Here is a 72,089-nt window from a genome sequence, read left to right as displayed (position 1 = left end):
ACACAGCTGATGTAGGGTGGAGCTTGGGTGAGGGCCCTCATTCATTCCCTGACCTCCAACCCAATGTTCTTCTCCTTAAACTACACTTCCTCTCAACCAGACTTTGAGGAACCCACCCTTTCCCACCTGAACACCCAACTCTGCTCAGAAAAGATCACCGCCATCCTGTGGGCAATGGCCAGACCTCCACCATGTCTGCAGAAAGGAAGAGTATGACTGTTCTAATTCCCAGGCTCTGTGCTGTGTTCCATGAGAGAAGATCCACCTAGCTGGAGAATCTAGGCACGGCCTTCTCCTCCTGTAAGGATCAGTGCCCAGGCCTTGAGAAAGAATGTGAGCACTGAACTCAAGCTGAGTGAGTTCAAATCCCAGCTCTGCCTCTTCCTACGTGAGTGACTCATCTTTGCCTCAATTCTTCATTTTGAAAATGATAATGACTTGGCTTCCCTGGTGGCTGAGAAGGTCAAGAATCTGCTTGCAATGCAGGAGACTCGGTTCAATCCCTGGGTGGAGAAGACCCCTGGAGAAGGGAATGGCTACCCACTCCAATATTCTTGACTGGAGAATTCCATGGACAGAGGAGTCTGGTGGGCTACAGTCCATGGTGTTGCAGAGAGTCCAGACACGACTGAGCTACTAACACTGTCATACTTTCACTTCAATAACAGGAGAGCCTGACTCATAGGGGTTTTGTAAAAATTAACTGAGTTAACCCATGTAACATGCTTGCCATGGGCTTGTCAATGTTCACCGCAAAGATTAATTTTCCTGCTTCTATTCAGCTAGAGAGTTGTTATCTAGTCAAATTTATATTGCTTCTTTTAAAAGATACAGATCTTTTTCGTATTGAAACTGGCGTCTTAGGGGCCTTGCTGTCATCTCCTAACAAAACAAATGCACCAAAAGCCAAATTTTCCCTTCGTTTGTATGGCAGGATGATGGTGAACATGGTCTGCTGATTTAAGGATGCAGGTGGTTTGCTGACTGAAGGGAGAAAAGCAACCACAGATGGTGGACTTCCTGTTTACAATGTGCTTGGGGAAATGACCGCTTTGCTCATGGAGAAAATATTTTTTATCTTATTAGGTAGAGAAAAACAATAGGCAACCAAGAGAATATTACCATCATAGCATTTTTGTCTCATGAAAAACTGATTGGCTTCCCCAAATATTGATTAAACATTCTACATGAAGTATTCTCTAGACAGTAAAATTCTGGCATAAAATAAACTTCCAGGCAAAGTTCACTTATGGTCAGAGAGGCTTCACCAAAACAACAATGTTTCAATATTGTGGTTCTCAAAATGGAAATGCCTGAAATCCCTTCAGGGAGGAAGGTTTTGATGGAAGAACAAATAGCTCACGGAGCCACTGCTTCCAATTGCTTCCTTGGCTTCTCTACAACCAAGCAACAGGACAGACAGGGTGAAGATAGTTCAAGCTTCAGTTGCCCAGGTGTGTATGGTCCAGATATGTGGAGTCCGTTCTCAGCTTACCTATCAGAAAGCAAGAGGACCAGAGGGTGGGCCTCTGTGTTCAAACTCCTGCTGACACCACCAACACACTCCGCAGGAATGCTTTCCTAGGTTCGGATAACCAAGCAGGAAAACCCCTTGCCTTTCTCGTGGCTCCCACCTGAAACATCCGTCCATCAAAGATGACCTTATATCTAGGGAGTTCTCTTAGGGGATTTATCCACCTCGGTTCCATTTATCCTCCAGTTCGCTGTTAGCTTTAGTGGTCTTTTCTTGTAGGTCCAAAGTCTGCGACAACATAAAACCCAGTAACTGTGTTCTGCCATGAGATGCACAACCACTCTCACCAGCTAGAACAGAACACAAGGGAGCACCTAGAACATGCATTCCCATGAACGTTTTGCACTGACCTAAAGGGCATCTGTTTGTGTGACCTACACATTGTTCACGTGTGCCTCTGCATGCCGTGTGTGTGGATACACAGGTGTTCACGCAACTGCACTTGTACTTTTCCAAGATGTCTTCGGAGTGGTGAGGGTCAAAAGGGGCTTGAGGTCCCAAGGTCTGCTCTCATGTCTAAACTCCAAGATCTGGCTCATTCTTGACTTGCTGCCAGAGCCTCAACAGAAACAGAATCCTTCTGGGAAGAACATGCATACTGGTCTGGTGTCATCCTGGGCCTTCCTAGCACCTAGGACTATAGATCTTGATTCAGAGCAAACAGGGATTGTTGAAACCTTGCAGTGGACACCCACTGGACCCTGGCCTCAGGTCTGGGCTGGCGTGTTGGTCTCCAGCTACTGTGAGTGTTGGCTGCTGAGGACTCAGATGCCCTTTCCCGGAGAACCACCCTTGGGACAATGAGTTTTCTGGCCCAGAAGTTCGCATCCACATACAAGGCAGTCAGGCGCCAATTTCTGAGTAGTACAAAAGGCCAAACCGTTGCCCCAAAGGCGACCAGCTCTGTGATGAGGTTCACACTCCAGCGCTCCCCTTGGGATCAGGCAGAGGCTAGACTCCAGCCAAGGCCACGTCCTTGCTCAGTAGCTGCCCCCGTTTCCTGCTGTCCTTACTCCATTTCTGATGCAAGTGCCCCCTCAGTAAATCACTTCACAGACCCCCAACTCAGGCTTCACTTAGGAAATCCCTCATCTTTCTCCAAATTGCCAGGCCCATCGACAGTTTCCCGGGTAGCGAATCAAACTCCCTCTGGATAAATAAGAACGTGGACAATACTCTCATCCCCAGGTCTGTTGGAACAGCTACTGTCCCTTCACCGTACTCTACAATGGAATTACTCTCAGCACTCACCACACCCAGGGGAAGTGAAAGAAAGTGTTAGTCATTCATTCATGTCTGGCTTTTTGCAACCCCATGGATCACAGCCCACCAGATTTCCCAGTCCATGGAATTCTCCAGGCAAGAACACTGGAGTGAGTAGCCATTCCCTTCTCCAGGGGATTTTCCGAACCCAGGCATTGAACCTGAGTCTCCCGCATTGCGGACAGATTCTTTACCTTCTGAGCCACGAAGGAAGCCCCAGCAAACCCAGGTAAAGAGACCCAAACTTGGACAGTAAGAAGAAAAGACACTCCACTGGTAAACTGTAGTTTTAAAAATGCATTCAGATATTAACTATGCTATATTTATTGGGTTGGCCAAAAGTTTAGGTTGGGTTTTTCCTTAGGATGTTATTAACTTTTTGCCAATGCAATATTTGTTAGAAAGCCATGGAAAATTAAGAACTTTAAAATAATTTCCACAAGTAAATGTGCCAATCAGCAAAGATTCAGGGCTTCAGGGTATCATTTGAGTTAATGACCATCATACAAAATTCTAATTTTCTGTTTAAGTTTTATCATTGGCCATAAAGACTGTCAACTTTTTTTCCCTGAAGTGACAGGCCCACTTCATTCTTTTTTGAGCATCTGTTTGTCAAATCCATACATCTGAAAAGCGGTAATTTGTCAGTTATTCTTTCAAGTAAAAATGGGGTTCCATGAAAAAAAAAAGAGAGACTTGTTAAAGTCACAGCTCAATTGCATGAGCTCTTCTTCAATGCAACCCACCTTTGTATTTTGGTACACTGAGGAGCTCTGCGTGTCCTTCTCATTTTGTTGCTCAGAATATTCAAAGGAAAAGCACTCAAAGGTCAAGCTTTAGTAAAATCACTCATTTGTACTACTGCAGCAACGGAAAACACAAGGTCCACCGATAGTTTGATGTCATCACCTAGATTCCTGCCAAGATGCTGGCACCATTGCTTTCACATATCAGGGGAAATGTCAGCACAGTGGAAAAAGACAAAAAAATGTTTTTGTGAGTTTTTTAAAGTAAGATTTTTATTTTAGAATACTTTTAGATTTGCAGGAACACTGCAGAGACAGTACAATATGTTCTCAAGAACCTCACACCCATTTTCTCTTGTTATTAACATCTTGTGTCAGTAAGGTACATGTGTGTCAACCAAAGAACCAATACTGAAACTTTATTATTACCTAAAGTCCAGTCTATATACAGATTTTCCTAGTTCTTACCTATATTTTGTTGTTGTTTCAGAACCTCACCCAACATACCTCATTACATTTAGTTCTCATGCGTCCATAGGCTTGACTGTGTCATTTTCTCACTTTCCTTGGTCTTGATGATTTCAACAGTTTTGCGGAATTTTGTTCAGATATTTTGTGGAATGCCCCTTAATTGGAACGGATCTGATGTTTTCTCTTGATTAGAGTGAGTTCATGAGTTTGGGTGGGAGGAAGACTACATAAATAAAATGCCATTCTCATCATTACTTATCAAGGGTGTATACTATCAACATGACTTACCTCTACTGACGTTGGCCTTGATCACCGGGTTGAAATTGTCTATCTCAGATTTTGCTATGGTCCAGTAACTCTCAATCCCCCTTTCCACACTGCTCTCTATAGAAGAATATCACTTTGTGCAGCCCACACTTAAGGAGCAGGGAGCCCTGCTCTCCCTCTTGCAGGGCACAGTATCTTCATGGGTTAATTGTAATCTTCTAACACAGGTTCCAGTACTCTTGCCTAGAAAATCCCATGGATGGAGGAGCCTGGTAGGCTGCAGTCCGTGGGGTCGCTAGGGGTCGGACACGACTGAACGACTTTATTTTCACTTTTCACTTTCACACATTGGAGAAGGAAATGGCAACCCACTCCAGTGTTCTTGCCTGGAGAATCCCAGGGAAGGGGGAGCCTGGTGGGCTTCCGTCTATGGGGTCACACAGAGTCGGACACGACTGAAGTGACTTAGCAGCAGCAGCAGCAGCAACACAGGTTACTTTCCTAGTATTATCTGGAAAACAGACTTGACCTTACAGAACCCTTTGAAAGGGTTTGGGGGAACCCCCCGAAAGTCTGCAAACCACACTTTGAGAATCACTGTTCTACACAATGGGGCAGGGAAGGATGTATCTGGAACCGAGGAGCGATGCTCAGATGCTTCCAGGATTCCCTGGAGTTAACTCTGAGAGGAAATCGCCACCACTATCATTGGACAAGAACAAGTCTGCTAAGGGAACGCAGGTCTAATTCCCCCACACCAGGCAAGCAGCCCAGAGTTAGAGTGCTTCTGTGGTGGTGGCGGCGGTGGTTTAGTCACTGAGTTTTTGTGTCCATCTCTTGCGACCCCATGGACTGTAGCCCTCCAGGCTCTTCTGTCCATGGGATTTCCCAGGCAAGAATACTGGGGTGATTTGCTGTTTCCTTCTCCACGGCATCTTCCTGACCCTGGGATCAAACCCGGGTCTCCAGTGCTGCAGGCAGGTTCTTTACCAACTCAGGTACCAGGGAAGCTACCAAAGAAATGCTTCTGTAGGAGGAGGAAAATGCAGATTGAGTGATGGGAAAGGAGGGTGAGGACCCGTCGTGGCTGACCAACAGGCAGTTTTGGTGACAGTGCAGTGTTTCATTAACACTTTTGTTCAAATCTTCAGTGGGTGGGTCTAGCCACCACACTTCAGTTCAGTTCAGTTCAGTTCAGTTCAGTCGCTGGGTCGTGTCCGACTCTTTGCAACGCCATGATTCACACCATTACCATACTAATTCAGATCCCACTGGATCTCCTCTTGTTCTAGTCATCAGCAAGGCAACATTTTTAGAATTGGAACTGGATATCATTCACAGCATGGTTAGATATGAGAGCTCTGAAGGGACTCTCAGACTGGATGTAGGCTACTTCCCCCTGCTCGAGGCAGCACAGTGGCAACCACTCTGTGTGCACAGCGCATAGGCTCTGGTTGGCTTCATCCAAGTACAGCCAGGCAGCGCTTTGCCCCATGCCGGCACTACCCATCTCTTGACTGCCTCCAATGGCTTCTGATAAAGCTGGCGCAGGGAATACACAGAAACCTGCTGGATGCCAACACCTGTACAACTCAGAGGTACAGGATACTTATCTCAGTCCACTCAAGCTGCTATAAGAACATAAGGCTACCCACTCCAGTAGTCTTGGACTTCCCTTGTGGCTCAGCTGGTAAGGAATCTGCCTGCAGTGAGGGAGACCTGGGTTTGATCTCTGGGTTGAGAAGATCCCCCGAAGAAGGGAAAGACTACCCATGGCAGTATTCTGGCCTGGAGAATTCCATGGACTATATATATAGTCCATGGTGTCAGAAAGAGTTAGACGTGACTGAGTGACTTTAACTATCAGTTTTCAATTACAAGAAGAATAAAATTTGTCAAAAGATTCTATATATCCTATCTACAATTTGTGTGACAGTTCCACTTGTTTGCCTATATTTTTTTATATTTATGATTTTCTTTTAGATGAGTAGGAGTTTTCATTAATTTGAGAGTATATCAAGACAGTCCATTTATGTATTATATAATTCTAAAATGTTCACCTTCACGTAGGTAAAAACATAAGATTTTTTGATCAACGAGATCAGAACTCAAATTCTATCTGCCACTTACTAGCAAGGTTACCTTGGGCAAGTCACTGAATGCTTCCAGGTCCTTTTTAAAATAAATAAATCAGTAAATAGGACTAACACCACCTGTATCTTGTGTGTCTGGTAGTTGCTATTTTTTTTTCAAGAATAAGATAATTGATGTAAGGTGACAGCCAAATACGAAGTCTGGAACCAATAGAAAAACAATGTCTATTATTTGTCGTATCTGCAGATACTATTTAGGAGCCCCTCTCCGTACTTGCCGACATCAGCATCCTTAGCTACCCACTCTTGGAAACTTTGGTTTACTGTTCTCTTTCACTCTTTTATTCTGTTGGTCCTAAGTGGTTCACTTGTTCTCCTCTCACCCATCACTTGCATCAACAACTCCAGACCAGGCTGTCCACCCACCTCCCTTCCTCTAATCACGCACCAAGATCCTCTGGCATCTTAGCCTCAGCGTACCTGAAATGCCTGTTCTCCGTCCGTCTCTGCCCAAATCTCACCTTGGCTGTTCCAGAACGCTGCCCACTTTAGCGGCTTTCTGCTGCAGCCACCGTGATTAGGGAAGCCCGCTGTGTTACTGCCATTGGTGGGAGAGAGGGCACTCAACTCAACTGAGCTGTCCGGGGTCACACACAGCACTCAGCATCCTTGGAGACAGGTCCCAGGCCTGCTCTGAGTATCCTTCTGGAAGGGATTCCTTTTCACTGGCACCCTTGGCAACAGTCTTATATGTTTTTTGACTCCATTAACTTTATCCGTTAATTGAGTCATGCTTAAACACCATGGTGGTACGGAGTCAGTTCAACTGAACTTTTAGCTTAGGTTCTTTGGAAAATAGCTTCCGTGCCTACATGCATTTTTGCAGTGGAGAGTCATCAGCTGAGAGAGCCAGCAATCAGGTCAAAGTAGGACCAGATTTTCAGTGAGTTTCCATCTTGGAAAACTCTCAAGAGTCGAGTCCATAAAAGCAGTGCCGTTTAATCTTTATTTTTAGTAAGGAAATGTGTGTGTGTTCAGTTGCTCAGTCGTGTCTGACTCTTTGAGACCCTATGAGACCCTTTGAGACTCTATGAGCCCACCAGGCACCTCTATCCATGGGATTCACCAGCAAGAGTACAGGAGTGGGTTGCCATTTTCTCCTCCAGTGGATCTACCCAGCCCAGGGATCAAACCCAAGTCTCCTGCATCTTCTGCATTGGCAGGCAGATTCTTTTACCACTGAGCCACCTGGGAAACAAGGAAATGCAGTATTTCAAATAAATATTTTGCAGAAAACATAAGGAAGCAGATAAAGGAGGAACAATTCTGATTAAGTGGCAGAGAGGTATGGAAATTTAATCAGTCCCTCAGGACCTCTACCCAGATAACCCTGGAGGTTCCACCACTGGATTCAGAGCCTTGAAACCACTGCTCTAAAGACTACAGAATTCCCCCAAAGGCCCCAAAGCAGGTTGTGAACTAGCAGCGGCGGACACCTGGGTGAGGTCTGGAATAGGACCCATGGGAAGAAGAGTGAGCAGAGTCAAGCCTCCACCTCCAGGAGCATATCCCAGGTGAAGAGCCTCTCTGAGGCATAGTCCCCCATTCAAACGCATGACACACTGATGCTTGAGTCCACAGAGGATCCAAGGTGACAGGGCCTGCATCATTTTGCATTCTTTGACTACAAGCAACAGAAATTGACTTTACCCCCTGCAAAAATAAATTTATTAGACCAGTATGGGGTGGCTCATAGAAATAGAAAAAAGCTGGAAAAGCAGATTTTGAAATCAGGGCGTTCCTATCATCCAGACGGTAGGGGATCCCTGACCTTCTCAGCTGGGTGTGCACAATGGGATTCATGGAGTCCTATGTGGAGGAAGAGGTCCCCCAAAGGCAAGCCCCAAAGCAGATGATCACGCAACAGCGCTGACCACAGGACCCCAGAGGACCTGGCGTCTGGAGGAGGGACGTTTCTTGGTTCATTGCTAATGAGGCCACCACGCGACTCGGGCTTTCTGGTCCTTCAGTGGCTGCCCTGCCTGCTCCAGTGACGCTGCAGGCTCACGGGCAACACCTAGATCATCTGACAATCAGGTGTCATAAACTGTCCCGGCCAAGGCCACATGGCTTCCAGCTCTGACTTGGCCATGGGATCTGCTCTTGAGTCACCTCTTGTCTGACTCTTCCCAGCTCGATTCATGTCCTCTTGATGTCTCCTCCCGGCTGCTCCTGTCCACCAGCCAACCGCACCCCCCACAACACCCCACCCCAGCCTACAGCTTTTCCTCTGCGCATGCTGTCTCAGCAGGGAAGATGCTCCTCCTCCCATCAGTGACCCCACTCATTTCCTACTTGACCCCAAGCCTGTCTTTTCTGGCCCCATTGTAGGGTTGGCTAGTCCAGATTCCCATCCCATAACCTGGGAAACTCTGGAGCAAGAAGAGTGAGAAGGCTGTGTGGCCAGGTACTCGGGGAACATGAACAAAGATCCAAAGTCTCATGCACATGAAGAATATAGTCAGGACTCAGTGTGGCCAGAATCTGGACCCTGGGAGACAAACAAGAGGCTGGGCAGACTGTGGGATGGTCCAGATCCTACAGACTGCTGGATGGTCCAGGGTCCAGATCCTACAGAAGTGAACAGATTGAGTGAAAATTGAGATGTGGGTATTCCACACTGATGCCTTGCCTGAGGGTTTTGACAGCCCAGAGCCGTCACCTTCCTCAGGGAGGTGAGGAAGCCTCCTTGCCTGCCAGAGTGCTGCCATCAGACAAACTGTTCTAGAAAGCCATGGGACATCTCACTCAGCTTTCCTTCCACAGCCTTTTTTTGAGTTGATACCCTCCATCCTAGCCAGAGTTACTTATTTCCTCCATGGCTATCAAATTTGGCTGCCACTGAAGGCTTTTGTTTCCTCTGAGAATAGATGAGCTGATTGGGTGGCATCACCAACTCAACAGACATGAGTTCAAACAAACTCCAGGAGATGGTAAAGGACAGGAAGCCTGGCATGCTGTAATCTATGGGGTCGCAAAGAGTCAGACAACACTTAGCAACTGAGCAACAACAGCAAGAGTAGCACTGGTTCAGAAAACATCTTCCTTCTCTCACTCCGGGTTAAGGATCTGAATTAAAGAGTGGGCTGAGAAGGCCCAGATGTCACATGTAGCTGTGATGGACAATGTGAAGTTCTGAAACGATTCCAAAGAGACAAATCTGAGTCTGCTTGTGACATTCCAGGAAACCAAGCCAGGGAGTTTAGACTTGATCTCTTTTATTCCTGCTGGAAGACGAGAAATCAATAAACACTTGTGGAATGGATGGATGTGATGATTAAGAACAAAACGTTTTTATGATAGAGTGATTATGACAAGCTCGGGACAGGGTGGGTGCCCTAAGCAGACACGCTAGTTCTGAAACAATGGTTAAACACCAAGAAAGATAAGGAGGGTCTGGACTGGCACAGGGGCAAGTGGGGTGAGTTGCAGAGAACTTTAAAAAGTAGAACTCATCACCAGTTGGGGGAGAGGAGAGGAAGAGGAGTCATCAAGGACCTCCAACATCATGAGGATGAGAAAACATGACAGCAGCAGCACCAGGAGCTCCTGGGGAGACAAGACTTTGGAAGAGGACACTTTCAATCTGGACATGAATGTGCCTGGGTGGATGTATCAGTGCGTTTCCAGAGCTCAGGAGAGAGATCAGAGGGGTGAAACTGTGCCTGGCGGGCACCCGGGATGGGAGCGAGTGAGGGTTTCCTGAGTTGTCTCTGACAGTGTCCGCCCACATCACAAACTCAGCTGCCTCACTGGGCATGTCCTCTCTGGACATATAGCCTGGCTGGCCTTTTTGGCCTGTCAGCCCACCTCTGGGAAAGACAGCACCCAGCCTGGCTTCCTCTCCAATGCACTAGCCCTGAAATCAGAGTTGGACCTGAGGACTTAAGCATAGAAATTCTATATGAGCTGTGATCTCGGAGAATGTAAGTGAGCAGGAAGCGTGAGTGGAGGAACAAAACTGAAGTCCAGGTAAAGTGCATCGTGAGGGTCACTTTTATGGCAACTGGTGCTCAATCCTACCAAGACCTCAGTGCGCAGAATGCCCCTTAGAATTGTCCAAACTGCCCCCGCCTCCAGGATCAAAATGCAAAACACGTATTTATCAGTTCCCTGCTGCCTTGGGTGCCCTCAGGGGTATGACTATGCTCACCCTTCTACGCTGCTCTTACACGTGTGCCATGTGGGGACCAGCAACATCCTCAACTCTGTGAGAGCCCAAGGCAGGGGGTGAAGGATGAGGGCTCATGCTTGAGGTCAGAGCTGTCTGCAAAACATGACGGGAGCCCTCTCAGGACTTCCCACCAGTCACAGCTGGGATCTAGGTGAGGCCAAGGGGTGGAAGGAGCCCAGAGCTGTCTGTTCATAATCCCCTTGCACCCTTAACTTCCTCTCCCGCCCTTCACGTTCAGTCCAGCCAGAACTGGGTCTTCAAGATTTAGCATCCACAGTTAGTGGAACAAAGTACAGCCCCACTGCTTCCACTGACCCAGAGCCCTCAACACCGTTTATCACCTCCTACCTTCCCCATCCTTCACCTCTTACCTCCCCATCCATCTCCTCCTACCTCCCATCCTTCACCTCCTACCTCCCATCCTTCACCTCCTACCTCCCCATCCATCTCCTCCTACCTCCCATCCTTCACCTCCTACCTCCCATCCTTCACCTCCTACCTCCCCATCCATCTCCTCCTACCTCCCATCCATCACCTCCTACCTCCCCATCCATCTCCTCCTACCTCCCCATCCATCACCTCCTACCTCCCCATCCATCACCTCCTACCTCCCATCCATCACCTCCTACCTCCCCATCCATCTCCTCCTACCTCCCATCCATCACCTCCTACCTTCCCATCCTTCACCTCCTACCTCCCATCCATCTCCTCCTACCTCCCATCCTTCACCTCCAACTTCCCATCCATCTCCTCCTACCTCCCATCCTTCACCTCCTACCTCCCCATCCTTCACCTCCTACCTCCCATCCTTCACCTCCTACCTCCCATCCATCTCCTCCTACTTCCCATCCTTCACCTCCTACCTCCCATCCTTCACCTCCTACCTCCCATCCATCTCCTCCTACCTCCCCATCCATCACCTCCTACCTCCCCATCCTTCACCTCCAACCTCCCATCCTTCACCTCCTACCTCCCCATCCATCACCTCCTACCTCCCCATCCATCACCTCCTACCTCCCCATCCATCTCCTCCTACCTCCCATCCTTCACCTCCTACCTCCCATCCTTCACCTCCTACCTCCCATCCTTCACCTCCTACCTCCCCATCCTTCACCTCCTACCTCCCCATCCATCACCTCCTACCTCCCATCCTTCACCTCCTACTTCCCATCCTTCACCTCCTACCTCCCATCCTTCACCTCCTACCTCCCATCCATCTCCTCCTACCTCCCCATCCATCACCTCCTACCTCCCCATCCTTCACCTCCTACCTCCCATCCTTCACCTCCTACCTCCCCATCCTTCACCTCCTACCTCCCCATCCATCTCCTCCTACCTCCCATCCTTCACCTCCTACCTCCCCATCCATCACCTCCTACCTCCCATCCATCACCTCCTACCTCCCCATCCATCTCCTCCTACCTCCCCATCCATCACCTCCTACCTCCCCATCCATCACCTCCTACCTCCCATCCATCTCCTCCTACCTCCCATCCATCACCTCCTACCTCCCATCCTTCACCTCCTACTTCCCATCCTTCACCTACCTCCCCATCCATCTCCTCCTACCTCCCCATCCATCTCCTCCTACCTCCCATCCATCACCTCCTACCTCCCATCCTTCACCTCCTACCTCCCATCCTTCACCTCCTACCTCCCATCCTTCACCTCCTACCTCCCATCCTTCACCTCCTACCTCCCCATCCATCTCCTCCTACCTCCCATCCTTCACCTCCTACCTCCCCATCCATCTCCTCCTACCTCCCCATCCTTCACCTCCTACCTCCCATCCTTCACCTCCTACCTCCCATCCTTCACCTCCTACCTCCCATCCTTCACCTCCTAACTCCCATCCATCTCCTCCTACCTCCCATCCATCTCCTCCTACCTCCCATCCTTCACCTCCTACCTCCCATCCTTCACCTCCTACCTCCCATCCATCTCCTCCTACCTCCCATCCATCACCTCCTACCTCCCATCCTTCACCTCCTACCTCCCATCCTTCACCTCCTACCTCCCATCCTTCACCTCCGACCTCCCATCCTTCACCTCCTACCTCCCCATCCATCTCCTCCTACCTCCCATCCTTCACCTCCTACCTCCCATCCATCTCCTCCTACCTCCCCATCCATCACCTCCTACCTCCCCATCCTTCACCTCCTACCTCCCATCCTTCACCTCCTACCTCCCATCCATCACCTCCTACCTCCCCATCCTTCACCTGCTACCTCCCATCCTTCACCTCCTACCTCCCCATCCATCTCCTCCTACCTCCCATCCTTCACCTCCTACTTCCCATCCATCTCCTCCTACCTCCCATCCTTCACCTCCTACCTCCCCATCCTTCACCTCCTACCTCCCATCCTTCACCTCCTACCTCCCATCCATCTCCTCCTACTTCCCATCCTTCACCTCCTACCTCCCATCCTTCACCTCCTACCTCCCATCCATCTCCTCCTACCTCCCATCCTTCACCTCCTACCTCCCATCCATCACCTCCTACCTCCCCATCCATCACCTCCTACCTCCCATCCATCACCTCCTACCTCCCCATCCATCTCCTCCTACCTCCCCATCCATCACCTCCTACCTCCCCATCCATCACCTCCTACCTCCCATCCATCACCTCCTACCTCCCCATCCATCTCCTCCTACCTCCCATCCATCACCTCCTACATCCCCATCCATCTCCTTCTACCTCCCCATCCATCACCTCCTACCTCCCATCCATCACCTCCTACCTCCCCATCCATCTCCTCCTACCTCCCCATCCATCACCTCCTACCTCCCCATCCATCTCCTCCTACCTCCCGATCCATCACCTCCTACCTCCCCATCCATCTCCTCCTACCTCCCCATCCATCTCCTCCTACCTCCCCATCATCTCCTCCTACCTCCCATCCTTCACCTCTTACCTCCCCATCCATCTCCTCCTACCTCCCATCCTTCACCTCCTACCTCCCCATCCATCTCCTCCCACCTCCCCATCCATCACCTCCTACCTCCCATCCATCACCTCCTACCTCCCCATCCATCTCCTCCTACCTCCCCATCCATCACCTCCTACCTCCCCATCCATCTCCTCTTACCTTCCCTATTCTTCACCTCCTACCTTCACCAAATGTCACTCACCTTTAGCTACCACTCGCTTTGGCCGTTCTCAGTTGACTGCCTGCTCAGGTGACCCAGATCTCCCCCAGAAGGGTATGAGGCGAGGCTCCCTTGCCTCCTGCAGGTCAGGATTGCTGCCATTCTGTTACTTACATTGCTGGCCTGAAAGCACTGGAAGATGTTTCAGCCCATGCTGAGGCTCAAGAGATCCTTATCAGCAGCCCCGGCCCCTGATGACAGCAAGAGTCAATAATCCCTCCTGACTCCCCCGCTGGCCCCCTGGCACGGCTAGTGCTAGATGAACAAACTGTACTCAGAGCTTCTGATTCAGTGAACTCGGAGTCCCTGGAGGGAGTTCCTTGCCTGGAAATAAAATGATCTTTCTGCTTTCAGCAGGAATGGATGGAACAAGTCAATGGCTGGAAGTGGCTCCACCAGGCTGCCTGGTGACCTTGCACATCTCCGCGTGGGCTGCGTGGGCAAAGCTCTATCATGGTTAGTGTGGACCTTAGCAGAACTCTGGTGATTCGACCAGAATGTGAGAGCACAGGAGCTCTGTGAGGAGCTGTTACCAGGCTCTTCCCCGCTCCTGGGCAGTTTCTTGTCACCTCCTGTGTTCTGAGGAGGTGTGAGTCTCCCTTCTCCCCTGTCCACACTCCATCCCCAACCACCTCCTTTAGGGTCCAGCTGCAGGCAGTGTAACTGCCTGGATGCAGCTTGAATCAGGCCTCCCGGCACCAGGGGCCCATGACTCATATGTTGTCACCTGCTTTCTGCTGTTTTGGTATCTCCCGTGGGACAAGGGGCAGGGGAGGCGGCATGCTTTGCTTTTTCTGCCTTCATAAGGTATAAATTATATGAATCTAACAAGGTCGCATTGTTTCTTTACCAGCTAAATTTGTTCATTTTACCTTGCCAATATGCTCATGGAACGACAAAGCTCTCTTTCCATTTAAGCATCCACCCTGATATCTTTTATAACTGGGCATAAGCCGTGGATTACTGACTTCTTGGGAACTCAGCTGGTAAAGAATCCACCAGCACTGCAGGAGACCGGTTCAATTCCTGGGTTGGGAAGCTTCCGGGAGAAGAGATAGGCTACCCACTCCAGCATTCTTGGGCTTCCCTGGTAGCTCAGCTGGTAAAGAATCTGCCTGCAATGCGGGAGACCTTGGTTCGATCCCTGGGTTAGGAAGATACCCTGGAGGAGACCATGGCCACCCACTCCAGTATTCTTGCCTGGAGAATCTCCAAGGACAGAGGAGCCTGGTGGGCTTCAGTCCTGGAGAATCTCCAAGGACAGAGGAGTCTGGTGGGCTTCAGTCCATGGGGTTGACTGGGTGACTAAGCACAGCACAGCACTGACTCCTTAAGGGGACAGAGATATATTTCTAAATCTTCTAAGAAACCCCTCATCTTCCAGATACTGGCAACTTTCAAAAATGAGGTTTGTAGTTACTTCTTACTGTGCTAGACACCTTTCAAATAGAAAATGGTATACTCGGGACTTTAACTCAGCCCAAGCATACACAGAGAAGGAGATCTATTCTCCCGTAGACTTAAAAGAAATCCTTGTCTATATGTGCCACTGTGACAAGTGTATACACAGGGAATTGGCTCCACCAATTGGCTCCTCCGTTGGTGACCTTGAACATCTCTGTGTGGACTGGGTAGGCAAAGCCACGGAAATTCAGTCACAAAATTCGACTATGTGAGTTACAGAATTCCAACTAAGTTCACAATGCAACTCTTAACAATTCAATTTGTAAAGGCTACACTCCATTGCAGTTATTACAAAATGGTAGGCATATTCCCCGTGTTGTATAAGGCATCCTGGAGCTCATCTTACACCCAGTAGCTTGTCCCTCCCCCTCCCCACCCTTATATTGCCCCTCCCAATGCAAGGAGATCCAACCAGTCCATTCTAAGGGAGATCAATCCTGGGTGTTCGTTGGAGGGACTGATGCTGAAGCTGAAACTGCAATACTTTGGCCACCTCATGCGACGAGTTGACTCACTGGAAAAGACTCTGATGCTGGGAAAGGTTGGGGGCGGGAGAAGAAGGGGACAACCGAGAATGAGATGGCTGGATGGCATCACCGACTCTGTGGACATGAGTTTGAGTGAACTCCGGGAGTTGGTGATGGACAGGGAGGCCTGGCGTGCTGTGATTCATGGGGTCGCGGAGAGTCGGACACGACTGAGCGACTGAACTGAACAGAACTGAACTGAATGCAACTTTGACAGGATGCTTATGTTAAGAAAAACACACTTATTTGGAATAACGGGGGAGGGGTCTTGAGACACGAAATGGGACCATTGGGTAACAGGATAATCTGGAACCTTGAACCTCCAAATCCTCTTGCATTGCCCTTCCAGAAAAATTAGACCTTTCTCCAGGACTAAGGAGGTGCCCTTGCCTTGTTTAAAGACCAACACTGGAGCAGTCGTCTGAACGACTGTGCCTCTCAGGACCGTCCTCAGTGCCGCTCATCACCTCACGTCCTGCAGCTCAGAGCCATCATGACCCAAGGGACAACCCCAAGGGCTTCAGGAAGTGGGAGAGATGATGCACCAAAAGATGATGTATCAAAAATGATCTGTACAGACAGCAACCTGAGAGACAGGTTTTAAGGGTATCAGGCCAAGCAGCATGAAGCATAACTCCATCATATTGAACGTGCCAAGATAGGAAAGCTTGTATAAAGATTCAGAATTTAATGTTCTAGCTTTCACAGCTGGAATGACTTTACCAGCTGGCATTTTTCATTGGCTGGAACTTGGATTGAGTGGTGACCTACATTCAGTGAGGTCAGGGTGTCAGAACTTGCGCAATATTGCGTGGAACAAGGAATCCGAATGCTGAGGGAGACGAGGATCAAGAAGTAGGTTTTATTACGGTCAGCCCACTCCCCCTCATCTTGACTGTCTTCAGGTGGTCCCCAAAGCCAGTAAATAAGGAATTGAGAACCAGCTTCCCTGAAGATCCCTGTCATAGCATCCTCAGTAAGCAAGAAGGAAAGGGGAGATCTGCCACTGAAACAGACTCCCTGACCTGACTTCCACAGGAATGATGGAATTTCAGCCTGAAGCCAAATGGCAGCCTCCAACCGCAAAGATCACACAGGGCTGCGAGGTCAGCATGGTGATATATTTTATACTGCAGGGAGTACAGCGATGACTACTTTATCAAGTGTTTCCTATGGAAGAAATACAGGAGACATCTCCTTACGTCATTTTATATCCATAACTGGAAGTATTCTGAGTCAAGTGAACAGAAATATGACTGAGCCTCCTGGTAGGGAGTCCTGGCACCTGACTCAATTCTCTTTCTTTCAGTTCTATTGAGAAATAATTGACATACGTCACCTTGAAAGTCAGGTGTACAGCATGATGGTTTGATTTACATGTATTGTGAAATGCTTACCCCAACAGCTTCAGATAACATTCATCATTTCATATAGATATATCCATCCGTTCATCTGTTGATGGACATCTAGGCTGTTTCCATGCAATGGCAACCCACTCCAGTGTTCTTGCCTGGAGAATCCCAGGGATAGCGGAGCCTGGTGGGCTGCCATCTATGGGGTCGCACAGAGTCGGACACGACTGAAGCGACTTAGCAGCAGCAGCAGCTATTGTAAAGAGTGCTGTGATGAACATTGAGGCACAAGTGTCTTTTCTAATTATGCTTTCCTCTGGGTATAAGCCCAGATACATGCCCAGTAGTGGGATTGTTGAGCCATATGATAGTTTTATTCCTAGCTTTTTAAGAAACCTCCATACCGTTCCCCATAGTGACCATATAAATTTGTATTCCGACCAACAGGGCAAGAGTGTTCCCCTTTCTCCACACCCTCTCCAGCATTTATTGTTCATACATTTTTTTGATGATAGCCGTTCTGAGCGGTGTGAGGTGATACCATATTGTAGTTTTGATTTGCATTTCTCTAATAACGAGCGATGCTGAGCATTTTTCATGTGCTTATTAGCCATCTGTATATCTTCTTTGGAGAAATATCTGCTTAGGTCCTCTGCCCACTTTTTGATTGGGTTGTTTGCTTTTCTGGTATTGAGTTGCATGAGCTGCTATGTACTTTAGAGAGTAATCCTTTGTCAGTCTCTCTCAACGGCTTTCTTGTGTTACATACGGCAATGTTACTTGCAGCCATCGTGTTGTGCATGACATCTCTTTGACTTACTTATCTTACAACTGGATATTATACTGAAGCCGTTTGATTGAAGGGGAGGCTAGAATCGGTATCACCACCACAAATATATACTGTAAATTTATTTCAAGTTTCCCTCATGTGACCCCATGTGGCCATGAGCAAGGGTTCTAGATATTCAGCAACACACTAGAGGACTTAGTCAGTGCATAAGAAAAGGAAAACAAAAAAAGGCATTCAGCTGGAAAGGAAGAAATAAAAATATCTTCATTCGTAGACAGCATGGTGGTCTGCGTGAAAGGGAGTTCTGGTACCAGAGAGGGTGCATGTATTGGTACCACATACCAAAATGCATTACTTGGTGTTAGAAAGAAAATAGTTATTAAGCCATGAAAAAAGTAGAGGAAACTTAAATGCATATTTAATGTGGAAAAAAGTCAAGGAAAACAGGCAGAGAAGCCCTGTGTCAGATTTGGCATTAACTGGGCAACGGGAAGAAAGTACTTTGTTCCCATTTTAGGAGAAAGGAAAAAAAATGTTCTTATGCCCTGTGAAATGTTTCAGAAGATATACAGCAGACAGGGTCTTTTAAAGCCAAAGAACAGGGCCATAAGTCTTCTTGAGATGGTGACTCGGAGACCCGTCCCCATCAACTGAAGTAAACAGAAGTTCTTTTCAGCTGGGGCAAAAATCATAAGGGGTTTTCATAAAAGTCACCAGCAACCTGGGGTGGTTTACTTTTCTTTTTGTATTCTCCTTTGAAATGAGGTAGAAGGGGAAACCAGGACCCAGGGAGGAAAACAGGACTTCTCGGATCATTGTTAGTGGCCCTTGAGTCCTCCTGACCAGGAGTCACCCTCGGTGGCCCCTGACACAGTGCATGGCAATCATGGTGTTCCCCAATCTTTGTTGAATGATGGTATAAAATAGCAGAGGCTGTGAACATGCATTTTAAATGTCAGGGTATATACTAAGATCTGGCTTTGCATGTCTGCGGCTCCTTCCATGGGCCAGGTTACCAAGGTTATCACTCTTATCTGCTTCAAATCCTTTACAGGCTCCTAGAAAATGCCAGTCTCCCAGCAAGATAGGCCACCTCCTGATAATCGATCAGGTCCCTGCCTGCTTCTGTCCTCTCTAACTTCTCCTTCACCTGCCTCCCCCAGGCCAGCCATTCCCAGGTCCAGTCATCTTGCCTCTGGCTGGCACCTGCGCCTTCCACTTCTTGCTCTGTTTATTTCTAAAGACTCCACTCAAGCCCCCACCCCCGACCTGTATCACGGACCATGTACTTGTACGTCGGCATGGCTCTTCCCCCACTAGCCTGAGCCCTGGGTGGAAAAGTGGCCTCTCTGAGGCCCTTTACACACAAATGCTCAAGAAATGCTTCTCAAATTGTTGGCTTTGTGAAATGCGGCCTCCTCGGAGGAAAAAAAATGACCTGGCAATAAGGGAAAGTCATGCATTATTTGATCAAAGGGTGGAGTCATTCATGACTTACTCGTTTTCAAAAGGAAAAACATGTGGGCAAAAAGTTGCTAAGACACCAAAACGCAGTTTTCAAATTTCATATGGAGCCAAGTGTGAATTTCACCACCATCGAACAAGAGGAAGCTTATTCATCTTAGAAACTGCTTATGGGGCACATTTGCAGTGCAGGTATGTGTGGCTATGACACCCGATACAGGTCAGACGACGGGACTGAGTCAGTCGGGCACAGGTTGTCCAGTAACGAAATGTGAAGACAGCCTGGAAGGGCTGCACCAGTTTCCAGAAGCCGCTCTGTTCTCTCCTGGCGATGCTCTGAACACTGAGTTCCACCCTGGCTGCTCATAACCCTGCCTGCCCCCCCACCCCTGCCGCCAGTCTGGCACCAATTCTCATGGCTCTGTCATCTCTCCCTGCCATGTGACCGGGAGCTCCGTGGCCCGCAGCTCAGGGACCAGCCACACATGCTTTTCAAATACCTGAAGTGAACAAATGAGTGGAGAAAAGGTAAATGAACCATTGGTTCCAGATCGTCCTTTGGCCTCAGATGCCCTTGATACCCATCCCAAAAGCTCGTCTTCCTTTTGCCGTTCGGGCTGCGGAAGCCTGGAGTTCTCCCCACGGTAAGAAGCTGGGAGACGGGCACAGGGGCTAAATGCGTGGGATCTGAAATCACCTGTCCGAGGATTGACAGCTTCTTCCCAGCCTTGCCATCCTGGCTAAGTACCCTGTTGCTGTTGTTCAGTCACCACCTCACATCCAACTCTTTGTGACCCCATGGACTGTAGCGTGCCAGGGTTCCCAGCAAACCACTCCAGTATAATAGCCTTGAGAGCCCCATGAACTGTAAGAAAGGTCTAAGTACCTAACCTCCCTCTAACGCAGTTTTCCCATCAGTAAAACTGAGATATTACTAGGACTTACCCTCATGAGGCCACGGTTCCCAAATTACATGCCAAGACAGCCCAGGATACCGCAGCAAACTCACCCAGGCACCAAGGGCCACATTCAGTCTTCAAGGAATCACGGCTATTAGATACAGCGTGAACTCCTGATTCACTACCTTATAGGCCTCTATCACAATACTGGGAGTCCTGGGTTGTGTAGACCTAACTACAGAAAACGATTGGGTATTCCTTTTGTTCTCGGTACACTGGGGAAATCTACTGAGATGCTAAAGGCATGATAAACTGATAGAGGCTGGCAGTCCGCGACAGGGGTTGTTGTGACAATTTCGTGAGCAAGTGCATAACAAGTTTGTTGCTGTTAAGCAAGCCACATGGGCTTCCCGGTGGCTCAGTGGTAAAGAATCCATCTGTCAAGAAGAAGCACGCAAGTTTGATCCCTGGGTCAGGCAGATCCTCTAGAGAAGGAAATGGCAACCCACTCCAGTATTCTTGCCTGGGAAATCTCATGGATGGAGGAGTCTGGTGGGCTACAGCTCATGAGGTCACAAAATAGTCAGACATGACTTAGCGATTAAACAGCAATGACAAGAGATCCACACAGGCTAGCAAAACTCATTCTCACCCCCACTTCCTGGACCAGTTTCATCATGGATGATGCTGCTCATCTAAATCATTATTTAAAGGTTGAGTAAACTAACGTATATTCAATAAAATGATGAATAATAATGTAAATTCCTCCACTTTCCCCAATTACAAATTGGGATGACAAAATAGTTTAAGAAAAAACATCCACATGGGTGTTTCTTCCAGGAAGTGAAGGCCACAGACATTACTGAAACTTTCACTGGGCATAAAGCATTAGAAGAAAGTAAATCACCCTCAAGCTCACTACACTGGAAATCCACACCAAAAATAGATGGAATAGATGAGAGATAATCCCGCAAACACGTCATCTTAAGCAGTAAGTTGAACAACTCATTGATTGTTGTTAGCCAAATGTCAAGCACTCTGCTTCTAAAGAACTAAGTGTACTGAATTTATTCTGTTACCCCTATTTAGGTTTCTTTTTAAAGGAATGTTTGTTTGCTTCCAAGGTATTCACCATGACATTCATTACTCTTTTTAACCCAAACGCCATGCTTTGGTTAGCGATTAATAACATATAAATATTATGTGTTCAAGTGGGAGTTGCCATGTCATTTTTACAAAAATAAGAATCACCAAAGTCAGAGACTAGCTAATAGTTCAAAGATACAAACACCAAACAGGACTTGGTTTTATTCTTCCAAGGAAATTTCAACCCGGTTGCATTCTTGAGCCTCCTTGTTTTAGTGGAAACCCACATATTAAATTATCCTGTAGTCCTGAGCGTTGCCAGAGCTGCGGACACTCTCAGACAGGAGTGGGAGAGGCTGGGCACTGGTGCTGACGGGATGCCGGCGAGGCGCTCTGGTATCCTGGCTGCCGAGTCTCTCTTGTTAACTGTGCAGTGACGCCTTTTCCTTTCACACCCAAAGCTGTTCCATGCACCGGGAGCGCCAGACAGTGGAAGACACAAGCCTCACACTGAGTTTGAGTCCATGTCAAACTGAAATGATTGGTTTGTGTTTCTAAATATTCAAACATTAAAAAAAAAAAAACACCAAAAACATCAGGTTCTTGTGTGATATCACTGAGTATTGTGCACACTACCAAGTTCAGAAAGCCTTCCCATCTAAAAGATTATCAGCTCCACCCTTGACGACTGAGGTTAATCATGATAATCTCTATCAAGCGTGGAGCCCATATCATCACAAATGCAGAATAAGGGTTCAAGAAACCCAGTATTCCCAATTTTAGTCCTAGAATCGGTTCTAAATTCTTGCCTCTACAAAACCATGTGAAGTCATGTGATCATTCACGGAACTTGTGTATTTTTCTCTGTGACTCACGTCCCTCGAGTGTAAGGTTCAGGGGTGGGCGCTGTGTCCTCCTTTTCCACTGCTGTGTCTCTAGTGTGTCCATAGTAACAGGTCCATAGCAAAGCCTTGGTAAACAGTGGTGAAATTGACAGGTGAATGTTCAAGTGGTATTATAAATCACAAATTCCTTCATTCAGCCCCGTACCCATCGCTTCATTCAGGATTTACAACACTATGAAGGAAGCTAGAATATCACCTACCATCTTATAAAAGGTAAAGCTCAGGTTCAAGAAGAAAAGTGGGTCACCCGTGATCACACAGCCAGCAAGCACGAGGCGCAGGCACGGTCTGCCCCATGGTAGATGCTCAAGAAAGCTGTGAGGAGGGAGTTTGGGATGCACACGTTCAGACTGCTGCATTTAACATGGATAACCAACAAGGACCTCCTGTACAGCACAGGGAACTCGGCTCAGTGTTACGTAACAAGCTAAACAGGAAAAGAATGTGAAAAAGAACAGACGGATGTGTGTGTAACCAAGTCACTGTGCCACACGCCTGAGACCAACGCAACCTTGCTCCTGCGCTCGACTCCAGTATAAACTAAAACGCTTACACACATCTTGTTGCCTCAAAATGAGGGGGAAAGAAGCCTTGCTGATATGAACCAACCACACCCACAGGCCCACATGTCTCCTGATCTCATTGGCATTTCCCATTCACCAGGGTATAGAGCTCAGAGCTGGTAGAAAGCTGTGACCAGAGGCGGAGCAGATAGGAACAGGAATGTTGGGGGGTGGGTTGGGGGAGGGCCGATGGAGGGACAGTCTCGAAACTTGACTGGGAAGTGGGAACAAGTCTTCCCAACCACCTTGTTATTTAACCCATCTCTTCTTTGGAAAATGGCAGGGTCTGGTTAGATTGTGAGGGGGCTCCCCCAGGACCGGGGTCTCCCCATCTCCTAACAAGGTTGGTACGCTCCTGAGATGTCCACTTAGGGTCTGAGCAATGAGGCACAGCAGGATTCCCAGCAAAATGCTCCAAATCCCGCCTGAACCATGCTTCACCAGGTGGGCATCACAGAGCCCTTCCTCCCCACCACCCCCCTCACGAGCCCACGCTGGACTCGCAGCTCAGGGCTGGTTTCCTTCCTCCTCTGATCCTGCCCTGCTTGGACCCTTCTGCCAATTTAAGTTCCGGAGCCTTGAGCGTACCTCCCCCACCTCCCCCTTTTATAAAGACCGTCTTGCGGAACTTCCATCTGTGGACCTCCCTCCAGCAGACTTGGTCATCTTCGCCCTTATGGTATGAGTGGGTGGATGTGGTCTTTCCCACATCACACGGCTACTCAGCCCCTTGGCAGGGGAATCTGGGACTGGTTGCTGCCACAGTTTTGTTTTTTTTTTTTTTCCCCAGGGTGGGGTCCTTTCCGAGGAATTTAGAAGGAAACTTCAGGTAACAACATTCCTGAACTCGAAGGAATCCCGACCCTTCCGGTTGCCAGTGTGGACGCGGCCCAGAGTGGGGAGGCCGCAGTCCAGGATGATGCGGCGGGCTAACCGCGGGATGCCTCACTCTCCCCCCTTGCACACCACACCCTCTTCTTCCCAGAAGAATTCCCAGATTCATTTGGAAGAGCGACAAAGCTCCGGAAAGCGCACGGGGGTGCTTTATGACCCTCCTCTGTGAAGACACCATCTCCTTTCTTTGGTTCATTCCCTAGCCACCCGTGTTCCATCTGCAGACTTCGTGAACAGACGTGGGGCACACACGGACATGTCTTCTGGCTTCTGATTCGCCCGAGCAGATGTGAAAGGTGCCTACGGGGAGAGGGCTTGGGGGCAATTCAAGCTTATGAATTCAATGAGAAACGCCGCTCCCTTTAAACATTAAAAAAATACAAACAGTGATCCAGATCATATTTTATTCAGCAGATGGGCGAAAGGAAAGCCAGCCTTCCCGAGAGAAAAACAACTCCCAGCAATCAGAATGAGACAGCTATGCCCGGTCTGGCGGCCCTGGAGAGGGACTGCCAGGCCAGGGATGGTTCTGATTGCTTCTGCTGAAGAGGTCTAATATCACGAGTTGAAATAATTTCCTAAATCTATATCCGGTACAGCTGCAAGGGCTTTGCTCTTAGCTGCCATTCCTCTAAGAAATTAAAAAGCAATTTTCCTTTGAAGTTCTGGAGGGCTTTTTTTTCTTGTTTCATTTAATCTTGCAGTTTGAGGTCAGGCAATGAGACACAAGCACTTCACCATCACGCATGCATTTGATTTGGTAAAATTCCATCCTCCACATTCCCAGTTTAAGCTGTCCGGAGTGCCAGATGGTTTCCAGCTTGACCAAGCTTAGGCTGGCAAGCACTCTAGGGACTCCGCTAGCAACGCTTTCCTGAAAGGAAGGTATTTGGTGCATTAAGCTGGTCGACGCTGGAGAAGATGAGCCTCGCAAGCTGCCTTTGAATGATATTTATGGAGCTCTTTCAGCGAAAAGAACAGAACAAAGACACACAGGAACGCAGCGCAGCTGATGGAGACGCCTCATATTGCAAGCGTGCGGGCAGTGTGTGCTGTATTCAGCGCCAAGTTGAGGTTTACGCTTTCGAACTCGTCTTTCTTACCCTCCAAAGATTGTAGTCTTGTGTCAGAGTCCAACCAGGAGACAGAAACCACACAGTAATGTACACAGGGCAGTTTATTATAAAAATTGAGTTAAAGGGGGGATCAGAACCACAAAGGATTGACTGGGAAAAAGAGAAGAGCTGTCTAGAGGATACGGGGTTGCAGCCAGAAGGTGCAGCCACCCCCTGGGCTGAGACGGAATGCTCTAGGGGCTCCCCCTGCCCCCGCACCCCCCACCAGGTCTTCAGGACAGAGCACTCACAGGGCAACCTCCACAGCCAGCAGAGAAGAGGCTGCAGTGTCATTAGCAGAACTTGCTGGGACCCAGCCCTCTAGAACCTGCCAGAAAATGTTCTCTGGAGAACCAGGGAAACTGTTCATGGGCTGGTGTGTTGGGGGAGGTGCCTTGCTTCAAGGCATGCCGGCCGCCAGGCACCCACGAGCTGGCACCATAGCATCTGTCCACCCAGTAACCGGGTGGGACCATCCCCTAGGCTGTGGGAGCTGGGATGCTGGAGAGGCTACATCCACAGCAGGAGCCTGCCGGGGGAACAGCCTGGATCCAGGAAGGAAAGTCTATTCCTCTGGCGAGGTGTCTCCAGGAGCCTTCGCTGACCAGGACTTGTCAGCTGACAAGGGAAAGTTCATAAAGGGTCTATCTTTCCTTCTGGAGGTCCAGCAGTGAGGGTGAACTTGGAGCTGACAGCTCACTCCTCTAGCTCTTCTGCCTTCACACCCAGGCTCTGCACAGACTCCTGAAAGTGAAAGTATTAGTCTCTCAGTCGTGTCCAACTCTTTGTGACCCCATGGACTGTAGCCCTCCAGACTCCTCTGTGCATGGGATTCTCAAGGCGAGAATCCTGGAATGGGTTGCCATTTCCTTCTCCAGGAGATCTTCCCTACCAGGGATCAATCATGGGTCTCCTGCATTGCAGGCAGATTCTTTACCATCTGAGCCACTGGGGAAGCCCAAAAAACCCCTGAGAAACCACAAAACCACTCTATCTTCTTTCTAACAAGACCCAGCCATGTGTCTTGGAGGTGAAGAAATGCTAACCCTTCCCCAAGAATGAGGAGTTAGTCCCAATAATCATTGTATCAGTTATCAGCTGTATTAATTATTCCTCCAATTCAGTCACTGTCCCACTGAGGATTTTTGCACAAATTATAAAATTAATTTTCAACCTTGTGCATAAAATAAAAAATGGGGAGGAGAGTGAAGAAAGGTTAATATATAGAAAAAATACTTATTTGTAATGAGCAAACAGAAAATATGTAAAGCCTCCATGGTCTCTTTTTTGGTTTCTTGTCATGAAGCCACGTTGGTGTCTATGGCTGCTTCTACTATCGCTGTCAGCCAGGATTTGGCCACTCCGGGTTTTCTACCTGGAAGAGGAGCCAAAGTCTTCACACCCAAAGTGCCCGTGTCCTTATTGATCCCGCCTTGCCTTTAGTCTCTCTAGCTTTCCATTAGACTTAACTATGAGTTAGTTCTTACCTGGAAGTACAAGGAGGTGCTCAGAGAATCCCCTGGGTTCCAGGATCAGTCCATCTAGACACAGTCTTCTGTGCCCCATTTTGCCCTGATAATCAGAATCAATAATCGCAGACAGCAGACTAACTCCTTTTCTGACTGAATCCCAGTGAGGGTCTCCCAGTGGCTGTGTGGAAATCTCTCCTTCCGGTTTAATGGAACCATTTCATGTTCCATTTAGTGGAAACATTTCATGGATGGAAGTGTTCTCACCTAGCAGTCTGGACCTCCAAGCCAGCAGTGTGCAAGCATGAATTCCAGCTATAGCGGTCTCTGAGCCCGAGCATACAGTGAATCCTGTAAGACAGAGTCCTGCCTTTGAATAATATTTTATGAAGCTATCTCAGGAATACAAGTGGAACAAAAGATACATAGAAACCAAATATATAAATCAGTTAAGAATGTTTCAAATTCATTTTTTAAGTTCCATATACATGTACGTGTGTGCGTGCTAATATACAATATTTGTTTTTCTCTTTCTGATTTACTTCACTCTGTATAACAGGCTCTAGATTCATCCACCTCACTACAACTGACTCAAATCTGTTCCTTTTATGGCTGGGTAATATTCCACTGGGCTTCCCAGGTGGCACTAGTGGTAAAGAACCTGCCTGCCAATGCAGGAGATATAAGAGAATCGGGCTCAAGCCCTGGGTTGGGAAGATCCCCTGGAGTAGAAAATGACAACCCACTCCAGGATTCTAGCCTGGAGAATCCCGTGGACAGAGGAGCCTGGTGGGCTACCGTCCATGGGATCACAAAGAGTCAAACACGACTGAAGTGACTAAACATATAATACTCCATTGTATATATGCACCACAACTTCTTAATCCATCCATCTGTCAGTGGGCATCTGGGCTGCTTCCATGTCCTGGCTGTTGTAAACAGGGCTGCTATGAATATTGGCGAACACGTGTCATTTAGAACTGTGGTTCTCTCAGGGTATATGCCCAGTAGTGGAGCTCCTGGATCATATGATGGATTTATTTCTCATTTTCTAAGGACTCTCCATACTGTTGTCCATAACGGAATCTAGAAAAATGCTGAACCTATTTTCAGGGAAGAATGAAGATGCAGACACAGAGAACAAGCCTGTGGACACAGCGGGGGATGGAGAGGGTGGGGCGAACTAAGAAAGGAGCATTGCCACAGACGCACTATCACGGGGAAAACAGCTGACTCGAGGGAAGCTGCTGCCTAACACAGGGAGCCCAGCCTGGTGCCCTGTGATGACCCAGAGGGATGGGATTGGGGGAAGGGAGGGTGGCTCAAGAGGGAGGGACATATATATGTGTGTATCTATATAGTACAATTGATTTGTGTTTTTATAAGGCAGAAACTGACACAACATTGTAAAGCAATTTTCTTCCAATTAAAACGTTTTAAAAACTACATACTAACAAAAAGAAAAGAATGTTTCAAATACAGATTACTGTTAACTCAACGTTTAAATTTTCAAGCTTGCATTTTTTAACTCAAAGCACTCCTGAGTATTTTGAAATGTTTAAAGCACATCTGTGCCAGGTTTTGTGCATGGTATTGCATTTATTATCATCATCGTAACCCCACCCGGCAGGTTAGTATTAACCTCCGTATTTTGCAGGATATACTAAAGGCTCTAAGGTGAACTTCTTGTTTCTGTAAGCATAATTTATGTCACAACTTGGAGAAATAAATTAGAAAGGGGAAAATGGGTTCAGATTTTAATACCTGGCTTAACAGACTCCTGGAAGCAATTTTGTATGATTTAGCAAGGGCTCTCACCGCAATATCTTAGAGTTGTCTTTGGCGGGAGTGGTCTTATTAGTAAAGGATTGGGCAAAACGGAAGTGGGCACGCTTTCACAGCCCTCACAAACGCTGGACGGGCCTCGTCTCCACAGTCCAGAGGGAAGTGTGTTTCCTTCTATTCCCTTTGAGAGATAAAGGGGGAGAGAGCCCACAAGAGATGGAGGAAGAGAGGAAGAAGGAAGGCAGGGAAAAGAAGTCTTCGCTGTTTTCTGGATGCAGGATGTCTTCACACATGATGCTGAGCACTCTCGTCTCGGAGAGACTGAATCACTTCCCAGGAATGACAGAGCCGTAAAGTTATGACCTCAAGTCCATCGGAGATGAACAGCCCTTAATCTTCTGGTTGGGCGCTTGCTTGCTTGGTTCATTGGTTTTCTGACCCCACATCCTGTTGTTCGTACCGTGCTTTACATGGAATTCTCCACGCAGAGCTCAGCAAGGTTGCACCTCTCAGGATAATTTTAAATAAAACATTTAAAAGTGAATGTATGGTGAAGTTAAAGGCGTTAAAGAATTTATGACTTTTAAAAAGGGATGAAATTGGTCATTTATAATGATGTGGATGGACCTAGAGTCTGAAATACAGAGTAAATTAAGTCAGAAAGAGAAAAACAAATATTGTATGCTAATGCATATGTATGGAGTCTAGAAAAATGATGCAGATGATCTTATTTGCAGGGCAGGAATAGAGACGTGGACTTAGAGGACAGTGAAAAAGCTGGCTTAAAACTCAACATTCGAAAAACATAGGTCATGGCATCTGGTCCCATCATTTCATGGCAAATAGATGGGGGGGGGATGGAAACAGTGATAGATTTTATTTTCTTGGGCTCCAAAATCACTGTGGATAGTGATTGCAGCCATGAAATTAAAAGATGCTTGCTCCTTGAAAGAAAAGCTATGACAAACCTAGACACTATATTAAAAAGCAGAGACATCACTTTGCCGACAAAAGTCCATGTAGTCAAAGCTATAATTTTTCCAATAGTCATGTCCAGATGTGAGAGTTGGACCATAAAAAAGGCTGAGCACCAAACAATTGATGCTTTTGAACTGTGGTGCTGGAGAAGACTCTTGAAAATCCCTTGAACTGCAAGGAGATCAAACCAGTCAATCCTAGAGGAAATCGACCCTGAATATTCATTGGAAGAACTGACGCTGAAGCTGAAGATTCAATACTTTTGCCACCTGATGTGAAAAGTCAACTCATTGGAAAAGACTCTGATGTTGGGAAAGATTGAGAACAGGAGGAGACTGGGATGGTTGGATGGCATCACCGACTCAGTGATGCTAAACTCCAGGAGATCGTGAATGACAGGGAAGCCTGGCATGCTGCAGAAGCCTATGGTCGTCAAGAGTCAGACACACCTGAGTGACTGAACAACAGCATGTGGACATAGGCAGGGGCAGGAGAGAGAGGGACGAATTGGGAGGTAAGGACTGACGTACATGCACCCCCGTGTGTGGAACAGACGGTTAGTGTGAAGCTGTTGCAGGACACAGGGGGCTCCGTTCGGGGCTCTGTGATGACACAGAGCAGCGGGGCGGGGGTGGGGAGAGAGGTCCAAGAGGAAGGAGGTAAATGTAAACATACAGCTAATTCTCTTTGTTGGTCCGGCTCCTTGTGACACTACGGACTGTAGTCCATCTTTCTCCTCTGCCCATGGGATTTCCCAAGCAAGAATATTGGAGTGGGTTGCCATTTCCTCCTCCTGCATATCTTCCCACCTCAGGGATCAAATCTGTTTCGTGCATTGCCTGGATTCTTTGCTACTGAGCCAGTTGGGAAGCCCACTTTGTTGTACAGCAGAAATTAATATTGTAAAGGAATTGTCTCCCAATTAAAAAAAAATGAAAAGAAAGCAATAAAAGGAAAGAAAGAGAGAGAGAATATTCTGGTATACAGCCTGAGTATAAGCAAAGAGAATTTCAGTCTTTCCTCAAAACTTGTAGAATTCAACGTGTGTAGATAGTGTCTTCCATAGCTTCATGCCTTATAGGCAAACCAGAGACAAAGAAAATATCCTGAGATGATTCTGTCCCAATTCTGTGTGGCCGTCTCAAGCCTTTTAAGTCATGTGCCCTTGACTAAATATGTCAGCAACATATTAAAAACAGAATTTATGGCTTTGTGCCCTGTGTGATTAGAGAGCAAACAGCAAGAGGAAGGAACCGACAGCTCCTCCCAAACCATGCTTGGGGAGACCACCCAGCAAGGGCACCAGAGGATTTAAAAAAAAAAAAAAGAAAAGATGCTCTGTGAGATGGAACCCTAAGACCTTAGTGGAAACTTGCTGATAAAGTTAGAGTCTAACACCCATCCTCAGTCTGTCCTATGAGGTTAAACTGAAGTCTTGATGTTTTACAAATTAACCATATTAGGCATCTACCCCTACTCTGCAAGGATCCTTTGAAACTGTGTCCACCTAGAGATCTCAGGGATAGCTAATGATTGCCTCGGTCCCCACTGGGAGAGTATGAATATATTCATATATTCAAAGGCAAGGAGGTATCTCATGGGAGCTGCAGACCAGAGCAAGGCCAAGAGCCTGCAGGTATTTACTTTCCCTGTCACCTGTCCCGGGATGAGCGGTTCTGGTTGGGACAGAGTGAACAGGAGGAGCAGGGGAACTGCTCCTCGGCCAAGAGTGTCCGCTACTCATTTGCACACACTTCCGTTTCTGCAACTAAAAGTGACAAGTCAACTTATTTTAGAGGTCATTGTGGCGAAATACAAGGTGCAACTAGATTCTTCTAAAATTCCACTATACCTGCTTCCAGGATTCATTGGACATAGTTTAAAGAAAGTGAATGAAAGTGAAAGTCGCTCAGTTATATCTGACTCTTTGAGACTCCATGAACGATACAGTCCATGGAATTCTCCAGGCCAGAATACTGGCCTAGGTAGCCGTTCCCGTCTCCTGGGGATCTTCCCAACCCAGGGATCGAACCCAGGTCTACCACATTGCAGGCAGATTCTTTTCCAGCTGAACCACCAGGGAAGCCCGTAGTTTATAATAGTGGAAAAATGTAAGAGTCAACCTGTTTAAAAGAATTATGACATTTAGTAAAGAATATTAGAAATAAATTTAAAGCAATAGTTTAAAAGTGCAATGTATACATCTTGTGCCCAGATCTTGGTTTCTAATACTTTGATTAAAGGATACTTCAGTACAAGGAACCAGGGCTCCTTGGAGAAATGGATGATTCTAGGGCTGCAGTGGAAAATATATAAAATAAGCCTGAATCATCTTGTAGTGCTGAAAATAAGAAGATGTTCAAAAACTTACAGAAGGAAAAACTTGCAAATGGGCAGTAAAGGTGTTGCAAAGGGACACAGGAGTCCACTGTAGCCCAGTAGTCAAAAGAGCCAAAGCCAAACAATTTGAATGAAATGAAGCTGTATGGGATTACAATTGAAAGTGCAATATGAAAGTCATGAGACTATACTGGTGTAAGTAAATAACTGAGGGAATGAATAAGCGGAGTGAGACAAATCTCTCATGTGCTTCCAAATGCCAGGAGGAAAGACCTGGAAAGGCTGTGAACACCCAGCATGCAGAGTCTTGCTCTCAGGTGCCAGCAGGCATCGCTCAGGGATGCCTGTCACTACTCAGGATGCTCCTGCTCGCCCGTACCTCTTCCCAGGCCCCCCAACCTCTCTGTTGGGTCCCAAGGTCACCTATTGTTCACACTCATCCCTCCCACCGCTATGTCCCAAAGCCCAACTATTTCCCTCCTGCCACAAGGACAGGGAGCCCCTCAGGGCTTCTGTCTCCAGGAGCCCTTCGCCAGGGGTCATGGCCTCAGATGCCAGGCAGGAGCATAACTATGTAAAGGGGCCCGAGAATGGAGAAAATCACTACAAAGAACAAATTAAAACTTTACTGGACCACAGTGTAACCAGATAGTAACAATTTTATTTTAAAGTCTGAATGGAAAAAAAAGCACACACACACAAATAGAAAAAGAAAAATAGTCTTTTATTCAATTGCCTATTTGAAATTTATTACTCTTTGGATTTGGAATCAAAATTCTGATTTTTTTCTGTACTAAATTGTCAACAACAGGCCATTGCCCTTGGCATTGCTTCTGAACACGGCTATCATCTTGGCAGAACAGAACCTCTACCAATAGAATGGTGGAAATCTGGTTTTCCAAAGTTATCCTTTGGGATCTTCAAGCATCCTTCGGTTATCCATGCTAAATGGAATAGCACTTCGCGATTCTTATGTCTAATTTTCCTGCACACTGCCCTACAAATGAAGCGGGGAACAGAATGGTGCTGGGTCACATTCAGAAAGCTTGAAATCAGGAAACCTTTTCTGGATCTCTGTGTGCAGCTGTGCAGTTTTGAGGGCTCTCATTCAGGCTGAGCCAAGGAAAATGGACCATATCATTTGACATGAGTTTCCCAAAGAAATGTTGCTACAGTGTAGGAACCGAAGCCCAGATTTGGGCAACAATCTTTACGCCGCAGCAGAGAAACCAAAGAGTGAGACAGACTGCTGAATTGTGAGAAAGCTTGAGTCCAAGTTTGCTATAGAGGATGAGAATTTTTCTGGGTAAGATGCTACCTTTTGAGTTGAAAACACTTTCCTGGCACCACACCAGGGCTAAAGCCCTCACCCATCCCACTGGACAGCCAACTTTGCACATCATTTCTGCAAGACCCTGGCACAGGCTCAAGTGGACTTGAGCAGGACGCTAGAAGCCACCCGCTCTTTCTCCCACAGGACCCGCCCTCCATCCGTGAAGTCTCTCAGAGACTTCCACATCAGCCTTTGCAGCTACTGGTTTTGGCATCTGCTCCCAGCGTTGACTCACAGAGCAGAGGCCCCACCAGCTCCCTGGGGCCTGGCACGTACACCCCTGAGCCCCACCCGCCCTGCAGGGCCACGGGGTCATTAGAGACAAGGGGGACCTGGATGTCTTCAGGGCCTGGGCTCAACTTTGTAAACGAGGAGACTGGGCATGAGAAAAGAGAGCCAACTCGCCCCGAACCACACATCTTGTCAGAAGTGAAACCTGACCCCTGACTCAACGCTCCCCTCCCCTCCTGCACCCTCAGAAGGGAGAGGTGTACATAGTTCCATGTGCCCAGAAAGCAAGTCTCCAGGCCCTCCCAGTTCACACTGGCCTCCCAGTTCACACTGGCTCCAGGACTCTGGTGTGAATTAGTTTCCCAGACAAATGCAGCTGAGAGGGAAGTGATACTTAAAACTGACAGGTAAAGGCAGCTACCAGGAAAACTGACTATTTGCTAAAAATTTTCTGACTTTACACTTAGCCTACAAATGATGTCCTTGCTTCACCATCTGTCTTAAAATAAATTGAATGGACTGAAAAAATGAAATGTATGAAAATAAAGGTGCAAATTACTACAGAAGAATATGTTGACTATAATATCTGAGGGTGCCAAAGACCTCAAACCTCAGGCATAAACAATCAAGAGAATAATTGACTGTATAAAATGAGAATGGCTTGTATATCTGAAGACTCCATACTCAAGTTTAAAGACAAATCAGTGGAAATTATTCCAAAATAAATGGCAATGGTTTGAGAGTCTCTGTTTATTAAGCTATAGTGTAAAGCTATAGTGAAAGTCACTCAGTCGTGTCCAACTCTTTGCGATCCCATAGACTATATAGTCCATGGAATTCTCCAGGCCAGAATACTGGAGTGGGTAGCCTTTCCCTTTTCCAGGGGATCTTCCCAACCCAGGGAGTGAAACTAGATCCCCTGCACTGCAGGTGGATTCTTTCCCAGCTGAGCTACAAGGGAAGCCCAAGAATACTGCAGTGGATAGCTTATTCCTTCTCCAGGGAATTTTCCCGGCCCAGGAATTGAACTGGGGTCTCCTGCATTGCAGGTGGATTCTTTACCAACTGAGCTATGAGGGAAGCCATAATGTATCACAGTTATTTACAAATCATTAAGAAAAAGACAAATCTATGCCAACTGAAAAAAGGCAAAACAAGTGATTAAGGAATTACAAAGAAATAATATATGGGAAAATTCTGGAAGATAGTGAGGGATCGGGAGGCCTGGTGTACTGCAGTCCATGGGGTCGCAGAGACAGATACGACTTAGTGACTAAACAACAATGTAAGGAACCAATAAGTAAATGTAAAATGTTTGAACTTTATCAAAGAATGAGTTTAAAATAATTAAGATAATTACTTCTAAAATTCTAAGTGAAGAAAGATTAACAATTCCTTGTTGGCAAAGATATAGAAAAGTAGGCATATGACTGCTCCTGAAGAAACATAACTTGGTTTGAGGTTTTCAGAGAGAAATCTGGTCACAGAGTCTCTGGCCACTTGAAAGCCTTTGGGAAATTCTACTAAGAGGCAGTAGGTGAAGTTGCTAATCAACTCACTTTCATAATAATGACAATTGGAGGCAATCTACATGCCTGAAAATAAACAATTGAAAAGCCAAGTAATGGGATCCCATGAACCATTACATGAATCATGTGGGAAAGTGTGATGGCTCCAGGAAATGTTTCCCCTTTAGGTTAAAAATCGCTCCATTCACATAAATATCCATCTATGGTCGATATGTGAAGACTTTATTTTTTAAGTTTTTTTCTTTTTTTTAACTTGGACCGTTTTAAAAGTCCTTATTAAATTTTTTTACAATACTGCTTCTGCTTAATGTTTTGTTTTGTTTGGCCACAAGGTATGTGGCCCCTTAGCTCCCCAACCAGGGTTCAAACCCACACCCTCTGCATTGAAAGGTGAAGTCTTAACCACTGGACTGACAGGGAGGTTCCTATTTGAAGATGTTTAATGATGGTTACAGTTAGGTGATAAGCTCTGGCAAATTTAATGACATGGGAAAATACCATCTGAACCACCAGGGATGCCCCTAATGCTATTTAAAGAAAAACACAAATTTATAGATGCTTATAATATAATAATACTTTGATTTTGTTTAGAATTCTATACTTGTTATATTAAAAAAAAAAACCAGAATAAAGAGTAGCCCTAATACCAATATCTAAAGTGTAATCTTAAGAGAAAAGCAAAATCATACACACTCACATGTTACATGTAAAATATTTTACACCGCGTGTAAAAGATCATACGCGCCGTGACACATTTTTAAGGAACTCAGAATGAGGAGTAACAGAAGGGGATAAAAGAATAAAATGTGGAGTCAAGGAGAGGCTGGATGAGATCTGGGGGTTTACTTTCTCTTTCGTGTTCTTCATTCTCCCAGTATTCCTCAATGAATATTGATTACCTTTATAATAAAAATATCGTTAAAAATAGCTTTTGTCTTCTCTTCCTGATAAAAGCAATAGCATCGCCTGGGACAGGACCCAGACGGTATTTGCATAACCACGGGAAGCGAGATCTTCTGTCCCTGTACTCATAGCTTTCCTTTTCATCAAACAAGTACTACGTTTCAACCTACAAGTCACAGAGCTCACTTTTCCTAAATAGTCGACTCTTATATTTCCTCTGCACTAAAGCGATTGATGACCTTCTTTGGGAAGGTCGTTCAGATGCATGAGAATTACTTGGACATAAAGACAGAGTCTTTAATGCTCCCTTCGACTGAAACACCTAAAAGTTACTTTATTCTGGAACAAATAAGACAGCTCTATTTCTGTCCCAAGTGACCTCATGCCGTTTCTCTGGTAAAGAGTCTGCAGCTATGGAAACAGCTCTTTCACAGAACAGCCCAGGTTCAACGTCACTTCTATACTTGGTGCCCTCGTTGGAATTGTCACCAATGGGTGATGATGAGTTTGGACCCTCTACAAAGTATGGGATGCCAAGGAAAATAACTCATAAGCTGCCACGTTGGGCCAGCCGTTTGCCTCTCCTGGAAGTCTCCAGACTTCATGTCTTACGTATCAAAGTCAGCTCTTGGAACGGCTTGAGTTCTGGCACTGGTGCAGCTTCAGACGCAGGGTCTGCAGAGCGCAGGCCTCCTCCTCCAGGGTGCGTTCCGTCTGGGGCTCTCCTTTCTCATCCTCCCGCCCCATCCCCTCTGCCCTGGGGAGCACTCTCCCAAGGCGCCCGGAGGCTCAGCTCTGCCTTCCTTCATGGCAAGTCTGCCTTCGGTCGTCTCTTGTCACCTGTGTCCCTCCTTCTGTCCTTTCAACAGGTGTCAGGGGACAACCTCACAGCTCACCAGGGCCCTCGCCTACACAAGCTCCTGAAGAAGCAAAGAGCTCAGACTCTGGGCCCACACAGCCTCCATTCAAATCCCTGCTCGGCCCTTCATGGCCGAGGGGTCCTGGGGACGCCCCTCAACTTCTCTGGAAAAGGGGACAGTGAAGGGACCCAGCTGCACAGCCTCACTGGGGAGACAGAGGAGCTAAAGCCTTTGTCGACTTGGTGGGTGGCAGGCGGAAGCATGGGGTGAGAGTTGTGTGTCGACTGGGGGAAAAAAAGTACAAGGTGACAGTGGTGAGTCAAGGTTTCTTGGGGGCAAAATGAGGGCTAGAGCCTGGGAGACAGCACCTCAGACAGCTCCAAGCAGCTGTCGGAAGGGGGCAGGAGGCAGTACCATCCATCATTTTAGTGAAGAGGGTGCATGCCGTCAAGCACACGCTTTGGCAGATGCTTATGGCTCATCACGAGGAGCAGATGTCTCTGTTAGCGATGTTAGTGCATTTTGAGATATGACAAGATGTAAGAAAATGGGCTCATAAAATCTTCTCCTCCTGAGAAAATATCTAACTACCTGAAGATGTGTTCTGCCGGTTTTTCCCAGAGCACAGAGGGCCTCCCTCCTGATTTCCTCCTTGAACTCCTTTCAGGGGCTGTTGGAGGTCAGCAACTGCAGTGGCCAGTGACTCCATCCTTGCAGAGGCAGACGGCAGGTGCTGGTCTTTAGTCGGCCTTGTCAAGCATGGGGCACAGGTTTGCAGATCCTTCGCGTGGTGACAGGAGGAGGCGGCACCATTTCCTGAGCACTGCTCACAGGCATCGTATGTACACCTTCCCTCACTCTTAGGAAACTCTCCTGAAATGTACATTATCAACCTCAGTATAAGGCCGAAGTTCAGAGATGTTCTGCAGCCCACCTACATTCCGGGGACTGGCACCAGTGGAACCCCCCACCCCTACACTCCAGGGACTAGCACCAGTGGAAACCCCCACCCCTCAGACCTTGGTCCCAAAGCCCGCTTCTCTCTGCTCTCCGAGGCCGTTCAATAAAGAGGACACCCTGAGCAGGGCACCTGCCCCAGTACTCCACTCTGTTTCATATAAAGAAAGAAAGAAATGAACCACCAATTCTTCGGGTGCAATTACTACACGATTAGGTACTTTTTCACTTAGCAAGTCTTTTATGAATGGGCTTTGTTCCACCAATAAATGTTTATTTAGTCAGCAAATATTTCATCAATATCAAGCCTTTGTTATTACAGGAAAGTTGCATTGAATAGCCTTGCATATTTAACATGTGTGGGGCAACACCTATAGAATAAATACCTGGGAGTGACATTGCTGGGCTGGAAATTATTGGTGTCCATTTAAAGTTGCCGAAGTGTTTAAGTCTATTAAGTCAGAAAGAGAAAAACAAATATTGGATAGTAACACATATACATGAAATATAGAAAAGTAGTATCAGTTCAGTTGCTCAGTCGTGTCCGACTCTCTGCGACCCCATGAATCACAGCACGCCAGGCCTCCCTGTCCATCACCAACTCCCGGAGTTCACTCAAACTCATGTCCATTGAGTCAGTGATGCCATCCAGCCATCGCATTCTCTGTCGACCCCTTCTCCTCCCGCCCCCAATCCCTCCCAGCATCAGAGCCTTTTCCAGTGAGTCAACTCGTCACATGAGGTGGCCAAAGTATTGGAGTTTCAGCTTTAGCATCAGTCCTTCCAATGAACACCCAGGATTGATCTCCTTTAGAATGGACTGGTTGGATCTCCTTGCAGTCCAAGGGACTCTCAAGAGTCTTCTCCAGCACCACAGTTCAAAAACATCAATCCTTCAGCGATCAGCTTTCTTCACAGTCCAACTCTCACATCCATACATGACCACGGGAAAAACCATAGCCTTGACTAGATGGACCTTGGTTGGCAAAGTAATGTCTCTGCTTTTTAATATGCTATCTAGGTTGGTCATAACCCTCCTTCCAAGGAGTAAGCGTCTTTTAATTTCCTGGCTGCATAGATGCCCCTGTTTGCAAAGCAGAAATAGAGGTGCAGACAAAGAGAGCAAATATACGGACACCAAGGGGGAGGAGTGTGGGGTGAACTGGGAGGCTGGGATTGGTACATAGACACTACTGATATTGCACAAAATACGTAACTGTGAGAACCTACTGTACAGCACAGGGAACGCTGCTTAATGCCCTGTGGTGACCCGGATGGGAAAGAAATCCAAGAGGGAGGGGATGTCTGTATTTGTTTAACTGATTCACTTCGCTGTACTGTAGACACTAACTCAACAGTGAAAAGCAACCATACTCCAATAAAAATTAACCTTTAAAAAGTTACCAAATTGTTAATAGCATGTTGATTTCTCATTTCATACAACTGCAAATAATGCATCCATCTTTTAAGTCTTGGTAAGGAGGAGAATGGTCTTCCCAGGTGGCTCAGTGGTAAAGAATCCACCTGCCAATGCAGGAGACACAGGTTCAATCCCCGAATCAGGAAGATCCCCTGGAGCAGGAAATGGCAACCCACTCCAATCTTCTTGCCTGGGAAATCCCATGGACAGTGGGCTACCGTCCATGGGGTGACAAAAGAGTTAGACGTGACTATTCAACTAAACAACAAAAGGAAAGGAATATTAGAATAGGTAATAGAAACCTTCATATAATCAGAAGCTTTTTCCTAACTGGTTAACATCTAACTGTTTCTGTCTAGTCTTTCACCAGCATGATGTGCACGTAAAGGAAAATGTATTAATTGACATTTTTCTTCTTTCTTCTCCCTTCTTACTCTGGTGAGAGATACGCTAACAAGCTGTGAAAGAATACTGTAAAATAGCTAAATAAGATGTGTACAAAAGGAAAGCTGTAAGAGTCACGAAGATCCAGATGACCAACTGACTGGACAATCAGTTCCTAATCCTCAAATGTTGGTTGGCATCAAAGCCTTTCTTCGGAGGAAAGCTGTCTATCCTGTGTTCTGACCTATGGAACCTCTCCCGCACAGGTAGGTAGAGAGGGCAGGTGAAAGTTGGTAGATGGTTAGTTGCTTTGACCTGTAGTTTTATTCATGTGGCGAAGAAAGAATCTGAGTGCCAAAGAACTGATGCTTTTGAACTGTGGTGTTGGAGAAGACGCTTGAGAGTCCCTTGGACTGCAAGGAGATCCAACCAGTCCATCCTAAAGGAGATCAGTCCTGAATATTCATTGGAAGGACTGATGTCGAAGCTGAAATTCCAGTACTTTGGCCACCTGATGTGAAGAACTGACTCATTGGAAAAGACCCTGATGCTGGGAAAGATTGAAGGCAGGAGGAGAAGGGGCCGATGAGATGGCTGGATGGCATCACTGACGTGATGGACATGAATTTGAGTAAACTCCGGGAGTTGGTGATGGACAGGGAGGCCTGGCGTGCTGCAGTCCATGGGGTCACAGAGTTGGACACGACTGAGCGACTGAACTCACTGAACAAAGAATCACAACTAAGTGAAAAAAATCCTAACGAATGATTATGCAAATACAGCCTCAGAGGAAACACAGCACGGGCTTCCGTTTGAAAGGACTGAGCAAGGATCAGCACTTCCCCCTGTGAACACAGACAGAGGGGGCTTCTGAGCTCCCTGGGGCTTCTCCGTTGCCCTTTGATTTGGAAAAGCCTGGCTGCAAAACTTGAAATTGGAGTTTGGATTCTTTTTCCATATTGGGCATTTTGCTGCCAGCTGGGAAGGATTGGTGTTCCAATGCCCAACGCCCACTGGCAGACTCCCCAGAGGCCAGGGTCCAGGCGGGGAGAAGAAGGAACACACTTGCCCCCGCCCCCAGCAAGCCGGTTAGCAGGGACTCGAGACCCCCTCTGTCTATGTCCAGGGACAGCTCAGCCCTGCAGATGGGAGACTGTGTGATCAACCCCCTGCAAGAACCAGGGCAGGCCTCTTCTAACCTTGGAGTTTTCCGGAGCCAGGGTAGGGAAGCGCCTGTTGAGTCCTCCTTGTGGATGAAGCCACAGGCATCCCCCGGCCAGGCCCTGACTCACAGACTGGTACCCGACCCACTGACTCCTTCAAGGAGGCTGCTGTACCTTTTGTCTTCAGAACCTTGACATGATTGTTCTCAGTGGGATTAAGATTTTTTCAGGGACTGCGCTTTGCAAGGTTCAAAACCGAAGACCACTCCCCAACCAGCTCCCCACGAACCCTCCAGAACTGAGAGGGCAGATTCTCTCAGGTCGCCAGGTCCAACCTTGTTAGTGTCAGCGTCACAGTCACTGGAGGGGCCACACATGAGCCCCACTGGCCTCCCCAGCTCTCTAGCAAATATGAGAGTTGTTTCCAGTTTAAGAGAACCCAGCTGTGTGTGTGCTCAGCCATGTCCAATTCTTTGTGACCCCTGGACTGTAGCCCACCAGGCTTCTCTGTCCATGGGATTCTCCAGGCAAGAATACTGGAGTGGGTTGCCATGCTCTTCTCCAGGAGATCTTCCCGACCCAGGAATTGAACCCAGGTCTCTTACATCTCTACAGCGTCACCTGACACTCCCTTTACTCCCTGGGGACATGTTGGGGAGTCCTGGGTTTATCTGAGCAGAGAGCACAGGTGGCCCCAGGTGGGGAGCCAGTGGTGACAACTACCCTAGCTTGCTGAACAACCCCAGTACAGACAGGGTGGATATAGGGGAGATTGGACTTTTATTGCCATTAAAAGTCTTTGTTTATCAGCTTGTGGCCCAAGCACATTAGTAGGTGATGGTAGAAGAACCAGCCTGTTGGCAGCCGTTCCAGGCCTGAGGCCCCCACACTGCCCACCACCCCATCCTCATGTAACAAAGTCAACTGAGGTTCAGGGCAATCAAAGTCTCCTGCAAACATGACTCCTGGGCTGGTGACAGTGAAGGGTCCCCTGACCTTCAAACCCAGCTTCGTAACCTCCCCGGGCCCCCACTCTGTGTCCCCCCGGGAGTGAGCATGTCTCCTGCAGAGAGCCTGACACCTTCATGCTGACCTGAGTCAAGCCCAGGAGAGGCGGTTCTGACACCGAGTCATGCAGATCCCCAATCTCGAGTCTCAAACTCCCACTGCCGCCCACTCACTGGGGAGACTGGAAGCTCCACCCCGGTGCAGGGAAGGGTCTCAGAGAAGGCAGTCCTTGTGCTGAGGCTGAAGCAGGATAAACGTTGTTGGAGAAGAGTGTTTGAAGAGGGGAGGAGGGTGATCAGGGGTGGGGCAGCAGGAGAGGGGCCTGGCAGGACCAGGGACAGCCAGCAGGGGTGCCTGGGGACAAGCGATACCCAGATATGGGAGGGGACACTGAGGACTGGCTGGCCATCAGACAGCGGTCCTGAGATGACCCCAGCGTCTAGGGAGGATGGAGGGCGCGGCAAGCATGACCGTGACCTTTCCTGTCGGCCAGCCCCGTCAGGAGTCAGACCCAGCTACTTTCTAGGCCGTGTGACCTTGGGTGGCTGGCCATCCTCTGTGAGCCTCTGCTTCCTGTTGCAATGGAGCCCCAGAGAAGAAGCAACGGGGGGGGGGTCTCAGAAAAGGCCAAGGCCTTGGAGAGGACAGAGGGATCCAGGGATGGGACAGGGACCCAGGGGAAGCCCTGCCTGTGGTGGTTGCCCGTCTCTCTGCGGCTCCTTCCCTCCCTCCCTGGACCATCTCCCTTCCTGCCACATTCCAGCACTCCTGGCCTCTCCTCCCAACTCCTTTGCCTTTAAAAAAAAAAATGCAGTTTGCAAAAATAAACACTAGGTTAGATTAAAACAAAAAATGAGTATGAGAGGAAAAAAAAAATAATGTCCCGGGAGTAACAATATGATGATAAAGAAAAAAACCATGATCCAGGAGTAAAGCCAGCATCCAAGATGCAGCCTGTGAGGACCTTACACTTGACACAGATGAGATTAAATGTGCATCTGCTCTTTCCAGCAGCCAGAGAGGAAGACGCGATTGAGCGCATGAATCAGAGGATCCCTAGGGAGAAAAATCAACAAAAATTTACCTTAATGAAAGGGCAAAAGTGGGTTTTTCTCCCAGTTCATCCTAAGTTTTGTATCTGTCCATCTATACTATCATGGGGTCGCAAAGAGTCAGACACGACTGAGGGACTGATGAACTGAACTGATCTCTACCATCTGTCTGCTCATCTATCCATCCATTCATTTATCTGTCTGTCTGTCTGTCCATCCCTCTCACACTCTATCTGTCATCCATCCACCCACCCATCTATCCATCCATCCATCCATCTACCCAATCCACCAATCCACCAACCCATCCTTCACCCATTTAGATCCCTTGACTATCTATCCATCACACTTTCTATTTTCACAGAGAATGCAGGATAAGATTCAGTATACAGAAACTCCTATGCTTTTGTTCTCTCACCTTGGAAACTTTAATGTGAACAGACCTGTGACCTGTTTCTGCAGAGGGCAGAAACTCTGGCCTGACCCTCCACTCACAGGAGTAATGACAGTTACCCTCAATTGTAAGGCTTTGGACCAAAACTCAAGACTTAAGGAAAGGAACCTGGACATGTTTAGAAGACAGGACTGAATGCAGACCCGAAGCTCTAAGTCACAGAGCAAAATCACAAGATTTCAAGGTTGTTCAGAACTTACATGGCTCTGCTTCTGGGAGCTGGAATGTTGACTCCATAGGGTGATTAGTTTTTGGTTATAGATCCTTAGACTTAAATGAAGCCAAACACATGGAAGGCAATTAGCCTTCACCACTACCCACACCCCCAGGAATTTACATCAGAAGATTAAAATATTTGCAAAAATTCCGTAAGCTAGATAGATATTTGAAAACGTTTTCTTTGACCCAGCCCTTCATTTCCTCCAACTACTAAACACAATAAAGTTACAGGAAACCTTCCACATGGTTGCTCTGTGTTTGGGGTGTTGATCTGTGTTTGCTGTTCATTCATGTTAATCATTTTAATAATTGACTGGTGGTGTTCATCTCCCCTCTATCAGTCTTGACACTGGATTAAATCTGGAATTTCCCCTCTCTAAATTTTTAGTAGATAAATCACTTGGATGAATCACAAGCTGGAATCAATATTGCTGGGAGAAATATCAACAACCTCAGTTATGCAGATGATATCATTCTAATGGCAGAAAGTAAAGAGAAACTAAAGAGCCTCTTAATGAAGGTGAAAGAGCAGAGTGAAAAAGTTGGCTTAAAATTCAACATTTATAAAACTAAGATCATGGCATCTGGTCCCATCACTTCATGGCAAATAGAAGGGGAAAAAGTTAAAGCAGTAACAGATTTTATTTTCTTGGGCTCCAAGATCACTGCAAATGGTGACTGCAGCCATGAAATTGAAAGATATTTCCTCCTTGGAGGAAAGACTATGACAAACCTAGACAGCATATTAAAAAGCAAAGACATCACTTTGCCAACGAACGTGCATATAGTTTTTCTAGTAGTCATGTACAGATGTGAGAGTTAGACCATAAATAAAGCTGTGTACCTGAAGAACTGATACTTTTGAACTGTGGTGCTGGAAAAGACTCTTGAGAGTCCGTTGGGCAGCAAAGAGATCAAAGAGATTTCCTAAAGGAAATCAACCCTGAATATTCATTGGAAGGACTGATGGTGAAATTCCAATACTTCAGTCACCTGATGCACAGAGCCAACTCCTTGGAAAAGACCCTGATGCTGGGAAAGATTGAGGGCAAAAGGAGAAGAGGGTTGCAGAGAAAAAGAGAGAGGATCACTCTCAATGGACATCAGTTCAGTTCAGTTCAGTTCAGTCGCTCAGTCGTGTCCGACTCTCCGCGACCCCATGAATCACAGCACGCCAGGCCTCCATGTCCATCACCAACTCCCGGAGTTCACTCAAACTCATGTCCACAGAGTCGGTGATGCCATCCAGCCATCTCATTCTCGATCGTCCCCTTCTCCTCTCGCCCCTAACCTTTCCCAGCATCAGAGTCTTTCCCAGTGAGTCAACTCGTCGCATGAGGTGGCCAAAGTATTGCAGTTTCAGCTTCAGCATCAGTCCTTCCAATGAACACCCAGGATTGATCTCCCTTAGAATGGACTGGTTGGATCTCCTTGTGGGACTCTCAAGAGTCTTCTCCAACACCACAGTTCAAAAGCATCAATTCTTCGGCGATCAGCTTTCTTCACAGCCCAACTCTCACATCCATACATGACCACGGGAAAAACCATTGCCTTGACTAGACGGACCTTGGTCGGCAAAGTAATGTCTCTGCTTTTTAATATGCTATCTAGGCTGGTCATAACTTTCCTTCCAAGGAGTAAGAGTCTTTTAATTTCCTGGCTGCAATCAGCATCTGCAGTGATTTTGGAGCCCCCAAAAATAAAGTCTGACACTGTTTCCACTGTTTCCCCATCTATTTCCCATGAAGTGATGGGACCAGAGGCCATGACCTTTGTTTTCTGAATGTTGAGCTTCAAGCCAAACTTTTCACTCTCTTTCACTTTCATCAAGAGGATTTTAAGTTCCTCTTCACTTTCTGCCATAAGGGTAGTGTCATCTGCATATCCGAGATTATTGATATTTCTCCCAGCAATCTTGATTCCATCTTGTGCTTCTTCCAGCCCAGCGTTCCTCATGATGTACTCTGCATATAAGTTAAATAAGCATGGTGACAATATACAGCCTTGACACACTCCTTTTCCTATTTGGAACCAGTCTGTTGTTCCATGTACAGTTCTGACTATTGCTTCCTGACCTGCATACAGGTTTCTCAAGAGGCAGGTCAGGTGGTCTGGTATGCCCATCTCTTTCAGAATTTTCCACAGTTTATTGTGATCCACACAGTCAAAGGCTTTGGCATAGTCAATGAAGCAGAAATAGAGGCACTTCTGGAACTCTCTTGCTTTCTCCATGATCCAGCGGATGTTGGCAATTTGATCTCTGGTGCCTCTGCCTTTTCTAAAACCTGCTTGAACATCTGGGAGTTCACAGTTCACACATTGCTGAAGCCTGGCTTGGAGAATTTTGAGCATCACTTTACTAGCGTGTGAGATGAGTGCAATTGTGCGGTAGTTTGAGCATTCTTTGGCATTGCCTTTCTTTGGGATTGGAATGAAAACTGACCTTTTCCAGTCCTGTGGCCACTGCTGAGTTTTCCAAATTTGCTGGCATATTGAGTGCAGCACTTTCACATCATCATCTTTCAAGATTTGAAATAGCTCAACTGGAATTCCATCACCACCACTAGCTTTGTTCGTAGTGATGCTTTCTAAGGCCCACTTGACTTCACATTCCAAGATGTCTGGCTCTAGGTCAGTGATCACGTTATTGTGATTATCTTGGTCATGAAGATCATTTTTGTACAGTTCTTCTGTGTATTCTTGCCACCTCTTCTTCATATCTTCTGCTTCTGTTAGGTCCATACCATTTCTGTCCTTTATCGAGCCCATCTTTGCATGAAATGTTCCCTTGGAATCTCTAATTTTCTTGAAGAGATCTCTTGTTTTTCCTATTCTGTTTTTTTCCTCTTATTTCTTTGCACTGATCACTGAGGAAGGCTTTCTTATGTCTCCTTGCTATTCTTTGGAACTCTACATTCAGATGCTTATATCTTTCCTTTTCTCCTTTGCTTTTCGCTCTCTTCTTTTCACAGCTATTTGTAAGGCCTCCTCAGACAGCCATTTCGCTTTTTTGCATTTCTTTTCCATGGGGATGGTCTTGGTCCCTGTCTCCTGTACAATGTCATGAACCTCCATCCAGAGTTCATCAGGCACTCTATCTATCAGATCTAGTCCCTTAAATCTATTCCTCACTTCCACTGTATAATCATAAGGGATTAGATTTAGGTCATATCTTATGGTCTGGTGGTTTTCCCTCCTTTCTTCAATTTCAGTCTGAATTTGGCAATAAGGAGTTCATGATCTGAGCCACAGTCAGCTCCTGGTCTTGTTTTTGCTGACTGTATGTATACAGCTTCTCCATTTTTGGCTGCAAAGAATATAATCAATCTGATTTCGGTGTTGACCATCTGGTGATGTCCACGTGTAGAGTCTTCTCTTGTGCGGGAGACGCCGGCCCCGGCAGCGCAGACGCGGGAGACGCCAGCCCCGGTGCAACCGACCAGGCAAAGAACCTCGGCCCAGAGGAGCTACCCCATGCTTGAGGCCAGGGCCGGCGGCCGAGAGGAGCTGACCCACGTCCAATAGGCGGTGGCAGCACGGGCGCAGGAGGGCCGAGAGGAGCTACTCCACATTCAAGGTCAGGAGGGGCGGCCTTGAGGAGATACCCCTTGTCCAAGGTAAGGTACAGCGGCTGCACTTTGCTGGAGCGGCTGTGAAGAGATTTTCCACGACCAAGGTAAGAGAAACCCAAATAAGACGGTAGATATTGCGAGGTGGCATCAGAGGGCAGACACACTGAAATCATCAGTTCCAGTTCCGTCGCTCAGTCGTGTCTGACTCTATGCAACCCCGTGGACTGTAGCCTACCAGGCTTCTCTGTCCATGGGATTCTCCAGGCAAGAATACTGGAGTGGGTTACCGTTTCCTTCTCCAGGGGATCTTCCCGACCCAGGGATCGAACCCGGGTTTCCCACATTGGAGGCAGACGCTTTAACCTCTGAGCCACCAGGGAATAATCACAGGAAACTAGTTGATCTGATCACATGGACCACAGTCATGTCTAACTCAGTGAAACTAAGCCATGCAGTATGGGGCCACCCAAGACAGGCAGGTCATGGTGGAGAGGTCTGACAGAATGCAGTCCACTGGAGAAGGGAATGGCAAACCATTTCAGTATACTTGCCTTGAGAACCCCATGAACAGTAACAAAGGGCAAAATGATAGGCTACTGAATGAGGAATTCCGCAGGTCGGTAGGTGCCCAGTATGCTACTGGAGCTCAGTGGAGAAGTAACTCTAGAAGGAATGAAGGGATGGAGCAAAAGCAAAACCAATACCCAGTTGTGGATGTGACCGGTGATAGAAGCAAGGTCCGGTGCTGTAAAGAGCAATATTGCATAGGAACCTGGAATGTTAGGTCCATGAATCAAGGCAAATTGGAAGTGGTCAAACAGGAGATGGCAAGAGTGAACATAGACATTCTAGGAATCAGTGAACTAAAATGGACTGGAATGGGTGAATTTAACTCAGATGACCATTATATCTACTACTGTGGGCAGGAATCCCTTAGAAGAAATGGAGTAGCCATCATGGTCAACAAAAGAGTCCGAAATGCAGTACTTGGATGCAATCTTAAAAACGACAGAAGGATTTCTGTTCATTTCCAAGGCAAACCATTCAATATTACAGTAATCCAGGCCTATGCCCCAACCAGTAACGCTGAAGAAGCCGAAGTTGAATGGTTCTATGAAGACCTACAAGACCTTTTAGAACTAACACCCAAAAAAGATGTCCTTTTCATTATAGGGGACTGTAATGCAAAAGTAGGAAGTCAAGAAACACCTGGAGTAACAGGCAAATTTGGCCTTGGAGCACGGAATGAGGCAGGGCAAAGGCTAATAGAGTTTTGTCAAGAGAACACACTGGTCATAGCAAACACCCTCTTCCAACAATACAAGAGAAGACTCAATGGACATGAGTCTAAGCAAATTCTGGGAGATTGTGGAGAACAGGGAAGCTTGGCATGCTGCAGTCCATGGGGTTGCAAAGAGTCAGACATGACTTAGTAACCAAATAACAAGAACAACATATTTAGTAAGAGGGATACGGTAAATAGAAAGGATATTCTATCCTCCATCCAGTTCTAGAGCCAATGTCGTCCCATTTGTCTATTTTTGCTTTTGTTGCTTTTGCTTTGGGTGTCATATTCAAGAGATCACCTCCAGGTAAGTAGCAGAAGGGTTTTGTTGTTATAGGTGATCCGGTGGTGCTAGTGGTAAAGACCCTGTCTGCCAATGCTGGAGTTGTACTAGACACAGGTTCGATCCCTGGGCCGGGAAGATCCCCTGGAGGAGGGTGTGGCAAGCCAATCCAGTATTCTTGACTGGAGAATCCCATAGACAGAGGAGATGGGCGGGCCACAGTCCATGGGGTCACAAAGAATCAGACACAACTGAGTGACTTAGCACCGTAGCACAGGTTTTCACACGATATTCATACAGATTTGACAAATTCATCATTCCTAATCCAATGGAGTCACTTTTTGCCCAGCTAGTTCAGACTGGGAAGTCTTGCCCTAGACTTGTGATCGCTGTGTTTTGTTTTGACAGCTCTCACTACTTGACTACCAGGCTTTCTGAGCCGTGATCTGATCTGTAAAATCCCTTCATGGGAAATTAATCTCCCAGAACTCCATCACAGCTGCTCACAGGATGCCTGGCCTGGTTTTAGTCAAGTTAACCCTGGTGTCCAAGTAAAGCCAGTGCCTCTTACTGCCCAGAGATGCTCCACCCGGTGATCAGCTGAGTGCTGACCCGTGATCCATTTTATGACCCACCTTGGAGAGAACAATTTTAAAGAAAAAGATTGCCTACTCTGCTATCACTGTCAATATAACCTGGCGACTTCGCTTTAGAATTGTTCTGCAGTATATTTAAATACTGAATGAGCCTTTAATTCATCGCCTAAATTATATTTGTGACCTGTGCTTCCACGCAGAAATCCTGCTGTCCCTGCTAAGGCCTTGTTTACCTATTTGTGTTTCGAATCTTATTGATTTGTGGCTGTGCTGGATCTTCGTTGCTGCATGCGGGCTTTCTCTAATTGCAACAAGCAGGGGCGACTCCCTACTTGTGGTGCGTGGGCTCTCATTGCAGTGGCTCCCCTTATTGCAGAGCACAGACTCTAGGCACGCAGGCTTCAGTACTTGCAGTATGTGGGCTTGGTTGCTCCAAGGCATGTGGAATCTTCCTAGACCAGGTATCTAACCCATGTCCCCTGCACTGGCAGGCAGATTCTTAACCACTGGACCACCTGCAAAGTCTGTGCCTTTTTGGCTCTAGACTGGAGGCAGAGACCCTGTAATGCTACCTCTTACTGACTCTCAGATCTGACGGCTGGTTCCAGCTTCACCGTCACCCCTCCCCAGACCCCCAGAGCCGTAGCTCTGGTACACAGCCTCCCTCTGTGTGTGTGATGGAGAGGGGCGGGGGAGCAGGAGACGTTAAGGAGAGTAGGAGAGGAAAAGAGAGACACAGACTCACACCAGATTAGGCAGGACCCCACAGTGAATGGGAGGAGACCCAGGAGACAGTAGAGTCCTGACAGCTGAGGGAAGAAAGGTTTTCAAGGAGGTCCAGGGTACCCCAGTGGTTTAGGGAAGACGACAGCAGAGTCAGGGCCATGGAACTTGGCAACACAGAGGCCATCGGAGATCTGGGGAGAAAGGCAAAAGCAGTGGGTGCAGAAGCCTGGTTAGAGCGTCTCCATTGCAGCCAGCAGAAGCAGGGCTTCACCGGGACACAGTGGAGAAGTGAGGTGGCTGCACAAGTTCATGGATTTTTGTTTTTTTAATTGATGATGTTGCTGTTTGTTTTAGGACATGCGTGCACGGGAAGTCGCTTCAGTCATGTCCGACTCTTTGCAATCTTATGGACTGTAGCCCACCAGGCTCCTCTATCCGTGGTATTCCCCAGGCAAGAGTACTGGAGTGGGTTGCCATGCCCTCCTCCAGGGGATCTTCCTGACTCAGGACTCAGACCCACATCTCTAACATCTGCTGCATTGACAGGTGGGTTCTTTACCACTAGCACTGCCTGGGAAGCCCTTGTTTTAGGATAGGAAATAGTAAAGCTTATGTTGCTGAGAAAATGGTGTAGAAGAAATGACTAATGATACAGAAAGTGAAAAAGTGAAGTCGCTCAGTTGTGTCTGACTCTTTGTGACCCCATGGACTACAGCCCACCAGGCTTCTCCTTCCATGGCATTTTCTAGGCAAGAGTACTGGAGTGGGTTGCCATTTTCCTCTCCAGTGACACAGAAGAGAGAGACATTTGTAGGATCAAAGTCCTTAAAAGGAAGAGAGGCAAGGAGTCAGAACACAGGTGGACAGCTCTCCATCTGATGGGAGCAGGGCACACTGTCACCTGACAGGCTAGAGATGGAAAGGGGAGCAAAGACCTACAGCGGGGGAGAGGGGGATCGATATGGCGGCGGAGGGCGGCGAGGCGCCAGGACGGTCCATCTCGGATGTCAGCTCTGGACTCTGCAGGTGTGCTTGGTCACCCAGTCGCGTCCGACTCTCTGTGAGCCTGTGGACTGCAGTCCTCCGGGCCCCTCTGTTCATGGGATCCTCCAGGCAAGAATCCTGGAGCGGACTGGGTCTGGACGGGGTTGGCTGTTCACACATTCTGTGGATCTGAGCCAGAAGCTTCACCACACATTGAATTCAAAGCAGGAGCTGATTCCTATGGCTGAGCTTTCTGCCATCCTCACTCACCAGATGGTTCCAGAGTGAGATCTTGTCAGCATCTCACACGGCCTTTCCCGTCTCGGCTCCTGACATGGCAGGAATCTAGCAATTCAGCACTCAAGATAGTCAAAGGCTTTGCAGAGGCTTTTGTGCTCCAGTCTGATCCCCTCATTGCACAGAGAAGGAAGCCAGAAGAGTGAAGCCAGACTACCCAGCTGGAATTTAAAGGGATGGATAAGTATTCCTGTACGTACTTAAGTTTAAAAAAAAAATTCCAAAAACGTTTGAAATTAGAGGAAATCTGACAGCTAGTGTTATCCATGTGGGGGTTGATCTATTGGGAAGTTCCAGTAAATGAAAACACCAGGGACCACTGACCCCCACCCCACATCAGAGTAAATTCTCCCACTGAATCATCCAGGAAAGAAACATCTTCAGTGGCACACAGTACGAGTCATGAGAGTCAGCCACCATCTGTATCTTGCAGAAATTCCTGTGGTCACTCACAGCAGTGGCTTGAGATGAAAAATTGGCCCCAAGAAGCCAGCTGACCTGCAGCCTCTGGGTGAGGTCGCGCCGACAGGCCCTCGCCGGGGGAGACTCCCTCCGGACCATCTACATGAGTGCATTTAAATGGACGGAGACTTACTTCAGCAACTAAATCTAGGTCATTCAAGAACTGTTTTCCCAATTGACTTTTTTTCTCTTTCTTTAAAAAAAAAAAAAAAGGAATTTTTTCTCTTTCTTTTTAAAAAACAAACTTTTTGTTTTGTATGGGGGTAAAGCTGATTGATAATGTTGTGATAGTTTCAGGTGGGCAGCATAGGGACTCCGCCATGCATATACATCCATATACATGCATATATACATGCATATACATACACTCTCCCCCAAACTCCCCTCCCATCCAGGCTGCCACGTAACATTGAGCAGAATTCCCCATGCTATACAGTGGGGCCCTGTTGGTGATCCATTTTAAGGACAGCAGGGTCTACATGTGCATCCCAAGCTCCCTAACTGCCCCTTCCCCCCACCCTTCTCCCAGCAACCACAAGTTTGTTCTCAAAGTCTGTGAGTCTCTTTCTGTTCTGTAAATAAGTTCGTATGTACCATTTTTTAAGATTCCACATAAAAGGGATATCATACAATATTTCTTCTTCTCTATCTGAAGGTCACTCAATAATTTGTCATCTCAGTTTCATTTTTAAACCTCCAGAGCAGATAGAAGAGAGCTGTCTGTATGTCCATGCCAAGTTGCTTCAGTCATGTCTGACCCTGTGATCCATGCACTGTAGCCCACAGGCTCCTCTGTCCTACACACAGCAAATACTCAAAGCTAGGGCTTCCCTGGTGGCTCAGATGGTAAAGAATCTGCGTGCAATGCAGGAGACCTGGGCTCGATCCCTAGGTTAGGAAGATCCCCTGGAGGAGGAAATGGCAACCCACTCCAGTATTGTTGCCTGGAGAATTCCACCAACAGAGGAGCCTGGTGGGCTACAGTCCATGGGGTCACAAAGAGTCAGACACGACAGCAGCTAACACTTTCACGTGTTTCTACTCAACTGTAAAATAAGACCAATAGCATCTAGTGATAACGTCACCAGGTTGTCAAAGGCACAAAGCAAAGATACTGGTGAGAGTCTTTGCAAACCTGGAAGCTCTCTAAAGGTATATTAACCCTTTCTAAAGTATGTGTAACAGCTCAGTTAAACTGGTTAAATGGGTTTCAAGTTGACTGAATTGGGGAGTTAATAAAATACGTTTCTGTTTCAACCTGTGTTAAGAAGTGTCTGAAGTGCTTGTCCACGTCCATTCTTGATAACACCATCTAGGAGGCAACTCCCAGCCCCCTTGGCTGAGGGATGCAGGGGCAAGGCTGAAAGGCTACAGTTGAACAGGAAGGATATTGGCTCCATTAGTAAATATGTCTTATTTCTAATCAATTTCCCAGCTGAGACAAGGTCTTACAGAGACAGCAGCAGTGGCTGTCTCATTTCCCAGCAGGATCCTTAGTAACCAACACAGTGTCTTATCTTCAGGAGGTGCACGATAAGTATTTGTTGCGTGGAGAAGCTCCTGATATTAGTCTTGCTTTTCTTTCTTTTTCTCCCAAATAGATAACAATGAATAGGATTGATATTTTAATTGGTTGAAATAATCTGGCATATTACTATCTTCATAATATAATAATTGCCTTTAAAGGGAAAATCAAAATGTTCACAGAATGACCATTGATTGTTTTGTCTACACGCAACTAGAACATAAAGGGAATTAAGAACCTTTTAAAGCAACAAACCCTAATGTCTGTCATCCTGGTGGCAAAGCCCAGAGGCTCTCATTGTCTTGGAGTGCTGTGGGAGAAAGTAGATAGAAGGATGAACATCAAAGAAATGGGTCAGGGACTTCCCTGGTGGTCCAGCGGTTAGGATTTTGTGCTTAATGCAGCAGGCCTGGGTTCGATCTCTGGTCAAGGAGCTAAGATTCCACATGCCTCGTGGCCAAAAAAAAAAACAGAACAGAAGCAATATTTTAACAAATTCAATAATGACTTTAAAAAATGGTCCACATCGAAAAATAAACATAAAAGAGCGATGAGTCAAGTTAATTATGAAGACTAGAAAAGTCCAGGACAAAGGAAGTTCCGCAACAAGCAAATTCTCAAGACCGAGACAGACGCGCCCACGTCTCCTAACGCCGCACAGCCAGTCATGATGAGATTACTGCAACTTTCGAACAACCAGACCGAAACGACGAAGAAAGATGCCCCAAACGTGCGTGTGAAAGGGACCCTGCCTTAGCTCCAGAGTTACTTAAATTTCCTTTTATTAACAAAGGTTCAGTGTAAAATGTAATGTTGGGTTGCTTCCAGAAGGATCTGACTCGCTGAGAGCGTAGGCGGTGATGGTAAGACTGCGGCTGAGTCTTTGGCGCTTGCCCCAGAGATTAAATTGAATAGAACTGGAGGCCCCCGTGACCACAGTCCAGGCAGAAACTCAGCCACTTACCCACAGTAGGATTTCTCAAAGACGGGCTGGTTTGGGGGAGATCCCAGAAAATGTGTTCCAAGTTCTTTGACCTTAATTTGGAAATCTCTCCTATCTCATCTCAAACACAAAGGAGCCCACACACAGGGGTATAGATTAGAGGATTTACAAATCCAACCACCATTTAAATGCCAAAAGCTTGCTAGATCTGCAATTTCAGTTACCTCTACAGGGATAATCATATATTAACATGTGGGGCAGGGCGTATTTTGTGAAAGGCAGAACATCACCCTCCCAAGAATTTTATAAATTAAAGCTCAGAGATGTGGAGTGATTTAAATCATACAGAAAGTGACCAGAGTGAGGACTTCAATACAGGTCTTCAGGATCCATCACAAGGGAAAAAAACAAAACTAAACTAAATTTAATGATCACATTGAATGGTTTCCCATAGTATCAATAGAATACAAATTCCATGAGGGCAGGGTTTTCTGCGTGTTCACTGGTGTGTCCCTAGTACTTGGGACATAAGATGTTCAAATATTTGTGGGAGGGAGGGAGGGAGAAAGAAAGGAAAGAAGGAAGCATTAAGGATTGCAGCAATCTGGTAACATCCATTGGTATATAAAGAAATGTCCCAGAATTCTTAGCAACAAATCCTGGTGGGTAACCACACTGGTGCTGCTGTACTGCTTGTGGTCAGCCGCTCAGTTGTGTCTGACTCTTTGTGATTCCATGGACTGTAGCCCACCAGGCTCCTTTGTCCACGGGGATTCGCCAGGCAGGAACACTGGAGTGGGGTGCCATTTCCAGTGCCAGGGGATCTTCCTGACCCAGGGATCAAACCCTCTGTCTCCTGCATGGACAGGTGGATTCTTTACCACTAGCGCCACAGTGCCTTAGAAAATTCCATGGTGAGTCATCACAGCTTCGTTAAGGCCACTTTCTGTGCTTCTGGTGTAATGACACTGGATTTTTACATTTTTTAAATGGAATTGGGCTGCATTCGGATGACTGGTTTGGAAGCATCGATGGCTCGAGTTTTAGCTGTTCTGATTGGTGTTTGTAACTTGGGAAGGCAGAATTTTTAGTGAACTGGCTAGTCACCAGTGTGTTGGTGTTCAGTGACAACCGACTTTCAATGGCATTGAGACAGACAGCACTGTACCCAGAGGCTGAAGTTTGCTCAAACTCATGTCCATCGAGTCCATGATGCCCGCCAACCATCTTGTCCTTTGTCATCCCCTTCTCCTCCTGCCTGCAGCCTTTCCCAGCCTCAGGGTCTTGAGCCTGCCAAAATGCAAGTTGGATCAAGCAGATTCCCTGCTTGAGCTATGCCGATAAGTCAGAACTCAGAACAGAGCGCACACTTCCCCAAACGGACGGGCGTCCCTTCAGGGCCGGCCCTCCATCGCTGCTTCAGCCCAGCTCCAGCTTCCTCCGCCAGCACCGTGCTCCCCCATCGTCATTTCTGTGTCGCAGTTTCCCACATGACCATTCCCAGCTCTGCTTCCTACGTGCTGTCGCCTCTGAGGTGGCTCCCTCACCTCCCTAAAGACCCTTAAAGACTTCTTGTGCCCCCAGGGTGGTTACTCAGGGTCCCCACCTGCACTCTCATGACACCTCCGCCTGCGGGACACCCACTCCCTTCATGGTCTTCTCCGCCCCTTGGCGACCTCCCATTCCAGCTGCCTTCCACCAACCCTAATGCCAAAGTCGTTCAGTGTGTCCACAGCCCACGCCTCTTCACGCTGAACTCTCTGTCTTTGCAATCCCATCCATGACATGACATCAAACACCATCTATGGACCAAATATCCCAAAACTGCCAACTCTTTCCCACGCTGATTTCTGAGCCCCAGAATCACAAGCATCCCATTATCCCCCTGACAGGTCCGCTGAGACTCCCCCACGGCACCCCAAGTCAGCACGCTCAAACCCCTTTCCCGCTTCTATCCCGTGGGGCCTGTGGGTGGATGAGGCCGTCATAAGCCGCCTGCTGAAGACTGAGATCCGAAGCTTCCTCTGAATGTTCTCAGTATCCCAACCTTCATGTATTTCTCCAGTGCTGCGCATTTCGCCTTTCCCATGCCCATCACCATCGGCGCATGGAACTTCTGTTACAGCTTCCTCAGCGGCTTCCACGCCTCCCTCTGTCCTCTTATCAAACTATTCGAATCATCACATCTGTAAAGGGCTTTTTAAAGTGAAAATCGGCCCAGATAACTCCCCTCCACAGAACCACGGAGCAGGTCACCGCTGTTTCAGAACGAGACCAAAACCCTTAGGGTGGTGAACGATCGTGCCCTTTTCTCGTCTTTCTCTCACGGGCTCAGCTGCAAGCATTCTAGGGTGAGGGGTGGTGGGGATGGACTCTATCTCTTACAGCAGTCTTAGGTTTGCAGCCAAACTGAGAGATGCACAGAGACCTCGCACGTACCCCCCGCCTCCACCGGGGCCTCTCCCACCGTTAACGCCACTCCCTGATGCGACTGACGCACCGTTAGCACTCAAAGTCTACAGTTTACATGAGGATTCCCTCTTGGCGTTTTAGATTCAGTGGGTTTGGACTAATGTGTAACAACAGGTGGGGCTTCCCTGATGGCCCAGTGGGTAGAGAATCTGCCTGCAGTGAGGGAGACATGGGTTCCATCCCCGGGTTAGGAAAATCCCCTGGAGAAGGGAATGGCAACCCACTCCAGTATTCTTGCCTGGAGAATTCCATGGACAGAGGAGCCTGGCAGGCTACAGTCTATGGGGTCGCAGAGTCGGGCATGATTGAGAGACTGACACACACACGTGGTATAAGTATGTTCAGTGTGGAAAGAAACATTAGCTTGTCTTTCAAAGCAGCTGTATCATTGTGCCTCCCCATCCACTGTGAATGAGGATTTCTGTTGCCCCACACCCTCGGTGGCTTTGGGGGCTGTCAGTTCTGGATCTGGGCCGTTTGAATAGGTGTGCAGGCACTCGGTCCTTTGGAAGATCTTTGAGCATCCTCCCTGCTGATGGGACTTGCTGTTTCTCTGCCTAGAGCACTCGTGTCTGAGCTGTTCCTGTTCCCCTGGGTCACGCGCTCTACTTACTGGAGTTGACCTCTGTGTTCGTCTCTGTCCTCTAAGAAGGCGGGACTGGATGTGCAGGAGATTTACTATGGAAGGGTCTGCACAGGTAAACGGGGAGCACAAGTGAAAATAAAGAAAAAAGCCTGTAGGCATCAGTCGTATTATCAGCATAGGAACAAACATGAGGATCTGCTAGAGGCTGCTTTTTAAAAGTCGTGCAAGGTAAGCAACAGAGGGTGAGACAGACTGACCTCGATTGTCACAGCCGACCGCCATCCGCCCTGTTTGAGCCAAGCTCTGTGTGCCACGCTGATGCCTGGCTCTGACCGAGTGCCCAGCTTCGCCCCTCCTCAAGCAGCGTGACTCCCCCACGCAGGAGAGGCGCGAGTGGGCTTCTGCACACTTATTTGATAAGGGAGCACTCTGAAAGGGTTACAGGAGAAAAGGCCTATGTTGATAGCTGAATTCCATTTCCAGGTGAGGTCAAGTCAAGATACACTATATAGTCAGCTGACCCGGGGGTTTCCCTGGTGGCACAGTGGTAAGCAATCTACCTGCCAGGGAAGGAGATATGGGTTCCATCCCTGGGTCAGGAAGATCCTATGGAGGAGGAAATGGCAACCCACTCCAGTATTCTTGCCTGGGAAATCCCACAGGCAGAGGACCCTGGCCAGCTACGGTTCATGGGATGGCAAAAGAGTTGAACACAACTTACCGACTAAAACAACAACAACAGCTGACCTGAGCACAAAAGAACAGACTTTCCAAAAGGAAAAAAAGACAAGAATCAGAGTATCCTGGAAGGAGATGTCTTTCCATCCAGAGTGCTGAGTTTGGCCCGACGAAGCATATTTCGGACTCCATGGGAAATAAAACCTAGAATGAAGTTTTGTGACACCTCAGTGATTAGGGTTTTATTATCGTGGCTTTTAAAAGAAAAGGGAAATAAGACATGGATAATAAAAATTTATGTTTCAGTTCCATTAGACCCTGCCTATTTATATTCAGACTCTTCACCCTGAGCCTTTCTACATTACAGAAGCAATAACAGGCTTCCCCGGGGGTCCAGCGGTTAAGACTCTGAGCTCCCAATGCAGGGGGCATAGGTTCAATCCCTGGTTGAAGATCCAGCTTGCTGCACGGCTTAAAAGTAAAAATTTTAAAAATGCCTTAAAGACAGTGGTGAAGACTCAGTTCTCAGTCCACGGCTCTGCGTCCTAACAGTTTTGACTTCAGAAATGTTCCTTTACCTGTGAGTCTGTTTCTTCATCTTCAGAAAGTTATCATGAGGATTAAATATACTTCCTGGGGAGTGCTTAGCACAATGTCTGGCACATTATAAACACTCAATAAATTGTAACTGCGACTAGCTGAACTATTATTACTTTTTGTTATTGCATTGCTATTTTCATAATTATTTGATCAGAGTCACTTTCGTTACTATCTAACCAAAGGTATAATCGGGCAACCACCTCTCTTTGCCTTATTTCTCCGGGTCTCTCCAAAGTCCAAGGCACATATTTTTCTGTGACTTCCCCTCACTGCTCATGCTCCATCCCGAGGCTTGAAGGTGAGTGCCAGCTCTGAACTTGGCGGCTACACAGCTCTGTGCAGACTCAGAAACATCATGTGCTTTCCCCGAGGAGCAGCCAGAGACCCTTTCCAGGCCTGCCTTTCCGCGCGTGTGCTCTGCTTGTTAGCTTTGCCCTTTCTGAGGACAGGGTCCAGGGGGTTCGCGTGCAGTGAACATGTGAACTTTAACTCAACCAGTGCTGCGTGGGGCTACAGAGACACGGCTCAGATCGTTGGGTTTGTAGCGATTACCAGGCTGACCTCTTATCTTATACGCCGGTTTCACTCGCCAGGACGCTGCGTTTCACATCAGGGTTAGCAAACTTTTCTGTCCACGACCAGATGGCAAATATTTTGTGCTGCGTGGGCTGCACGCAGTCCTGTTTCGTATTCCTCTCTCTTGCTCACCACTCTTTTTTATAGATTTTTTTTTTAGACTCTTAACCTGGGGGCTGTATGGAAAGTCTGTGTGCTCAAACCGAACACAAGCTATCGTTTGCAGACCCGTCTCCTGAACTCCTGTTCTTTTTGTACCAAGACAGTGTGACATCAGGAAGAACACGCACTTAAACTTTCTTCTCTTGCTCACATTAAAAGTCAGTCTTGCTTTTAGGTTTTCAGGAAACCAGGCTCTTTCAGAGATATAACTGGAAGAAGAGAGGTATTTCATTGAAGTATCTTCCTAAATGCATCGCATTTACACACACTCACACACACATGATCTCTGTTAACCAAAATGTCTGAGCGGTTTCAGCTGGTGTCCAGGTTTCCATGGGAACGTGGTTTGAAACAAAATGTATATCCTAAACAAGCTCTGGGTTTTCTGGCCGGTGACACACTTTCCGAGTCGACTCTGGAGGGCGGCCGAGTCCACCCGGGCCTCCTGGCGGCCCGCGCCCGCCCCCACCGGCCGCAAGCGCTCCCTGCGGTCCGCCCCAGCCTCCCGCCTCCGCGGGCCTCCTCTGCGGCGAAGGTTACACATCTGGTTCCCATCTCCTCACACTGTTTAACTGAAGCCCCGCCGACCCAGATTTCCTGTTCATAAATCATTACTCATCTGGAACACACTCAGGACTGCTTTGGGGACTGTTTACTCAGCGTATCTCCTTTTTTAGAAGAACTGCTTCCCTTCCCCATCCTTTGCAGCCGGCTGCCATATCCCAAGTTGACAAGTTCCTCAATTTTTATTTTCAAAAGGTGGACAAAAGGGGAATTCCTGTGATGAGACATTGAAACAAATTGTAGCAAAATTTGAGGTTGGTAAAAGGTGAGATTTCATGATAATAAAAGTAGTGAAAAATTGGAGTTCTGTGTATATTGTCTTAAGAAAATAGGATATTTGATATCTTAACTAATATTGTCAGGAGTGAGCACATGATCATAGCGATGTGCCAGGTGGTGCTCGGAGTGTTAGCTGATTTGATTCTCCTAACATGGCAACCCACTCCAGTATTCTTGCCTGGAGAATCCCATGGACAGAGGAGCCTGGTGGGCTACAGTCCACGGGGTCGCAAGGAGTCGGACAGACTGAGTGACTAGACTACACTGCTACTAACAATCCTACAGAACAGGTACCATCAGCCCTATTTTGCAGATGAGGAAACTGAGATGCAGACAAATGTTGCCCACACACCCAGTGAGTCCTGTGAAGAGACTCCAGACAGTCTGGCATTAGGCACCTAATTCAATTGCCTGTTAGTTTCTTCATCTGTGAAAGCATCCCCATTTCACAGATGAGCAAACTGAAGCTCCGAGAAGCCAAGTAATGAAGCCTTCACAGCTGTTTTCACAGCTCTTTAAACATTATCTCATTCCTTCATGTGCCTGGGTGCATGCTCGGTCACGACCAGCGCTTCATGACCCCGTGGACTGTAGCCCACCAGGCTCCTCTCTCCATGGAATTTTCCAGGCAAGAAAACTGGAGTGGGTTGCCATTTCCTCTCCAGGGGATCTTTCCAATTCAGGGGTTGAACCTGCCTCTCGTGCGTCCGCTGAGTTGCCAGTCAGGTGGGTTCTTCACCACTGCGCCACCTTTTTTCATACTAGTGTATTTCAGTGCTTTACTGGCTGAGTTCACAGTAAACTTCAAAGAACTCTTCTAATTCTTCTCCGTAGAACTAAAGCTTACAAAGCTAGTCCCATTCTTATATTTTTCATAGAAATATGTGATGCATAGATTTCTCTTAACATCTCATAAGAGAAATAAAATGAACATCAAAATATTTTTACCTAAAAATAGACCAAGTCAATTAGATGTTTTTCCTATGGTCACAATGATTTCAGAAGAATCTAAGTAAGAAAATGAACATGTGAATTAAGGCAAGGGCACTGAGTTCTGCTCTAATTCTTGACTGGAAAGGACTTGGCCATATGTCTATACATAACTTTACGGGACTTGGGCAGTAGAGTTTTGGTGTGTGTCCACCAAAGAGGAGACTGCGTTTTGCTGAACAGCTTACAACCACTATGGGATGTTCTTCCACTAAAATGTAAGCTACACGAAACCAGCAACTTTGTTTTGCTCACAGTTACATTCACAATGCCGAGGGCAATGCCTGGAACATATTAGACACTCAATAAATTCATTTTAAATGAAGGGAAAATGTGATCATAAGCAAGCTTGACTTAAAGGTAACCTGAGAAGACTCGAGCTACAGTTCAGGGCATATTTGAGAACAAATTCCCCAAAACTCATGCTCCTGTCTATTTCCCCATGTGTACTTCCTGCAGATCATTAACCTCAGAACTAAGGAGACTGAAAAGTCCTAAAGTCGCAGTTTCCTTTAGTGGGCCTGATGAATAGAAATCATGATATCCAAATTGTCTGGCATTAAAGATTTACAAATGTATGCCTCAAAAATAGAAGAGAAAAGAACCCTAGCAATATTTTAAGCAGGTAGGTCACTAAGACTCCAGCTTTAGAGAGTCTCGAGATTTTTCCATCATTCAGGACTCACCCACATCTTCCTTGATCTTCAGTGTATCCAGGGAATGGATTCGACTGATGAGAAGGCACACACACACACACGCACACATCAGGAAATCCGTTTTGTTCCGTCCACGTCCATGGCAACGTGCCAAAGAGAGACGTGTTGAAACAACATGTGTTGAAACATCCAATTGACCAATGGACGGTGCTTCCCAACGTCCACCTCATTCTGTCTCCTCCAGTTCACATCAGATGTGCACACATTTAGGACCCACATTGCAAGCTGTGAGGACAAGTATCTATACCATATCAAGACCTTACAAGGGAAGAAATAGTTTTAACCAGAGATCCTATGCTCAGAGAGTAGTGGCAGCCCTGGATACAATGACTGTGTGTATGTGTCTGTGTACGTGTGTGCTCATGCACAGCCAAGCAGTGGACTCTAGATTGGAGAACTTGCTAAGCCCCACTTTTCTAGAAATTTCTATCCTGTTATCCATACAGTCAACCTTATCAGAATTGGATAAGTAGGTCCTTGACCCAAACTGGACAGCTAGGCCAACTCGTCTTTCCCTAGAAATTGAAATGGGAGAGCTGGGTAGCAGAGGGGTGATGTTTTCTGATGATAGGGAAGTGAGGGTTATGTCAGGAGTTCTTGCAAGGTGATGAGGAAGAAATGGATTGGTTATAGGGTCTTGTGACAGCTAAATGATGTCACCATAAAGCAGTCTTTCATAACAATGATGATGACTTTTTTTTGAAAACAATATGTTAAGTAGGGTACTGGTTACTTTACTTGCAAGAATTCTAGGAAGTAGATATTATTAATATCCTAGTTTATACATTTAAAAAACTGGCTCTGAGCTGTCAAACTAACCCAAGTGTTCTAGCATTCTGCTTCTATTTATAACAAATATACAACAGCAGTAACTTAAATCAATACAAAATTTTTTATTGCATGGTTTTGGAAGCCAGAAGTCTGAAACCGATCTTACTGGGTGAAAATCGAGGTGTGAACAGGACTGGGTTCCTTCCTGGTGGCTCGAGGAGAGAGTCCTTTTCCTTGCCCTCTCCTTCTTTAGAGTCTACTAGCATTTCTTGGGGCTTCCCTGGTGGCTCAGATGGTAAAGAATCCACCTGCAATGTGGGAGACCTGGGTTCAATCCCTGGGTCGGGAAGATCCCCTGGAGAAGGGCATGGCAACCCACTCCAGTATTCTTGCCTGGAGAATTCCATGGACAGAGGAGTCTGGTGGGCTACAGTCCTTGGGATCAAAAAGAGTCGGACCCGACTGAGTGACTAAGCATAGCATTTCTTGGCTCAGGGCCTCTTCCTCCACCATCAAAGGCAACCGCCTAGGATCTCTCTGACCTTGTTTCCATTTTCAAACCTCACTCTCTGATTCTGATCTCTGCCCTGCCTCTTCCACTTTTCAGTACTCTTGTGATTAAACTGGGCCCAACTGGATAATTCAAAGAACTTCCCAGATGGCTCAGTGGTAAAGAATCTGCCTGCTAATGCAAGAGATGCAGGAGACACGGGTTTGACCTCCGGGTCTGGAATATTCCCTGGAGAAGGAAATGGCAACTCACTCCAATATTCTTCCCTGGAAAATTCCATGGACAGAGGAGCCTGGTGGGCTACAGTCCATGGGGTCACATAACATCAGACACAACTGAGCGACTGAGCACAGATAATCCAAAATAATCCCCTGTCTGCTGTTTAGCGAACTTAGTCCCAGCTGCAAACTCAACTCCCCTCTGCCATGTAATGTAACATAATCACAGCTTCCAGGCATAGGGAAGTGGCCACCTTTGGGGGTCCACCCTTCTATCTGAATCAAGGTTGCAGAGCTAACAAGTAGCAGAGTTTGCATGCAGATAACAGAGCTCACAGTCATAACTGTCACATTCTCCGCCTCTTATCTGATTACCCTGCTGCTTGTTTTGCCCCTGGAATGACTTCTTGGGACACTTCAAGCCTGCATCCCAAAACTCTTCATTCTTCAAAGCTCAGTGTGACTTTCATCTCCGCCAGGAAGCATTTCCTGAGTAAAGTTCTCCCAGGGAGCAGCAAAGCCTTAGTCAAACTCCCATCTGTAATCTTCCCTTCCAAGTGTTTGCAGAGTCTGGAAGAACTGGAACCCAGCCTTATGCAGCCTACTTCAACCTCCACCATCTACCCATCTGGTTTGAAATCTTTGGACTGAAAAGAACTCTTCTACAGAAAAGCTTCTCACATGTGCAGGAAATAACCAATGACCTGTCACCCCACATCTCCCCTCTGCCTCCTGGAAGACTTCTGCTTCCTTCAAACATCCTCACGGTCAGGGACTAGGGCCGCCTCCACACCGTGAGCATCCTCTCCTGCACAGACCCGTTTCCTGATGGGCTTCTTATGGAGCAGCAGTTACTTTGGTGTGGTCTCACCAGACCTCCACCTAGACACCATATTTCCATAAACTCATGTGAAATCAAACAAGCTTTTAATGGATATTTAACAGTGTTTACTCATATTTGACCAAGTGCCTGTGAAGTCACTTCAGTCATGTCCGACTCTGTGTGACCCCATGGGCCATAGCCCACCCAGTTCCTCTGTCCACGGGATTCTCCAGGCAAGAATACTGGAGTGGCTTGCCATGCCCTCCACCAAGGGATCTTCCTGACCCAGGGATCTAACCAGTGTCTCTGACATCTCCTGCATTGGCAGGCAGGTTCTTTACCACTGGCACCAGCTGGGAAGTCCCTACTATTAAACTATTATTTCTTGACCTTGTATTGGAAGGTAGCTCATTTCTGGGATTTGGGTGAGCAGATCCAAACAGAAGTATTCACATTTATGGCTATCTAAGTGGATTTTTACACCTATGGCTGATTCATGTTGATGTTTGGCAGAAACCAACAAAATTCTGTAAAACAATTATCCTTCAATTAAAAAACAAATAAACTTTTTAAAAAGTGATTTTTGCAGACTCAGCCCCCTTCACTCAATGTCGCATCAGTCCCCCCACAGTGCACTGCAGGCGGGTTCTTTACCAACCGAGCTGTCAGGGAAGCCCTTCATGCTATCTATAAATGCGAGAGTAGTGAGCTCTGTGTTTCTGTTCATGGCCCCGATAAAAGTGCTGAACAGTCTAGAATTGGAGAGAACTCTATAACACCAAGACCAAAAACCTTTGCGTGACTGAGTCAGCAATCCCTTTGGACCCCACTAGCCAGCTAGTAATTTGTGTCAGCATCCCAGGCTCGACCTCATATTTCTCCAGCATGTCCGCGAAGAGATCTTAAAAAGCTGGTCAAATGCCTTGACAAGGAAGACATGATGCACTGTGCTGACCGCAATTCCTGGCTAAACTCTGGTGAAAGAGAGAATGGAGAGCTGGGTAGTGGCAGCTGTACGCTAGTAGTTACTTTCCCCAGATCTTCCAGTGAGCAAAATGCAATGTAGGAATGTTTTCAAACCAGTCACCCCGCATAAAATGGCAAATACCTTCTTTAACACTTGAACTGAACTGAACACCATGTTTAAGCGACAGAATCAAAGAACAGGGTCATGGAGACAGGTCTCCCTCTGATGCCTTTGGACACGTCAGTGTTCCAATGAAATGAACACAGCGTCTGCTCTGCCTGTCTCCCAGGGCTATGGTGAGTATCAGTTTAGCTGAGATGGTGAACTTATGCTTTGAAAGCTGCAGCACTATACATTTAATGTGATCTTGGGGATGGTGGTTTAGTCGCTAAGTTGTATCCTACTCTGTGACCCCGTGGACTGTAGCCTGCCAGGCTTCTCTAGCCAAGGATTTCCCAGGCAAGAACACTGGAGTGGGTTGCCATTTCCTCCTCCAGGGGGTCTTCCTGACCCACGTATTGAATATGCATCTCCTGAAAAGCAGGCAGATTCATTACCTGCTGAGCCTCCAGGGAAGCCCAGGGTGATCTTGATATCATCCAAGAACACCTTTCATGTTCCTACCTAGATATCTTCAAGCAGTTCAGGAATGCCCACATATGGATCCAAACCTCAGGGGAGTTGTAGCAGCAAAAAGTTCCTTAAAAATGCACCTTCTATGTATGGACAGTTTGGAATTCAAGAGCCATTCATATAATTAAAAATAAAATATATGAATTGTTCGTAAGTTCCAAACTACTCATACGTAGTAGATGCATTTTGGGGCTTCCCCAGTTGCAGGGTGTTATAGAATCCACCTGCCAATACAGGAGACACAAGAGACCTGAGCTTGATCAGAAAAATCACCCGGAGTAGGGAATAGCAACCCACTCCAGTATATTGCCTGGGAATCCCATGGACAGAGGAACCTGGCAGGCTACAGTCCACAAATAGTAGAACACAATTGAGCAACTGAGCACAGCAGAGCAAAGGTGTATTTTTAAGGAACTTATTGAAACTAGAACTACTGCATATAAAATAGATAAACGAGGACCTACTGTATGGCACAGAGACCTGCACTCAGTATTCTGCAATAACATAGGTGGGAAATAATCTGCAAAAAGCGTATATACACACAACACTGCATGTTTAACTGAATCGCTTTGCTGTGCACTTGAAACTGACCCAAAACTAACCCAATGTTGAGATTAGCTGTGTGTGCTCAGTCTCTCAGTTGTATCCGACTCTGCAACCCCGGAGTCCGCCAGGCTCCTGTGTCCATGGGGATTCTCCAGGCAAGAATACTGCAGTGGGTTGCCAGGCCCTCCTCCAGGTGATCTTCCTGACCCAGGAATCAAACCCGCGTCTCTTACGTCTCCTAGGCAGGCAGTTCTTTCCCACGCACACCACTTGGGAAGCCCACACCTGCTAGCTGGCGCCATGCAAATACCCGAGAGATGACCGGCAGGGGGGACGAGGGGGCGTTCTCTCCAGCTCTCACTCAAACACACAGAGCAGCAACCGGGAAGTGTGGGAAGCGCGAGGAAACTAATGCAACAGACAAAGACCAGCCCTCCTCGTCCATCAAGTGCGTGACCTTGACCCGGCCCCTCCAAGCCTCGGAACTGAATCTCCTCGTCTGCAAAGCGCGCCCACCTTCTCCACCTGTCTCTCTTTACAGAGCGGTTGTGAGGGTTAAGTGAAATAATGTATATGGTATTGCCCACTCCAAAGCCAGGCTAGACCACAGGATTTTCCGTGACTAAAGTACCAACAAACGTTTGCCTTGAGATGAATCACGGCTAATTCACACAAGACTAGCTGCCATGGATGACTGAACTTTGCCTTTGATCTCAAACTTAGCATTCATTATGATGCCAGAGCTTTCAGTCAGTATACCACAATTCTCAGCAAACCCACTTTGGGTGAAAATAAAACCTTTTATTATGTATGAGCACTTCCGAATAAACTGAACTTGTCAGGCTTTGCGAGCAATAACAAAAACCCAAACATAAGTCTTTTAAAAGTGGGGGGTGGTAAGACCTTTCACTCTCAACTGAGATATAAAATAACAGACACGCAAATGGAGTTTTAATGGTAATATTTACAATACCTTGTTTAGTTTTTAAATTTTTTTTTATTGGAGCATAGTTGTTTTAAAATATTGTGTTAGTTTTAGGTGTAAAGCAAAGTGAATCAGTTTTACAGGCTTCCCAGTGGGCGCAGTGGTAAAGAATTTGCCTGCCAATGCATGGGACACAGGGATGCGGCTTCGATCCCTAGGTCAAGAAGATCCCCTGGAGTAGGAAATGGCAACACACTCCAGTATTCTTGCCTAGAAAATTCCATGGACAGAGGAGTCTTTCAGGCTACAGTCCATGGAGTCGCACAGAGTTGGACAAGACTGACCGTGCATGCACGCACTCTTTTTAAGATTCTTTATCCATATAGGCCATTGCTGAGTATTAAGTAAAGTTCCCTGAGCTATACATGTGTGCATTCTAAGTCACTTCAGTTGTGTTCAACTCTCTGCAATCCTATGAACTGTATCTCTCTCCCCTGTCCATGGAATTTTCTAGGCAAGAATACTGCAGTGGGTTGCCGTTCCCTTTTCCAGGGGATCTTTCCTGACCCAGGGGTCGAACCCATGTGTCTTGCATCTCCTGCATTAGCAGGCACATTCTTTACCACAGTATTACCTGGGAAGCCCCATTTTATATATAGCGGTGTGTATGAGGGGCCACAGAGGATGAGATGGTTGGATGGCATCACCGACTCAATGGACATGAGTTTGAGCAAACTCCAGGAGACAGTGAAGGATAGGGAAGCTTGGCGTGCTGCAGTCCATGGAGTCGCAAATGGTCAGACATGACTTAGAGACTGAACGACAACAGTATGAATAATACCTTTTGATAATAAAGAAAAGAGTGTTCTGTAGCAGAAAGACGGAGAAGGCAATGGCAAGCCACTCCAGTACTATTGCCTAGAAAATCCCATGGATGGAGGAGCCTGGTAGGCTGCAGTCCGTGGGGTCGCTATGGGTCGGACACGACTGAGCGACTTCACTTTCACTTTTCACTTTCACACATTGGAGAAGGAAATGGCAACCCACTCCAGTGTTCTTGCCTGGAGAAGCCCAGGGATGGGGGAGCCTGGTGGGCTGCCGTCTGTGGGGTCGCACAGAGTCGGACACGACTGAAGTGACTTAGCAGTAGCAGTAGCAGAAAGAAAGTGACAGTAGCTCAGTCTTGTCTGACTCTTTGTGACCCCGTGGACTATAGAGTCCTTGGAATTCTCCAGGCCAGAATACTGGAGTGGGTAGCCTTTCCCTTCTCCAGGGAATCTTCCCAACCCAGGGATCAAACCAGGGTCTCCAGCATTGCAGGCAGATTCTTTACCAATGGAGCTATCAGGAAGGCCTGTAGTAGAAGAGCTAATACTAAAGATTTAAAACAAAAACTGTGTATTGAACTGTGCACATACATTAGGAATCTTCCACAGACTTTAGCTCAGTGAACCACTTTTGCAGAGGAGAAAACTGAAGCTCAGAGTGGTTAGGAAGCTTCCTCTGCCTACGCAGCTGTTCTGGGCCCGAGCGGAGATTCAGGTCCGGTCAGTTCCACTCCGCAGTGTGTGCCTCTTCCGTCTGGCTGCAGACTCTTCCCAGTAAAACAAGCTGCCTCCACCGTCTCAGCTCACCTCCTGCCACTTTCTTCCCAGTTATCTGAGAAGAGATATACGGGATGCTCAAGATGTTTACACACTGAGGTCTAAGGAAGCCATTCGGCTTATACGTGAGATAACTTGAATTTTGTGCTGATCAAAGGAGCCTATCAAACATACATTGTGCGTCCTCTTTAATTATTTTTTTAAAAAGGGGCACATTGATCAGAAGTGAAAGAACAAATGCCTCCTATCGTGGGACGCTGACGCTGGTCCACCTTCAATGCTAAGAGCTCCTTCCCAGGTGCCGAGGGCGTGGACGTGGTGCATGTACATGCTGAGCCTCCGTGTACATGCTAATCTGGTCTTGTTTTGAAACCTTAAAGAAACACATCCACAACTGTTCAGTCTTTTTCCCCTTTATTTTCGTGTTCTTTTCCATTCTCGTTTATCACAGGACATTGAATATAGTCTCTGTGCTTGCAGTCGGACCTTGCTGTTTATCTGTTTTATAGAAAGCAGTTTGCATCTGCTAATCCCAAACTCCCAGTCGATCCCTCCCCTGTACCTCCCCACCTTGGCAAGCACAGGCCTGCGCTCTAAGTCTGAGTCTGTTTCTGTTTTGTATATAAGCTCATTTGTGTCATATTTTGGGCTCCACATATAAGTGATGTCATATGGTATTTGTCTTTCTCTGTCTGACTTACCTCACTTGGTATGATCATCTCTAGGTCAGTCCATGTTGCCGCAAATGGCGTTATTTTGTTCTTTTTGTGGCTGAGTAATATTCCACTGTGTGTGTACATGTGTATATACATTTCACATCTTCTTTACCCATTTCCCTGTTGATGGACATCTAGGTTTTTTCTGTGTCTTGTTTGATGTTCTTTGTTCAGACAAGATATAAAACTGTGCTGAAAGTCCTGCTTCTCCAGAGAGGTCCCTCAGAGTGATCAGAGAGGCTGGCTTCTGGACTATAGTCCTCGGCTTGTCTCAAATAAAAACGCTGTTCTACTCCTATTATAGATTATTTCTGGATGATTTTCATCAACCTTCTGAAACTGCCTCCCTCACACCACTGATACTTCCCTTTCTGGTTATGGTCAAGGAAACTCGGGCACAAGACATGCTGGAGATGAGAGTCTGAGTCAAACAGGCTTTGAATTAGGGAGGATGGGACACGGCTGGAGGAAGCCAGGACCCCCGTGGCTTGTGTCCAAGTGGGAACAGCCATTCAGGTGAACCCAAGTGGATGAGAATACTGAGAGACAGCCATCAGGTTGGTCCACATGTGAATCAGGAGGATCTGGAGTTTCCGTACACTGCCTGGCTCAGGTCATCTGCAGACAGGGACTGGAGCAGAGGATCCAAGATCCCGCACTCCCAGAGGGAGCAGAAGTCAGACAGGAGTCTAGACCTCAGCCAAGACTGGGGTGGATCCCGAGCCTCAGAGAAAAACTGCTTGCTGCAACCTGAGTGAAGAGGAGTATGGCTGAAGGCCAAAGGATGCTCTGCTGTGCGGGGGCGCCCAGGCACTGTAACCCTTGTTTTGCTTTAATCCAGCAGCATGGGGAACACTGGGTGGCCAAGGAGCAGCATCATTTCCTACTCACTGGATGCATCATTGTTATCAGACTGGAAATCTCAGTTCTTCCTAGGGTACTGACCTCTCTATCCGAGAATATTCCAGAGTCATGGTAACACACACACAAAAATGCAGTCAGGTCATCAGGGAAACTTGTGGGAAATTGCATGTCCCTTTTCACATGACTGTTCTTAGAGTCACGTATATTAACTTCAGAAGAAAGGCACCATTTCGTAGTCACTGGCTAAGAGAATCTGACATAGCCTATAGGCCAACTGCTTACCATCACAAGTCAATGGGTCTGGTTTTCGGTGCTGCTCATTTTGCGTCCCTGACTCACATACCAGGTCCAGGAGCCAGTGCAGAACCTTGTCTCTTGCCATTTCTCCCGTCTGGCTACCACAAAAGGAGTAAATGTGAGAAGGTGGTGCCTAACGCACAGCTGCTGGTGGTTACCTCCCTCCCTGTTGGGATGACTGCGTGCAAGGTGGACAAGATAAAGACTCAGAGCTCTGCCTTTAGGGAGTGTCCCCTTCTCTGCTAAAGACCCTAAGCGAGGGCTTAACTCAGCATCGGCCCACTGTCACAGGGCACTGACTCTTCTTGCAGAAGCATCTTTACATCCTGTTTCCTTTTTCTTCTCCGTGAACTGTTACCGATGTGGGCTGAAGAGGTGGTGGCACTGTGACAGAAGTGGGAATGCCAGGTTCTGGGGTCTTCAGACCCTGCTCGCTCTGCCCTGATCTTCCAATGAATGATAGGGTGACGCTGAGCACAAGTGACTGGGTGGCTGGCTGGTGGGTCGGGCATCATCTGGCTCATGATTGGGAGCCTACGTGGCACTTCACTTGCACTTACTACCATGACAGGAGCTATTTCCAAAGGACAGTCTTCACATTGTCAAGAGCGTGTGGACGGCTCCAAACTCCACGGGAACTCTGCAGTGATTCCATCCACCAGGGGCTCATCCTGGCTCCTCAGAACTCCCTCACGTCCATGGACAATTTGGGGAAGACTGACTGTTGAATCACAGCTGGTCCCTGTATGCTGGTTCCCTGTGTCTGTCTTATGATAAACTCAAAAGCCTTCAAAGAAAATAAGCGAATAGCAGTAAAAATAAATTTAGGAGATCCAAGGCCTGAGGGTCAGAAAGTTTAATTTTGGAAGAAATGAAAAGCATAAGTAAACAACCTAGGAAGCTTTCACATTCGAAAAGGAAAAATGAAGCCGCGTAAACTGAGATCCTGAACACCCAAGAAGTTATTAAAGAGGATTAAAAGATGACACAAAGTTTTAAAATGATTCAAGAGGAAGAAAGTAAAAAGCAATAGAAAGACAAATGGTTGGGGAATAAAGTTGAAAAGGGCAGAAAGACAGTACTGAAATAAGACGGCAGTTTAAATTCCAATGCTTCACTTGACAAAGGTGAAAGGACCCTTCAAGTGATCTACACGGACCCCCTGCCTCTGTTTAGAGGAGAGACCAGGCAAGGCCCTCGAGTTGGTGTCCAAACAAATATGTGGCTCCCTGCCTTATTCAAGCGAGGGTTTGGGAGCTGTACGCCTTGGAGGCTGAGGCCATTTTGCCCTCAGTTGGACATTGGCACATGGCCACAGGTGTCCCAAGAGATGTCCTAACAGCCTTCACTGCCAAGCAGCCAACATCCACACATTCACTCTCCATTCTAGGCAGATGCATTGAGTAAGAGGTCCTGTAGGTCGTGAGGGACACACGAGCTAATCCAGACCCTGGCTCCTGAAGACCCATGGAATACTTAGGAACAAAAGTCATCCACAAAAACTACTGAGACCCAAACATCTGCTTTCTTTGCCCAGTGACCTTCAGTTTTGATCTTTTCCCATCTGCATGGTATGACTTTGCCTTGGGTCCACAACCAAATCTGAATTAATGTCCCTTTTTGGTGGCTCAGACAGTAAAGACTCTGTCTGCAAGGCAGGAGATCAGGGTTCGATCCTTGGGTCAGGAAGATCCCCTGGAGAAGGGAATGGCTACCCACTCTAGTGTTCTTGCCTGGGAAATCCCATGGTGGGATACAGTAATCCTGGTGGGCTACAGGCCATGGGGTCACAAAAAGTCAGACACGACCGAGCAACTAACACTAACTAACTAACTATTCAAAAGTTTGGGGCTCATAGGAGACAATATATTACAGAGTGTTTCACTGGGAAATTAAGGCACCACTCACCAGGCCTCTAGTGGTACCCAGCCGCTGGGTGCATCCTTACCGCCAAGGTCAGGGGCAACAAACCAGCACCTGAGATGGAGATTTGGGTGCAGAAAGGCTATTTATGGGGAC

At 47.2% G+C, this 72,089-nt stretch overlaps 1 long non-coding RNA gene across 1 annotated transcript; it reads right to left on the bottom strand.

The window, feature by feature from the left end:
- Nucleotides 1–35,349: 35,349 nt before the first annotated feature.
- LOC129541182 (uncharacterized) lies at nucleotides 35,350–61,219 on the bottom strand. Its single transcript, XR_008682780.2, has 3 exons — nucleotides 61,166–61,219; nucleotides 37,589–37,653; nucleotides 35,350–37,118 (listed from the first exon to the last, which is right to left on the bottom strand). It is a non-coding gene; the product is annotated as an uncharacterized LOC129541182 (long non-coding RNA).
- Nucleotides 61,220–72,089: the final 10,870 nt, after the last annotated feature.

The sequence above is a fragment of the Moschus berezovskii genome, chromosome 4 (genome assembly GCF_049115385.1).
Source record: "Moschus berezovskii isolate FMDL1 chromosome 4, NW_MosBer_1.0, whole genome shotgun sequence".
NCBI classification, from domain to species: domain Eukaryota; kingdom Metazoa; phylum Chordata; class Mammalia; order Artiodactyla; family Moschidae; genus Moschus; species Moschus berezovskii.
The sequence above is the reverse complement of the archived record's forward strand: the minus strand, read 5'-3'. Positions and strand labels throughout refer to the sequence as shown.